This window comes from Apus apus, chromosome 4, assembly GCF_020740795.1.
Source record: "Apus apus isolate bApuApu2 chromosome 4, bApuApu2.pri.cur, whole genome shotgun sequence".
In the NCBI taxonomy this organism is placed as follows: Eukaryota; Metazoa; Chordata; class Aves; order Apodiformes; family Apodidae; genus Apus; species Apus apus.
Genome location: NC_067285.1, coordinates 79006248 through 79078336, shown reverse-complemented (window position 1 = coordinate 79078336; position 72089 = coordinate 79006248). Strand labels below are relative to the sequence as shown.

General features: G+C 37.9%; 2 protein-coding genes across 5 annotated transcripts; one reads left to right on the top strand and one right to left on the bottom strand.

Annotated features, from left to right (window-relative positions):
- The first annotated feature begins 15384 nt into the window (after positions 1-15384).
- Positions 15385-37152, top strand: AGA (aspartylglucosaminidase). The gene is made up of 9 exons (XM_051617529.1): positions 15385-15566; positions 17956-18109; positions 18742-18854; positions 24338-24450; positions 25461-25575; positions 27591-27666; positions 28186-28293; positions 30354-30487; positions 31328-37152. The coding sequence occupies exons 1-9, from the start codon at positions 15410-15412 to the stop codon at positions 31426-31428; spliced, it is 1071 nt and encodes a 356-aa protein (XP_051473489.1). The 5' UTR covers positions 15385-15409; the 3' UTR covers positions 31429-37152.
- Positions 37153-47277: 10125 nt separating this feature from the next.
- On the bottom strand, positions 47278-65512 carry NEIL3 (nei like DNA glycosylase 3). 4 transcript variants are annotated; one of them, XM_051617710.1, is made up of 10 exons: positions 65347-65512; positions 64033-64148; positions 61148-61282; positions 59916-60129; positions 58685-58759; positions 56006-56172; positions 53604-53815; positions 50562-50964; positions 48570-48744; positions 47278-47765 (listed from the first exon to the last, which is right to left on the bottom strand). In XM_051617710.1, the coding sequence occupies exons 1-10, from the start codon at positions 65461-65463 to the stop codon at positions 47589-47591; spliced, it is 1791 nt and encodes a 596-aa protein (XP_051473670.1). In that variant the 5' UTR covers positions 65464-65512; the 3' UTR covers positions 47278-47588. The 4 variants fall into 4 exon arrangements, with proteins under 4 accessions (XP_051473670.1, XP_051473671.1, XP_051473672.1 ...); XM_051617711.1 differs by having other exon boundaries at positions 53646-53815; XM_051617712.1 differs by having other exon boundaries at positions 64033-64658; positions 65347-65365.
- Between the last annotated feature and the right edge of the window lie 6577 nt (positions 65513-72089).

Here is a 72089-nt window from a genome sequence, read left to right as displayed (position 1 = left end):
GGTTGTGTGTAACTGTGTGTGTACCTGTGTTTGCACGCATGTAACTCAATGGAGACCTCACTTGGGGCTACTGGACAGGCTCACAAGGGTCCTAAAACTGTACATTCACATGTTATCATATATGTATGAAGAGATGGAAATTAATAATATATTTTAACAAGCAGTTACATTAGGAACTTCAGTAGTCACCTCCATACCTGCAGAGCCCATAGCAACTCAGACAACACAAAAGGCTGTTCAGAGTTGTAACAGAAAGAGCTATACAGTTTTGCTGAGTTTTTACAGGTGGATGGTCACTTTTTTCTGTTTTCCAGTACTTAATAGGAAAATATTCATGTTTTATTAGTTTTACCCTGCTAAAGAACAACTTATGTTGTTCTTAAACTTCTTTTGCATCACGTTGCCAGTGCATATTCCTATTATGACAGAATGGCAGTGAAAGGTTCTGGCAGTGGGTGGGGCTGGACCCCACTATCCCCAAGGTGACAGTCACCTCTAGTTGCAAAAGACTCCTGACATTTTGGAGACTTGTTTACTTTTAATATGGACAGCAAAAAGAACTGTAGAATATAGTACAAATTCTCCTGAATTGCAGCATACATCTTCATAATAGCCAATTGCTATTTCTTAGCTGGTCCCCTAAAAAACCTGATCATAAGCATTGGAAACTCCAAGATATATAACAGACCTAGTCCAAAAATAATTAAATGTCCCAAATAATTATTGTCTAGTAGACAATGACAGCAGGGGTGCAATCTATCAAAGGAATGGAGGGCTAATCGAGACAATTTTACACAAAGTGCTTGAGACAAAAGAGTGCAGGGTCAGAGAGAGTAAACCATTGGTGTTATAAAGCACCATAGCAGCAAAACCTTCTAAATATAAACATTGCCCATTGCCCTAGAGTAAAAAGTATGGACAGCTTTAGAGATAATAAATTAACCAGTCAAGTCACATAATAAAATTTGAGAAAGCAAAAGGCTGCCTACAGATAGCTGGGCAGTTAGCCTCGCAAGAGGTCATTCTGAAAAACAGCAGAAATTGAATCTGCCTCATAGAAAGTGTTTCATTAATTCACAAGGCAAATGAGAAAAATAATATCTTGGTTCTGTATAATATACTATCTGTATTTTAACACCTCACATTCTATGTTTACAAAAAGATCTAGTATTGATGTGATCAAATCATAGTTAGCCTATCCACTGCACACACAGTGAATCTTAAAAGGGAAAATGCAACTGATCTTGCTGGTGATCTCCACCTCTGCAGTGTCTTCTTCTGGCCCTGCAGCACAGACCTTGCTCTACCACAGGTCTCCAGGAGACAGCTGCCAGTTCTCACCCACTCCACTGGAATGGTGCTCCCCCTAACCCTGATCTGTATCCCCGAGATTCCTCTGGGCATTTTCTAAAGCATCAGTGTTGTGAGAAAAGAGAAAAAACAGGAAATGCATAGATTAAGATTTCCACATGTTTTTTCTTCTGTTCTGAACCAGCTTCATACTAGTACTTAGAGCACTGACATAACCAGAGCAGATATATTTGAGAAACTCTATTCTAATAAAGAATTTCATATTCCTGTCTGTAATCAGACTTTTCTCACTGACTGAAAGTAACTCTTCCCATTGAGGTGACTGAGCTGCATGGTCCTTTTTGGCACGACGCTCCATCTCTGACACTTCAGGCTTAAGTATCAGAGGCAATGGAGCCTGCTGGATCTCCTGAGCCACCTCTTAAATACCTCATGTGACTCTTGTGGGCTTTGCAACCACCCACAACCTCTTTTATTTTCAACTTCAGGTGTATATAGAGTATGAATCCTTACAAACATAAAATAAAAGTAGGATTATTGATGAATCAACATTTCTTTGTTGCAATCCGGTGTAAAACATCTAGCGCAGTTACTTCCGAGCAGTACAGCTCGGCTGTATATTTGCTACAAGTTGCATACTACATTGCCACCTAGTGATTAAATTTGGAAACTCAAGTAAAACAAAATTGTGTATACAGCCGCATTTTTATGATACAGGTATCCTGAAAATTCACATCTCTGGCTCCCTTGTGATAGTCATGTGGTGTGTAAGCAGGTGTGCACTGACCATTTTAACCCTTGTGCTTGTGTGCATATTTTTGCATGTGTATATTGCCTTGATTGATGACAATGCACATATGCATAATTATGACTCTATTTGCAATATATTCCCTTTGACAGATGTTAAGTTCCATCCTGAAAAAAATATATATGCTGCCACCAATGTCAAGGAAGAACAGAAGCCTTATGTGGTACTGTCTATCATGCTTGTCATCAAACCACCTATGCCTAGGTGACATTAAATCTGATTTGTTCAGTGATGGGCAGTCCAAATTTTGCTTATTTAAAAATGTAGCACTAGTCAGACTCTGCTGGTTTACTTGGACATTGCTACCAGTAAGCTGGCCTACAAGATTTGCCATCATTTCTAAGACTGTGTGTGGGGATAAAAGAAGTGTGGTGGAGTTCCTGAATGGGCAAATTGCAAGTGATACCTTGACAATCACCATATGAGCTTTTATGTCATGCTCAAGGCAATTTAAGGACTGACATGGAACACTGCAATGCCAGACAAGAGCAGACAAGATGAAATTGTGCTGATCAGAGATTATGAAGGCACAAGGCAGTGCTGTACTGAAAACTTCTGAAGGTACTCAATCATTCTGACTGCCACCAGAGTCATTCAGATGACATCTTCCTCACCACCACTCTCCACACCAATCAGGCAAGGTCATGATCTAAGAAGTTTAAGGACCAGTTTGTCATTATTTTTGCTGCAGGAAACATGCAGTTCCTAAGTAAAAGATGACAAAATTAATTACATGGCAGGAACTGCCTGTTTGGAAAACTCTGGATTACTATATCAAGAGACTAATTTAACACTAGAGATGTTGGCATATTTTGTGAGTGTCTCTATATAGAAATGATACATCCATACAAAAATGCAATTCCTAATAAACATGAAACAAATGTAAATTATTGATGGCATATATGTCAGTCCAGCTTTTTTTCTAGTATTTGTGAGTGTAATTAGGATTTCACATTTCTGGAGTAGTAAAAAGTAAAGTATGCTTCACTATCACCTGGAAATGAAAGAAGTTCCTTGCAATTATGTCCTTCATGTTAAGTGGATCAATACTGGTATTAAGGCGCAACTAAATGGTAAGCTATGATTTCTAATTTTTTGCTTTAAATCTCTTTGAATGTTTCTATATATTTACAATCTTTATTGCTCTCTAGAACAGTAGGGGACAACAGAGCCAAGTGCAGCTGATCCACCGTGTATTACTAAGTAATTTGCTGATCAAGGGCCTTTCTCAGTGGTATGATTCCTCAGTTGGGTTTATTCTTGTTAGTAGAAAATAATACAAATGCACTTAAATACAAATACCATATGCAACCAGATACCACTTACATTTCAGAAGTTAAACAATGAAAAATGCTTGAAAGTCTATGCACATAACTTACAATGTTGAACGGAGAAGAAGTTCCATGTCCCATCTCATTTTCAAAGGAATTTTATTATATCTTTTAGAGATATTTTTCAGCTTCTGGGTACTATGTTTATTGCATGGATTGATTAATAATATTTTTCCTGTTTTTCTCCTTGACTAAAACCTGTTTTTATGAGTGAGACACTGAATAACATGATCTTTCATCTGCTAGTTCTTATAGACTGTAAATAGAATTATAATTTCATACTGTCTGTAGACTAGCAGGAGTCTGTATTTGCTACTTCAAAGCCAAGTATGTGCAAAGTTAATGAATGTCAGTCTTTAAACACAAGCAGGCATGCTGCTTGTAACCAACACTTGTAGAGTTCTTGGGGTAAATACTCGTCAAATGTCCTGGTTCGAGCCAGGATGAAGCCAATTTTTTTTATAGCTTCATCCTGGCTCAAACCAGGACATCAAAGAAGACACTTTTGTTGGAAAATCTTTTAATGAACAACAAATAAATTGCAGGAAAGCAACATGCCAAATTTTTAAAACTACAGACTTCTCATTTTGCATTATCTGATCTACTTAATACCTAATTCATATTCTAGATTTTATTTCAAAGTGCTGAACAGACTTTATTTATTTATTTATTTGTATATATTTATGTAGAAATAGAAGTGTCATAGACCATACACTGATACTGCAGTACACACATCACTATGGAGAAATTATAGAAAAAAATGGTACAATAAAAATAGTTACAGCTTAACTTTGAGAACATATGTTACAAGAAAGAAAACTGAAACTGCTCAAGTGATACAAATCATAAACTGAATTGACACCAGCCAGTGTTCAAAAGAGGTGAATCCTTTGCCAGAGTAAGGAGCTGAAATAACAACCTATCACCATCATAAATTGATGGAGACATTTTTAACAAAGCACTGGATGTTCTTTTTGGTATTAGAAAATATTCCAGTCCCTGGTTCTGTACACCTTTTTATGCATAATAAACACAATAAGTACATGTAATATGAAATTATACACTATTAGAATGCATGTTTGATCTGAGAAAACTCTGATAATAACAATTAATAAAACATTATACACAATTTTAGAAATTGCTTTAGAGAAAAGTGATGGCATTGTTTCAGTCATAGCTCAGATCACAGCAACCTTCTTTGTTCTCAGAATGGTTTTACTGACTAAAGTAGCTCCCAGGTGGTGCATTACTTTAGCCATGATCGTATTTCCAATTCAAGGGTTACTTAAATTAGCACATTAGAAAATATTTATAAACAAGCAATACGATGTATTTTACATCGAATCCCTATGCTCCAGTTTGCACCCATTGCCCCTTGTCCTATCACTGGATATCACTGAGAAGAACCTGGCTCTGACACCCTTTGCGTATTTATAAATGCTGATGAGGTCACCCTTCAGTCTCCTCTTCTAAAGAGTCCCAGCTCCCTCAGCCTTTCTTCGCAAGGGAGACGTGCCACTCCCTTAATCAGAAAACGTTTTTCAAAAAAAGGTGTATATTAATGTTTTTATGTAAGTTAAGACCATGTGAAGATGACCACAGACAATCCTAAATTAACTCAGTAATTGCTGTCAGCACACCATAACATGCTGTTACAGACGACAGGAGCCCCAGGTCCGAAGGTTAGGTGCGTGTCCCTTTTTTCTCAAATGATCATGTAAGCTAGCTAGCTGCATCCCTGCATGGTACAGAGCTCCAGACACTTGCCTCATAGGTGAACTAGTTTTGCTAATGAGCGAGTAGTCATTTACCAGATACTTCTCCAAGGAAATCAGTGGGACCATCCACAGCGGTAAGGGTCTGGAAAGTCAGTTTAACTATTCTTAATTAACAATCTAAATTTGTATTTATGCTACAAAAACAACATAGCCTACCTTTTCAATGTGACTCTAAGGTCTAAATCTGAAAGCAATTGTAAAATCACAACCCTAGAGAAAAGAAAACATAGGAAGAGATATATTTTATTGAGATTTATATGTGATGAGTCTAACTCTTAATATTATTCTAAAAGTGAGTGTCAAAGATTACGACTAATGCATGAAACAATTCCTTTATCTCAAGCAAAAGCTTATAGAATTTGAGAAGTATTTATGTAGAATGAAAACACACAAAATCTGAAGCAAAATCCTGCTATTTCAATCTACACGGTTTCCTTTGCATTATGTGGTGTTGCACTTCTGCGCCCAGGAAAGGTTGAGATGATTACACTAAAATAATCAGACTAAATCCTCACAAACTAAGTAAATTCAGACTCACACCTGCTGCTTAACCATTGGCTTGCCTCCTTGACTCTAGGCATCGTATTTTATTAATTAATCAGTACAGAAGGTCAATTTCTGGTACAAAAAAGAACTTGAAAATGTAGGGGTAGCTCATAACTTTGTATTCTGTACTTTGTATCTCAGCCATTGTCCTGGTTTGAGCCAGGATGAAGCCAGTTTTTCTTTTGCTGATCCTTTTTTTTTTATTTCAGTGAGCTTTCTTCAACTAGCAACTGTGTGTTCTGCTAGGTTGATAAGACACTGGAATGTTTTTGTAATTGCTGGGCCCTCAAGGTCGTGCCTTTGCTCTGCCGGCTCAGACACTACGGGGAGATTTGTGGCCCCCCCTGTGGGAGGCTGGGTTAGACGAACAGCAAAACTGGCCAGAGATATTCCATTCCATATATCTACGTAGGCTCGAGGGAAGGTCGGAGATGACAGAAGAAAACTTCCTTCCTTCCTGCTTCGCTCTCTCGCCGCTTCGCTTCGCCTCTCTGTTGGCCTTCCTTCTTCTTTTTCTCTTTCTTTCGTTCGTGGCCGGCATCTGGGAAAACAGCATCTGCCCATCATCGTCGACCCATCGACCTCAAGCCCTCCTGACCCTCGTAACTCTCTGCCTTTCCCCAGGAGCAGCTTCGGGATTCCTCGGAATTGTCTCATCTGAGGGAAGTGCTGTGGGAGTTGCTGGGGGTGGGGGGAGGCGAGAGGCTTCTACCACACCTTTGTATAATCACTATATATATATATATATATATATATATATACACTCTAATATCACGTATTAATATTCTAAATAAAGTTGCACGGTTCAGTTTTCAATCTAGACAAGTCTCTCTCTCTTTTTTCCTCTCTCTCCTTCCCTACCTGGGTAGGAGGGGGAGGGGATCGAGAGCATTGTTGTCAAACTGAGTCAAACGTTGACAACAATTTATTGGCGCCCAACGTGGGGCTTGAATTTTTAAGCCCAGATTACAAATTCCATCTCTGATGGGAGAAATCCCTCACGTAACAATGGCAAGCAATTTTGCTGAATTTCTTGATGGAATGAAAACTGAACAGACATTTGATGCCATGAATCTACTAGATTTTCTTTCAAGCCTGCAGCTGTACTTGTGGTATGCAGCCGAGAGCATTCTGCTTTTTGTGGCTGCTCTTGTGATCGTTTTGTGGTTTATTGATAGAACTGTAGCCATCATCAACCGTATAATCACAGGCTTGGTCATTTTAGGGATTATGATACTGTTCTTTATGGGGGCACTGTATATGTACAGCCATAGTACAAGTTCTAGATGGTCCATCTTTAAACCTCTGTTTTCTTTCAAGTTGAATCTCCCAGCTTTTGATCTGAATAGCATTGTCACAGTAGGGATGTTTTTGCTGAATGTTTATAATATAATGTGGATGCGTAGGGCCAGCTGCTGTTCTGCTCACTGCCATTCCCCCACAGGCAATGTTGCTGCCACTGCTGCTGCCAACACCGCTGCTGCCAATACCACCACTCGTACTGCTACAAAAACAACTGCTCCTACAGAGATAGAGTCTGATCCATCGCAAATCAGGCTAGTTGATCCTGTGACTAGGAGCAAGGCAAAGGCAAAGCGCTCCACCCTTTTCACCCGCTCCCGTCTGAGATGTCCAGAGTTCCGTAAAGCAGCAGAAGGTGAGGGGGACGAAGAAGAAGAGAATTCTAATACAGTTGATGGAGCGGGTGCCTCTCAGACAGATAAAAAACCAGGCCACTCTCAAACAGATAAAGCGACAGCAGGCCCTCCTCAATCAGATGACGACAACGACGATGACGATGACGACCTTTTCTATCCTCACTCTATGAAAGAACTGCGCCTCATGAGAAAGGACTTTACCAACATTGAGGGTGAGGGAATTCTTCCGTGGTTGCTCCGATGCTTTGATAGTGGTGCTGAAACCCACAACGTGGACGAGAGAGAAGCCAAGCAGTTGGGATCCCTGGCCAGAGATGCTGGTATTGATAGAGCACTTAGTAATAAGGTGGGAACTACCACCCTGTGGGACCGACTCCTTTCAGCTGTGAGAGAGAGATACCCCCACAAGGGTGACATCGAATGGCGCCGGAGCAGAACACCCACTCTTGAGAAAGCCATCACATACTTGAGAGAGATAGCTGTGAGAGAAGTAATCTATGATAAAGATGGACTTACAAATCCTGATGATGTTGAGTGTGACACACCGATGTTCCGGAGATTTGCTCAGGCTGTGCCAGCAGCACATTCTCCTTCATGGGATTCTTTAATGAAGGCACAAGACCAACTGTGCGTGAGATGGCTTTCAAAGCACGACAGTATGGAGACATCATCTCTGATTCCCTTCAGTTCCAAACCTCAGCAATTGAAAATGTGACTGACAGAAAGAATAGGATGCCAAATGGATGGGGAGGTAAACCCCAGATTCTCCCTAGAGACGATGTGTTGCAGTCCTTAATAAGAGACGTCCTGCTACGAGACAGCAGCGAGGAAGACAGGACTCACTGCGACGCCACCTGTGGTCTCTCTTGAAAAATCATTTTAAAGAGGACATGAGAGCCTGAGATAAGAAACCCACTGATATTCTCCAGTTGCGTGTGCAAGAGCTACTAACCAGAACAAACCTGGGAGATGGTTCTTCCAAAAGGAAGGTTGCATTGGTCAATAATCAGGATGGTTCATCAAGTTCTAATGCTCAGCCTTAGAGATGCCCTGCCTCCGGCCAGGAGGAGGAAAGGGATAACCGAGTTTATTGGACTGTGTGGGTTAGATGGCCTGGCACATCGGAACCACAAAGATATAGAGCTTTGGTGGACACGGGAGCACAGTGCACACTGGTGCCGTCGAATCATGAGGGAACAGACTCCGTCACTATCTCTGGAGTGACAGGAGGCTTTCAACAGCTGACTGTTGTGGAGGCTGATGTGAGCCTTACTGGTGAGGAGTGGCAGATGCACCCTATAGTGACTGGCCCAGATGCTCCGTGCATCCTTGGCATAGATTATCTTAAGAAAGGATACTTCTGTGACCTGAAAGGGTACCGATGGGCTTTTGGTATAGCGACTGTAGACATTGAGGATACTGAACAGCTGCATACTTTGTCTGGCCTATCAGATGACCCTTCTGTAGTGGGGTTGCTGAAGGTTGAGGATCAACAGGTGCCAGTTGCTACTTCAACGGTGCATAGACGGCAGTATCGCACCAACAGAGATTCGGTGGTCCCTATTCATAAGCTGATCCAGCAATTGGAAAGCCAAGGTGTGATCAGCAGGACCCATTCACCCTTCAACAGTCCCATCTGGCCAGTGCGAAAGCCTGATGGCGAGTGGAGGCTGACAGTGGACTATCGTGGCCTGAATGAAGTGACACCACCGCTCAGTGCTGCTGTACCAGACATGCTAGAACTTCAGTATGAGCTGGAGTCTAAAGCAGCTAGATGGTATGCCACTATTGACATTGCACATGCATTCTTCTCTATTCCTATAGTACCAGAGTGCAGGCCACAGTTTGCTTTCACCTGGAGGGGAGCCCAGTACACCTGGAATCGACTGCCCCAGGGGTGGAAACACAGCTCAACCATTTGCATGGATTGATTCATGCTGCACTGGAGAAGGGTAGAGCTCCAGAACACCTACAGTACATTGATGACATCATTGTGTGGGGTGACACACTAGAAGAAGTTTTTAAGAAAGTTAAAAAGATCATCCAAATTCTTCTGGATGCTGGTTTTGCTGTGAAAAGAAGTAAGGTCAAGGGACCTTCATGAGAGATCCAATTCCTGGGAATCAAGTGGCAAGATGGTTGTCGCCAGATCCCCATGGATGTGATTAATAAAATAACAGCTATGGCCCCGCCATCAACTAGAAAGGACACTCAAACCTTTTTAGGGACTGTTGGTTTCTGGAGAATGCATATTCCATGTTACAGTGAAATTGTGAAACCCCTCTATGAGGTGACCTGAAAAAAGAATTATTTTAAATGGGGTCCTGACCAACAGAAAGCCTTTGAGCAGATTAAAAAGGAGATTGTGCAGGCAATGGCCCTTGGTCCAGTTCGAATGGGGCCAGACATCAAGAACGTGCTTTATACTGCAGCTGGACACAATGGTCCCAATTGGAGCCTCTGGCAGAAAGCATCAGGAGAGACGCGAGGTCGACCCTTGGGATTCTGGAGCCAGAGATACAGAGGTTCCGAGGCCAACTACACAACAACTGAGAAGGAGATACTTGCAGCATACGAAGGAGTTAAAGCTGCTTCAGAAGTGATCGGCACTGAAGCGCAGCTTCTCCTGGCGCCCAGATTACCAGTGCTAAGATTCATGTTCCAGAATAACAGCCATTTAATCTTAAAATATAATTGACAAAATGCTATCAAGAGGGTTTTTGTTCAAGACTCTAGTTTGTCAGTTTGAAGCCAAAAAAATGGATGCATTTCTCACTTAATAACCCCTGTGGTTAGTATCAGAGTCCAGTGGAACTTGCAAAGGACAGTAATTGAATGGTTAGTACACTGCTGAAACAGATTCTCCAAACAACTTTGACCCAATTTGTACACTTCTTCAGTAGTTTAGAAATGCTGCAGAGCTGCAGATACGTCCAGTTCAGACATCACGGAGCAGGAACTAGCTCTTTACTGCTTCTCTGCCCTGTTATTAAAATCTGCCTTCAATGTTCTTCACCCTCTACGCTGAACACTATGGGGCTGTGATACCCCAGCAAGCTTTATGTGGTTGAACTTGAGCATGAGAGACAGATGCCTATATGAAACAAGTGGTTTGGTTTGCACAAAATATACATGGAGAAACACACAATGGCATTTGAGTATCCTAACAAAGACTACAGAGAAAACTATTTGGGCAGAGCACTGTGCACAGACATGGTGAAATTTCCTTTTCAACGTTGAGGCTTATTCACTGTAAATTACCTCCAAAGCAATTATTTGTTGCTTTGGGGTGTTCTAACCATGAAAACATCATAGTGCTGCTTGTGTCAATATGCCCTCTAGTTTTCGATAATCATAACCCAGTGAGGATCCTGTTTAAAAGTCTTGATAGGCATATCCAAGCCGCATTAAATAGATGTAGGCACTGCATGTTGCCCTATTTCTAGAATGTTTGTATAATATAACTTTGCAGTTAACCTTCTTTTCAACATTGAAAACTTCAAGTATGATTATTTAACAGTGTCAAGATAACTTCCAGGCTTCAGGGAAGCAAACAGCAACTTGCTGTATTTGTCCAACAACTTTATTATTGCCATGGATCACATTTATGAAGACATCATAAAGTTACAAGGAGTTGTAATAAAAAAAGCAGTTCCAACAATGTAAAGTGGTCCATTACATGTTCCATATGACAGCTTTATTGCTGCAGTGGACCAGTAGAGCAATTACACATAGGAAATATATTACACATAACTTGTTTTGAGACAGAATGCTACAATAGGCCAAAATAATACTGTAAGAACATATTATTCTGTGACAAGTAATAATTATTTTGAAGCTACAAAGTAAGAAAGTAATCTACCATAACTTAGGAATTGATTTTTTAAAGTGGTAACAAAAGCAAATTTAGCAATGGAAACATGACTGTTTCTTCCTGTTTAGTTATAATTCATGGATGCTTTGTTATTATAACCACCATCTATATTGTTTCTCATTATATATATTAATACTCATTAACATATTGTCAAGCATCAAGGAGTGCTAAGCTAGGTTACACTGGTGCTATACGCTGTGCAAACTTAACATACAACCCATACTCAAAAGACCTTACAGTACAAGTAAAAGAGAATACATGACACCCAGAACATCACTGTTGGGGAACACATGAAAACATGAGCATGGTAAGCAAAGCTCTTGATAATCATGTGATTTAAACATGACATGTTTTGACAGACCTCACTTTGATACTGATTCAGATGAGGACAACTAAGTAGCTTGTAAACGTTTATAGGTAACTATTCCAAAGCTTAAGAGAGAGCATAAGGGTCTTTTTGGAAGTTTTAGGAGGTAAACGATGGAGACATTCACCATGAATAAACCAATTCATCCTTTCCAGTGTTATGAAGTGAATGCGTGAACACATATCATAGGAAGCCACAAAAGCTACTGAAAGGGGGGGAAAAAAAAAAAAAAAGATAATTTAAAAAATGTGAGAGTACAGTGCTTCCACAAATCTACTCCAAGCAGAAAACCAAAACACTGGGTGATCTAAAAATTAATTTTAATTTGAAGCATAAAGGAGTCAAAATCCTAGACATAAAAAAAAATCCTCACTTAACTAAGTCTCCATTGCAAATGCTAATCCAACAGTTGATGGTTTTTATTAAGAAAATTATTCTGAGATTTGCTTTCCATGTGTTTGTGTACATTAATATTAGAAAGTTTAAGTAAAATCAAGATGCAAAAATGTAAACAAATTACAGTTACAACTATAGAATCTAATTAGACTTCAAAGCACAGTAACGGAAAATTTGATGCAGCAAAAAGGAGCTAGGCATGCATTTTTTAACAGATGGTGCTAGATAAGGTTACACAGACATAATTGAGGTCAGAATTTGGCCACTGTAGGAACAAACACTCTCAGTGAATGAGGTGCATTTCCTCCTGTGTTTTTCATTAATTACTCAGTGCCGTTCAGTCACAGTGTTGTCTGTCACAAATCCTCTCAGTAATCCCTTCTCCATACAAGTCTTTCTCTAGAATATTATTTCAGTATTATGCATTTGAAGAAAAAATATGTTTGTGGAAATAGTGATTTGCTTTTTGGCTGCAGAGAAAAAAAGTCTACCAATATTACCATTTATCTTAGCTACAGTCTGTAGGATAAAAGTAAGTATCGGGGGGACAAACATATTAAGGTGCATTTTCACTGCTGATGTAGGGAGAACTGACACAAATCAACAGCTATTTTTTATGAAAATATAAACAAGTTTTAAATTAAAAGATTGATTTAAAAATAATTGTTATCAGAGACAGAAGGCAAATCAAGCGCCCTGATGGAAGTAGCAAAACTGACTTGCCGAGTTGCTCAAATTCTCCTCAGCTTACACTATGTAAAATCCATTTTATTGACCTTGCTTTTGATTTTATACTCTGGATCTAAGAGCAGTGTTTGCTTTGTGATTTATTGTTTTGGGTTTTTTTCCACAGATAGCATAAAAATGCATTATATTAAATAGCACTGTATACAGTAATGCATGGATTCAATATTGCATGTATTTCTAGCAGGAAGTAATTCACACTTGAATACCAGTTATAAAGCATACCACAGAAATCAAACCAACTGCATTTCCACATGGGCCTCAAAGCATAATGTTATGCTGTTTCAAGTCACACAAAATATCTTATCCACAGCTGTGCTGGCTCAGCCTGCAGATGCAACCATCAAAGTCAATACTTTTATTTGAATGACACCCCTATCAAAGTGTTGGGTTTTTTTATACGGGTCCATTTAATCAAGCTAAAAGAAATAAAAATATTCAAAAATAACATGAATGTATCAATTTTAAGAGCATTTTCTTATATTTTCCTTTTCACTTATTACTAAATTACTTTCCTGGAAATATTTTGCCGTTTTCATCCACCTAACATCAATTTGGCTCTGTATTTTGGCCCTTTTCCCTTCTCTAATAGCTTTACACAGAAATACATGACAGAAATAAGAACAGTAATATCAGAAATAAATCAGCTAGCAGTATTTATGTGAGTAAAGGTTTCTCTAGACTACTCGTAGCTTTGCTTTTGGGAACTGGCTGAAACAAGGCCACACTATTACTAAAGTCAAAACAAATAGTGTATTTTATTATTTTGTGACTTGTGCAGTAAAGGATAATATGTTTCTTTTGTGTCAACCATTTAATTCCAAAGTCTGTGGACCAGTTTGTTACAATAAAAAAATATATCTTCAAGCTTTTTAAACCAACTCAGGTACACTTAAAATTTCTGCATATCTTGAGCTTGTCACACATGAGTATCTACTCTTAGTACAAACAGAAGACTAGCAACATTGCTGGTCCATCATATGTTGGAAACGAGTAAACCAAACCAAACCAAACAAAAAAAACCAACAACAAACACAAAACCAACAAATTGTGTATTTTATTATTTTATATCTACTTCCTCTGGTAGAAGAAGAACCCACTTTTTTTTCACATTGTTCAGAAATAATAGCTGGTTGATGATCAGTGACTGCTTAAAATTAATCAGCCCCAAACACAAATCACTGCATTACACTGACAGCAGGAAAGTATACAGACCTGAAAGCAGTCAGACTACTATGGCAACTTGACAAATTATTTAAAACTATTGTTAATGGCTTATAATGAAAAGCTTGAATGGCAGGGGCAGAATTAAGAAAGTACTTGCTACATGTTTTGTTTCGCTGTTTTTTTATTTCTATTAAGCAAGGCTTTTTACAAATTCGTCTATAAGCTGTTCACTATAGTAGAATCCCAAAACATCGGTGTGCCATCAAGACACTTCTGTTAAACACATACATGTTACCAGAAGGCAAATAGAGATGATGCATGTGAAGCTCCTGAGCATAGAATCATAGAAGAGAGTCACAGAATCACAGAATCATTAAGGTTAGAAAATATCTCTAAGATCATCAAGTCTGTCAACCCAACACCACCATGCCCACTAAGCCATGTCCCCAAGTGCTACATCTACACATTTTTTTAATACCTCCAGGGATGGTGACTCCACCACTTCCCTGCGCAGCCTGCTCCAATGATTGACCACTCTTTCAGTAAAGAAATCTTTCCTAATATCCAATCTAAACTTCCCCTGGTGCAACTTGAAGCCATTTCCTCTTGTCCTATCACTTGCTATTTGGGAGAAGACATCAATCCCTACCTGACTACAACCTCCTTTCAGGTAGCTGTAGAAAGTCATAAGGTCTCCCCTCAGCCTGCTGTTCTTCAGACTAAACAATCCCAGTTCCTTCAGCCACTCCTTAGAAGACTTGTGCTCTGGATCTTTCACCAGCTTCGCTGCCCGTACACAGAGACTGCTTTTGAACATGCTGTACCTGGGGATCCCCCACCCCACAGCCCTACCACCACAGACTGGCCCATCCCAGGGTCTCTGCTGGCACCCACCGCCCAGCCCCATCCCACCACACAGCCCCATCCCACCGCCCAGCCCCATCCCATCACCACAGCCCCATCCCACCACACAGCCCCATCCCACCACACAGCCCCATCCCATCACCACAGCCCCATCCCACCACACAGCCCCATCCCACCGCCCAGCCCCATCCCACCACACAGCCCCATCCCATCATCACAGCTCATCTCCACCGCCCGTCATTTCATGAACAGATTGTGACCTCCACAGAACGAGGCTGGCTTAAACACACAGCCAGGCATACAAACAGTATTTTAATCTGCACTAGGCCTCAGCCTTTGCCGAGAGCCTTCTCGCGGCCTCAAAACGTAGCCCAAGGGCCTGGCCGCGCAGCGCACCCCCACGCGCGCACCCCCACGCGCGCACCCCCACGCGCGCACCCCCGACCGCGCCGCCCTGCGGCCGCAGCTGCCGCATCGCGCCGCTCCGCCCGGCCGGCCCCCTCGCGCATGCGCTGCGCCAGGCGCCGGGGGGGTGACGGCGCAGTGCGGGCCGGGGCGGGCCGCAATGGCGGCCGTGGCGGCGGCGGGACACGGCGGGGGCTGGCAGCGAGTGCTGGTCATGCCTCTCTTGCTCGTCATGCTGCAGCTGGAGGGCGCCGCCCCACAGGCTGCCCTGCCTCTGGTCATCAACACCTGGGCGTTTAGGAAGGCCGCAGAGACAGGTGCCCCGGCGGGGGAGCGGAGCGGGCAGGGCGGGACAGTGCCGGGCAGTGCCGATCGCTCCCCTAGCTCGGTGCTCCTCCTGCTGCGCTTTCCTGCTGAGGGCCGAAGGGAGGCTCGGAGTGTTGGCTTAAACCAAAATAAGTCTCTTAGGCTAGAACGCGCTTTCGTGTGGGAGGAAGAAGCAGGCTGTGACCCTGCTTCCGTGGGGTTGTTTAGCCTGGAGAGGAGGAGACTCGAGGGGACCTCATCACTCTCTTCAGCTACCTGAAGGGAGGTTGTAGCCAGGTGGGGGCTGGGCTCTTTTTCCAGGCAACTAGCAACAAGACAAGAGGGCAGGGCCTCAAGCTGCTCCAGGGGAGGTTTAGGTTGGATATTAGGAAGTATTTCCTCACGAAGAGGGTGATTAGACATTGGAATGGACTTCCCAGGGAGGCGGTGGAGGCACCATCCCTGGATGTGTTCCAGAAAAGGCTGGATGTGGCACTTGGTGCCATGGTCTAGACAATGTGGTGGTGTTGGTCACAGGCTGGGCTTGCTGATCTTAAAGGTCATTTCCAGCCTTGGTGATTCTGTGTGATCTGTGAGACTTCACTGGCTGCAGCAGGCCCGGGCTCCCTCCTGGCCACCTTCTCCCCTCAGGGGTCAGAGAGAGCCCCAGGTCCGGCAGGGAGACTGCGTGCAGTGCCTCTGCCAGTTTGGAAAGGGGCTTTGTCGGGCCTCGGAGAGCTTGGCCGGGCACCGGGTGCCAGGTTGTCTTCGTGCGGGAGGGGGCGAAGTCTCGTCAGCTTGCATTTCCAGTGGTGGAACACCAGAGCCCTGGTGTTATCTGAGAACCTGCAAGCAAATGGTTTAACTTTAAAGGCTGGCGGAAAAGCGTTTGAAGGAGGGAAAAAAAAAAAAAAAAAGGCTGGGGGGGGTTGGGCTATGAGCTACAGAAAAAGTAGTTTAAAAACATACTTTTGCCAATAATGTAATGAGGTGGTTCACACTCTTGTGGCTGTCTGCAAGGTGATTTATTTGCTATGGTGCCCTTCTGAGATTTATTCTTGCCCTAAAGATTTAGATAGTTCTGAATATTACACTTTTAGAGCTCTGTGTTGTTTTGTGATGTGTTATTGACAGTCAAACCAGCATTACTGATACTGATTTTAAAAAACTCCTAAGCTATTTTAGCATAGTTGCATTTTAAATAGCACCTTATATTGGAAGCCTTGCTAATGAAATGGGTTACCTATGAAGCCTTTTGTGGATCATAAGTGAAATAGTCATGAAAACTGCAAGGCCCTTCCTTTGCAGCTTTTGAAAGATTATATTAAGGCTACTCACAGCATTAAAGGTAATAGAAGCCAGTAGTCCTTACAGTGGAGTTTATTATAAAGGCAAACATATGTGGAGTTGGATGCTAGGTATTAAATCTTACTTTTTCCTTGGTAAAGGCAGTTTCATGCAGTTGCATGCAGCATTTGTGAAAATGAGGCTTCTTAAGATGGTTGATAAAATGTAAAGCTTACTTCTGCCAAAAAGAGTTGGACTGAATGTTTCTGCTGCCTCCCATGTGCTGGGTCTGGCAGATGATGGAGCACCAGAGTCAGGATGAGGCAGGGGAAACAAGATTGCAGCTGCCAGTGGCAGCAGGGTCAGGCATCTTGGAAAATTTTGCCTAAGGTCCAGCCTTATGGAGTGTCCTATGTTCAAGGCCTTCAGGCCCAGTTTATTCAAGTCATGTCACAAGGCGCTCTGAGTCTTACAAAACAGCACCATAAACTAAGTCCTAGAGAGCAGAAGACTAAGGGTTGAGCAGAAGCATGTGGAGACTGTATTTTCTTGTATGTTGTTTCCATTTTCTTTTTGCTCTTATGTTGTCACTGTTGTAGGTTTAGATCTTTTGGATCACTGTATGGTGTAGATGTTTAATTTTTTTTCTTCAGCTGGACTCTTGGTAGTCTCATATTAAGGTTTTGAGGGCTGCTTGTTAAAACATTTTATTTTTTGTAGATACAAGTTTTGCTTCCCTCTCTCCTTCCCCCAAAAAGGCTTTTAATAAACAGTAATAAAGTAATGGCTGGTTCTGTGCAGAGGAGGTTATTTAATACATGGAAGTTGTGATGCTTGTCAGCAAATTTATACCTTCCCAGTCAGAAAAAAAATTCATTTCTCAGTTAGAAACACTAATCAGATATTCAAGAAAAAACAGTATTTAAAAAAATTATGCTTTATATTCTTTTGAAGATAATTCTATTTTGACTTCATTTCACCTATGAGTTATAGTTTACTTTTTTGGTCCACTTACATAGTCCTTCTTCATGATGTCTATCTTTAAAATATTCTTTAAAGCAGTAGTGGAGATTGTTTTCACTGGTGACATCTAATTATCTGTGTTGATTACAGCTTGGAGAGTATTACATATGGGGGGTTCTGAGCTGGATGCTGTTGAGAAAGGCTGTGGTCAGTGTGAGATTGACCAATGTGACGGGAGTGTGGGATATGGAGGAAGCCCAGATGAAAGTGGAGAAACAACACTGGATGCAATGATTATGGATGGGTAAGAAAACTACATGGAGAATGATCCCTGTCATTTTAGCACACTTTAATGTAAGGGTTGTTACAGAGATTTTGTTGATTTAGGGCTGACTGTGGGACAAATTATATATGTTAACTGTGGGAACTAGGAAAGATACCTAATTTATGGAAGATTAACTAAGCATGTTTTTTGTTGTATCTTTACACGAAGTGCAGTAATCCAGCTCTAGATTGCAATTGCAAAGCAGGTGATTTGTAGCGTTGTAAGCTTTTGCTTTACATTCACTCCATAAATTTTTAATTTCTGGAGAAATTGTTTTCTATACTTTCTTTACCCTTTAAAGCTGTACTAATTAAAAAGTAATTGCAAGTGTGTGGTTCATGATGTGAAGTTTTGTAACAAAATAGTCTCTCTACTGAAAATATTGCTGTGGGTGGAATTGTTATTACTTGAACAACATCCCCATTCCTGTGAAAGGAAACTATACATGTGTGAAGCTTTTCCCTACTAGTATGATGCTATCTGTCTCTGGCATAGAACAATTAAAGCAATATGTTAAAGAGATTTCTAATTTAGATGGAGCAGATTTTGTCTAATAAATTGTATAATTATGGTTGTAATTTTAATAAGTTTTCAATATTTCTTGTTTCCAGCAACACTATGGAGGTTGGGGCAGTTGCGGATCTCAGACGTGTAAAAAATGCAATTGGTGTAGCACGAAAAGTCATGGAATACACTAAGCATACATTATTAGTGGGAGAATCAGGTAATATTCCTTCAAGTGTTTCCAAGTCACATCCTCTTTGTTAAAACACTTTCTGTTAAAATTGTGATGTTTTAAGCTTGGTAATATAGGTGGAAGAATTCCTTGACAATCAAATTAATCTAGTCAAATAATTCAGAAGTGTTTACTCTCTTATTACATGTTATATTAATTAGATTTTAGTCCATTATTTGGACATGAAAAGAAAAATATAATTTGATGTTATTTCCATCAATGTAACTGCAAATACTAACTTGTAAATGCAAAGCTTTGCAAATATCACCAATACCAAAGGTTATTTGATACAAGACACTGTAGGTGTTAGGTGAAACCATTTCATTTAAAACCATAAGTAACTTTTTCTAAGGAATGACAGAATAATAGACACTCTCCAGTCACATTTTACTATTTTAGTATATATTGAACATTATTACTGTATTACATAGTTTAAAAATATTACTGTGAACTTGAACATAGAAAATTACATTAGTGGCTGTACTAGGCACAACTGAAGAGCGGTAGCAAACTGGGAGAATAGTTGAGCTTTTAAAATATAAGCTGTTGCTGTTAAAATAATACTAGTTTCAAGAGATGTACATTTCAGGGAGGTATATGAGTAGTGAGTCAAAGGTTACTTGACTCAGTTAAGGACTTTTACAATGTATGTGCTTATGCAGAAAGCAACGTGGAGATAATTGTGGAAGTTGACATGTGAGCATTAAGAGTCAGTCAAGTGCTTTCAAACTGATAATAAAAGATTCTTGAAGGAATTAATGTGTACAGAATGATAGAGAAATAAGTGCAACAACAGTTTTTTGATGGAGTAAAATAGGGCAGTAGAGGGAGATGAGGACAGCATTTCTCAGAAGGTCTGAAAAGAGAGATAGATTTGCAGATTTTATTTCTTTTAAGCAGTTGGCTATCAGTAGGTTGCAAGTGGCTGTGGTAAGAGATTTTACAGGTGATGCTGAAAAAGAAATTAGTCACATTAAATAGAAGAGGAAGAATCCAGAGAGTATTGGTCAATGGGTTGATGTTCAGATGGAAAACGGTGACCAATGGTGTCCCTATGGGGCCTATACTGGGACCAGTGTTGTTGAATATCTTCATTAATCATATTGGTCATGGCATTGAGAACACCCTCAGCAAGTATGGCCAATAACACAAGCTGGGTGGTGCAGTTGATACGCCAGAGGGATGGGATGCCATCCGGAAAGACCTGGACAAGCTGGAGAAGTGAGCCCTTTTGAACCTCATGAGGTTCAAAAGTGCAGGATTCTGCACCTGGTCTGGGGCAACCAGAGATACAAATACAGACTGGGGGAAGACATGCGAGAGAACAGGCTTGATGGGGCTCTGGACAGTTTGGTCTAGTGTGAGATGTCCCTGCTTATTGTAGGGGGGTTGGACTAGATGACCTTCAGAGGTCCCTTCCAACCCAAGACATTCTGTGATTCTGTGATGATTCTATAAAGTTCTCATAATACTCCTTTCCCCATCATTGGTAATTATGAAAATATTTTTAATTTTTGATTGGTAGAATGAGCACAAAAGGTAAGGAAGGAAAAAAATGGAAGAATTAAAAGTGCTGATTGACAATACAATTTCTAGCCTAAGAAGATAGCTTTTTTCATAATGGAGTCCTGTGGACAAGGCAGTTATGCTGGATGCTTGCTGAGTCAATGAGAACTTCTTCAGAAGAAACTGTCTAGCAGTAGTGGATAAAGAAAGACAGGAAAGCTGAAGATGTATCTGAGTAAAAATTGCAGATGGTGATAGATGTTATGAATAAATCAAAGCAGTGAAGAGATTGGGAAAAGATAATATTTCTTGTGAAGGAATGTGTTTTCTGTGCAAGTAGGAACTTGGATATTGGAAACTATAGTTGGCTTTACCAGGTGAAGACTGATAAAGAGAAAACAGAGCTATAGCTTCAGGAGACTATATTTGAACCTTCAAATCAGCATGTAAGAAAAAACATAGTTTATTTTCTAAATAAAAATACTCACATTTTCACCAGAAAAGCTAGGTAGAATAGTAAAACCTTTTAATATAAATGTGTATAATCTCTGCAGGCTTTTTTATTCAAGATGCAAAATTGCTGGGTTTATTGCTGCACTAAATTGAAAATTGCAGACTAAATTGCACTTTGATATTTTCATGATATGATCCAGAAAAGTCTGCCTGTCTCCTAAAATTGTGTTTCTGTAAGTGGTTGATGCTAGAGATGAAGAGGCAAACTGTAGCACACCTTAATTGTGTTTAGTTGATCATTTTCAGATGTGTAAGCAGTACATTGTTCCTGGCAGTAAAATTTTGATGAAAGGAAAAATTCTCATTTTCAGTGTTAAAAACGTTGATGGAATCTGTTAAGAGTGTCATGGCACCTGAGCAGTCTTCACAGTTCTCTTAAATTTGAGTAAGAAATTGAAGTTTAAGTATTTTGAAACCTTTGGTACATAGAGAACATAAGGAAGAGGATGTATTGCAGAGTCACAGAATGATTGAGGTTGGCAGGGCCTTGAGTTTTTCTGATTCAACCCCCTGCTTGTGTAGGGCCTCCTAGAGCTGGTTGTCCGGGATTGTGTCCAGATGGCTTATGAATATCTCTAAGGAAGGAGGCTGAAAAGGGCTGGACTGTGTCTTCTTTACACCTCCCTTCAGATGTTTTAACACTGACAAGATCCCCCAGAGCCTTGTCTTCTCCACACTGAACAGTCCCATAGTCCCAGCTTTCCCAGCCGTTTCTCATAAAGAGAGATGCTCCAGTCCCTTAATAATCTTCGTAGCCCTTTGCTGGACTCCCTCCAGTGTGTCCCTGTGTCTTTTGTACTGGGGAGCCCAGAACTGAACACAGTACTCCAGGTGTGGCCTCTCCAATGCTGAGTAGAGGGGAAGGATCACCTCCCTCAACCTGCTTGCAGCACCTTTCCTAATCCTGGAGTGTAACCTATGCTCTTACCTGCTTTTGCTGCAAGACCATATTGCTGGCTGACATTCACCTTGCTGTCCCTCAGAACCGGGTCCTCTCCAGACAAGCTGCTTTACCACAGGGTGGCCCCATGCATGTACTGGTGCATGAGGTTGTTTCCCCCCCAGGTGCAGAACTTTGCATTTCTTTGTCTGTCTGCATGAGGTTCGGATCAGTCCATTTCTCCAGCCTGTCAAGATCACTTTGGATGCCAGCATAACGCCCTGGTACTTCAGCCATTCCTCCCAGTTTTATATCATCTGCAAAATTTGCTGAGGATACCTACATTCTCTTTTATCATCCAGATTGTTAATGAAGATATTGAACAGTATATTGACCCCAGTGCTACTTACTGGTACACTGGTACACTGCTACTTACTGGCTTGAACTAAACTTCATAGCATTGATCACCACTCACTGAGCTCAGCCCTTCAGCCAGTTTACAGTCCACATCGCTGTTCATCCAGCCAAAAATTCATCATCTTCTCTAAGGATCCTAAGGGAGACAGTGTCAAAAGTCTTATGGTAGTCGAGGTAGACAATATCTGCTGCTCTCTTCTCATCTGCCAAGTCAGTTGTCTCATCATAGATGGTTAGCAGGCTGCTCAAAGATGACTTCCTTATTTGAAGCCATGCTGAATACTCCATCCTTCCTGGGGTTCATGAGCTTAGAAATGGTTTCCAGGACTAGTTGTTCCATTATCTTCTCAGTAAGTGAAACTTTACTAAATTGCATTATTTGGAAAAAAAAAAACAACCACAAAAAGAAACAACAAAAAAACCCAACCCAAACAAAAAAAACACAACAAAAAAAACCACTAAAAAACATGCAAAAAGAGGCTTTGAAAATAATTCACATTGGGGAAATGAAAAAGCCATTGTATCATACTGCATGAGGAAGGTGATCATGTGATTAGTTTTTAGCTAATTGTGAGTTATGGTTAAAGTTTGAGCTATATTGAGCTATATGAAGAGGATGACAGCGGTGGTAATAAGAACTATCTCGAACAGAAGATGTCACAGTTCAAACCTGATGTCTTCTGCTCTGGCAGATGTAAGCCAGAATAAAACCAAAGCTGGTGTGTTTTTACAGCTAAGGTTTATAATGACAGTGGTCTACATAAAAATGAGTTGGTATAGCTTTTGTTGAGCAGCTAACCACACTGATGACTTATTGCAGTCTTAAAAGAGCTGCTTCCTGCCTTCATTGCCTGATTTGTTTAGGTTAGGTCATAGAAAACTGGCAATAAAGGCCATGTATACAAATGTAGAACTGCATCTGGTGAGGGACATTGCGTGCAAAGTGATTACAAGTGAGGAACAAAAGAATTATTTTGGTTATCATCTGCCAAGAAGTTTTCAGGTTTGTGTCCAATAAATAGGAAAGTTTCATAATTGCAGTGTGTCTGACCTTTTTCCTTTTTGTTCAGCAATACTTAGACCAATAATCCGAGAAAAAAGTTCAGAGAATAAAAATAACTAACTCTGCTTCCTGGAGTAGAAAATAGGCTTCAAAAGTCAAGAAAGAATGACTGACAAAAGTGCACAAGCACAATTTAACCTTAATAAAAACTCCAAAGCTGTTTGTTCTAGAAATGGGAAAATAAATATGTTTAATTGAAGCTATCAGTTTTCTTTTGCTCTGGGTGCAAAGAGACTTTAATTGTATCCGTTTCTTAGAAAAATGGAAAAGCTATCCAGAAATAATCAAAGGCTTTTCTTAATTCTTGGTCTGGAGAAGCTTGTTCAACCATATGTTATAGTGACATTATTCAAGGATTGATAACTGAAATTGTTCAAGCATCTGAACTGGCAACAGTATCTGCTACTATGTAATATCAAAGGTATCTACAACTAAAAGATGAAAGAACAGTACATCTTTTTTTCTTTTCCCTCTCCCTAACTGTAAAAGCCATTTTTAGAAGTGCAGCATTCTTTCATTGCTTGTGTTGGTATTTCCTTTGTTCCCTTGACATGTACTACATTAATTTTCGAAACAAGGATGCAGTCACTTTTAAAGCTGCAAGAAAGAAGTTTAAGAAGATGTAAACTGGGCAATTGATTTATACAAGTATGAGTGTTTTAGAGGCAAATGTTGTGCTGCTTTTTTATTTATGTTTCATAAAATACTACCTTTTTAAGGAAAATACACTATTATTTATATAATTTATTTAAATATTTCTGTGACATGCACAGCCCAGGCCACTCTTGCTGCACGTTGTGTCCAGTTGATTAACACAGTTGAATGTGTTTCTCTTTCAATGGTAAAAACTTAGATGTGTTAACATGGTTATAGTGAATTGAGGAAATTTGATACTGCCAATGAAGAGAGAGTTTGTTACTGCAGTTGTACATCACTATAATGACTGATACTGCTCCACGAAGACATGTTTCTCATCTCCATAGAGAAAGTAAAAATTCTTGATTTCTAGATAACATTACATGAATTCATTATTGTAAAATATATTAAAATGGGAATAAATTAATGTTTTTTGTTTTGTTGTTGCTTTTCAAGCCTCCCTGTTTGCTGTAAGAATGGGGTTTCCATATGAAGATTTAACTACCCAAAAATCTCTTTTGATGTATTCAAACTGGCTTAATCAAAGCTGTCAGCCAAACTACTGGAAGGTATGGTACAGTGCTGGTGATGAAGGGGAGGGATTAGAAAGTCAGTAATGTAGCTTGACTTCTTCCCTTCAGCTTACATTGAAGGTGTCTTTTACAAGTGAATAATAAATAAAAAAAAAAGTTTTTCTTACTAAGCAGAACAAAATTGGAATAACTAAGCATTTGGTAGATGCAGGAACAGTATGTGTCTAGCTCCTGTTTCTTAGATCTTGCTGGTTTTGACCTTGCTGCAGTACTGTTTTGGTGTGAGAATTATTTTTTTTAGCTCTAAATTTGGACAGGACTTCTCAAACTAAATAAAGCAGTGCATGTATTTTTTTATGTATAAATTTAATTTATACATGTAAAAATTTCTGACAGAAATTTTTACAGTAGTATTTAAGATCCTCAAGTAGTAAGACTTTATGCAGACCTGTGAACACATCAAATTAGTCTGGCTGTCCGTTAAACATGCCCATTGTGGTGAGGTTGGTTTTTTTGCTTTGTCTTGGGATTGGTGTTTGCAGATTTCTACATGTTTGTACACTATCTTCATTATTTCTTGGTTATGAAACATTGCTGTTGCTTAGCCATTTTAATTCAATACATGTTCTGGTTTTCAGTTGGGAAAGTATTTTGACTGTGATACTGTCTTGACAATAATAACTTGACATTAGTGAAGCAACTCAGTTCATCTGGTTGCTTTTTCATCTTAAAAATATTCTTCATTTTTCTGAAGACTGAGTTTGGTTTTTTTACCAGTGAATTGAGCAAAGAAGAATTTTAATTTGAAAACATAGCTTTCAAGTAAGAAAAACTTTTTTGCCATACAATAATATACCATATAATAGCAGAAGTCAATCCTTGTTCTTTAAGCAAAACAGCTTGTAGGATTACAGTACAGCTGTATAATTTAAGTATTAGGAATCTGATATGTGTGTAGTAAATTGTAGGTATTGATTGAAGTATTTTTTAATTTATCTGCAAGGAAGTGTAATGTAACATTCATGCAAATCACAAAATAATTACAGAATGTGGTACCAGACTCTGCAAAATCCTGTGGACCATACAAACGGCATGAAAATGTAGTTTTCAAAGAAAACCAGACCCTCTCACGAAGAAGTGTTCATGATCATGATACTATTGGTAAACAACTTTTGATAACTATCATGCTGATTTATTTTTTCTCATTCCTTTATGCATTAAATATTTGAAGAAAAGTATTTAATAAAATTATTATTTTTTGTTTACAGTGGGTCCAAGATTCTGTTCTTATGTGTTAGACTGGAGTGCCTATTAAGTAGGATTTGTTTTTTGAGGCTGTTTTTTCTCCAGTGCACTGGCTGCACAACCACTTGCTTCATTTTTTGCCCTTAGCTACTTATTCATTGCCCTACTGCTTTTCTCTTAGATACCCTGGCATAATTGCTTGGGCAGCTAGGAATGCTTAGAAAACTGATCAAGATGAAAAATAATTATTTTTATCTTGATTATGGTTAACTTAGGTCAAGTCTCCTCTGTAGCTCTCAAACCAACTTAAAAGTCTTTACTGTGGTGGAAAGATGAGTAAACAGGTAGTCCTGTTGTCAACCAAAGGTAATGTTTGTCAAATAGTCCTTGAACTTACAAAGTAAAGCTTGCTTTCATGTTACTTCTATTCTGGCTTTAGACTAAATCAATACATTTTTACAGAAACTACTATGCTTAAAACAGATTAGCAGTAGTAGTCCCCAAAACTTCTAAGTTTACTGATTGAGGACTGTTAATTGCTAAGTGTATAAACTGATTAATGAGCAGATCAGACAAAGGACCAGAGTGGTTAAAAGAGTTGTCTTTCAAAGCTTTATGCTGTTTAGTCTTGAAACTTGCACTTTTTTGTTTAGTTTTGATTTTTCTCTGTTCAGCAATTCAGAACTTTTTGCCTGAAAGTATTTGCAATACCAAGAATTACGAAGTTGTTTCAAGTGTGAATCTGTCTTCTCTTCTTCCAGTCCACCCTACTAATAACCAAATAATGTTCTACAGAAGTCAGGCAACCTGTGAAATTCTTAAATTGCTAGGTAGCTTTCTTTACTGGGATATACAGTCTTCAGTATGCTAGAAAACTCAGAAATTGTGGAGTGTCAGGATTAGAGTGGAATCTGCTAAATGCAATTCAGGAATCGATAATCGTTGAGTAGACCTAAGCTGTTTTATAGTAAATGATAGCACTCTGCATTTGTACTTCCAGTTCTCCCACTCTGTTGTTTTATATATGAAATATCTCTGTGGCTAACACATTATGAGAAGAGTCTTAGTTGAGAAAGCATTTGGGAAGTTGGTAAGAGCTGATGACCTTTCAGTCCCTTTGCAGAGGTAAATGCTGGTTATAGAGTCAGTGCATCCATGCTTTTAGCTTCTCCTGGTCAGGAAACATTTCTATGAGAAGGAGGTACTGCTTAGTGAGGTCAGAGAACCAGAATTCACTTCTGAATTCTGCTTCTTGGCTCTTATTTTGCATTGGAGCTTGATGTCAACAGCAATTCCTTCCCTTTCTTTAAAGAGGTGAAGGCTTGCTCTGTGGAGAAGCAGCTGATCCCAAATCCTTTTTGAAGTGTTAATCTAAGCTTCTCTAATATAAGGTAGTGTCTTCCTTATCAGCACAAAATGAGTAAGTGATAGGCTCATCCACACATTTGATCCCCTGTCATGTAATTATTGTTACTTTGGTAGGCAGTGTTTCACCTTCTGCCAAATTTAAGCTCAACCTTCTACCTTTTTTTTTTTTTGTCTCCCTCAAGCACCACTTAAAATTTCCAGATACTGCTTTTCTGATGGTACTGGTACAGGATGTGGTGACACCAGGTACTTGTTCTCTACAGATTAACACAGGTGCATATCAGGAGACGGGGGCTTCTCATGCGGCAGTAATGTATGGCTCTGAGCCGTATGGCAGTCACTGGTTTACATTTCTTTCTAAGCTCATATAATACATCCAAAAAGTTACCAAATGTGTTTTTAAAAGAACTTGTTTTTTTTTAAGAGTCTTACTTTTCTATATTTCAGGATATCATTTATTTCAATAGTTTGGGTATGTGGTTTTGTTTGATTACCATAGTGCCAATTTAATACATTTCTTAGGAGTGTTTTTTAATATGTTTCATCCCTGTTGAAAATTTTAGGTATGGTTGTAATCGGTTGTTGTGGAACTGTTGCTTCTGGGACATCCACTAATGGTGCTGTACACAAAATTCCAGGGTTAGTATCTCTGGTTTTATTAAAAATCTTTTTTCCCACCTCATTTCCTCTCCTAAGCTTATCCTAAAGGCCATAGGATATTTTTTTTTCCTTCGCAGTTAGGAATCGTGTCTGTCAACTGAGTCAGGCAACTTCCAGATTTAGCAACAAATTATTGAACATACAGATGTCCCCAGCTGCTTACTGTTGCCCCCTGGTTAAACCTTACTGCCCTAACTGTAGTCAGTATCATAACAAAAAATTGTGCATTGCAGGTGGATTAAGCCTTAGGTCAGTCAGGTTATCACTTTTTTCAGTAGTTTTAAGACAAGACTTCTGGCTGCAGTGAAGTGACCTCTGTACATGTTTTGTCCTCCTGTGTGTTTAATGCTAACCCAACTGGAGGCAGTAAGGTGACTAAGTTAATAGTATGCCAGTATCAGGCCAAGAGCTGTTACATTAACGTAATCCCACTGGAATTAGTAAATTACAGTTTTCTATAGTTTCCAGTTGTTTCTTTTTTTCCGTTGTTCTCTACAGCCGTGTAGGAGATTCTCCAATAGCTGGAGCAGGATCCTATGCAGATAGTACAGCTGGAGGAGCTGCAGCTACTGGGGATGGTGACATCATGATGCGCTTCTTACCCAGGTTTGTCCTTAGGGTAGACTTTGCTAAATTTCTCTAGCAAAATGTACACTTAGCAAATGAAGTAATTAAAAAGACAGGAAGGAATGGAAGGGGAAAGAAGAGTAGCAGAATCAAGTCATACTTACCATCTGTCTTAAAAGGAGTGACTTTCTAAATATATAATGACAGATCCCTTAAGTACTGCCAAGCTATGAATAAAGAGGCAGCAGGTAATGAGTATATTCCCAACTGGCATGTTTTTTAACAGAACTGATTAGCTTTCTCTTCCAAAGTATTTTGCTTTGTGGGAGATAAGTGTTATAAATATTAGATAGGATGTCGGGTGAGTCCCAGATGACTCAAGATGGTGGGGATGTGTCACTGTAACAATCCTGTGTAATTGCATGTGATTTGAAACTGGAAGGAGTGTTTCAGTGTTGTTGTCATGGTTGCATAACATGGATAAAATATAGCTGTTTTAATCTCTGAGTCCTGGGTCATTCCTGTGGGTCGGTCTCAGCAGAAATGAGTTATGGAAGTGGATGCTGAACATAATGGACCTTGGTGCTTGAAGGAATGTACAGAATGGCCTTCATACTACTCGGGTGCTTTTTCTGAAACTCTGGCAGTTATGAATGCCTACTAGCTGTTGCATATTTACAAATTACCTCGGTAAGTTTCAAGCTGTTCTAAGCCAGTCTTGAAATAAAAGGCAATCAACAACTTCTTGAATTATCCTGAGGTATCAGGTATCAACAGCAGTAGTGAGTTGAGCTGCACTGTGACGTTAATCAAAAAAAGCTTACATTACAGTTTAGCAGCCTGAATGATTTGGCTTGTAATGCCTAAAACATTTTCTTCTGACACCAGTGAATTTTAGACTTGATGGTTAATCACATGTTCCTTGTAGATACAGATGTTTCCTAATTCCATACTATTTAGATACTCCACATGAAAACAGGGAATAGAATTGACCTGCCAGAAGTGAAGGTAATGTCAAATAAAGGGCAAAATTGCTTATATTTTCTCTCCACCTTCTTTGAGATAGAAACATCTTCCTGAGTTTTTTATTAGTGAAGAGACCTCCGTGCAATACAGCTTTATATTCAGATAGTTACCTTCAGATAACTTGAACCTATTTGATTGTTAGAATAAGTCAAAGATAATAGGGAGTCTCAAAATGCAAGGAAAGTTTCCTTCTGTGATACTTTGATAACATCTATAATTTAATGCTATCTGTAGATGGGTCTTAGTATAGCAAGAGTTGGTCTTGGTATATGAATCCTTCATCAAAACAAAATCTAGTGTTGTTTGCTTGTAACTTATATTATGGGTTACCTATTGATCTTAAGGTTCTGAAAGAAAACAGAAGTAATCTTTTTGTCTCTGATGACATTTTGGAAATGCAGTTGATTCATTTCAAGCAATGCTCCTATAGTAATTTGTCTAATGATACTGTAGATACAAAGGAAGTTAATTTTGATTACTCATTAATTTAGAGTTATTTATTTGGCTTGCAAAAAGTTTTACCAAAACATTGTACATTCATAGGCATGAAGTTAAGAAAATCCATCAATTTTTATGTTTTCAGTAATTTAATTTATTTCTGAAAGATTTATTAGTGCTTACTGAAATCAATAATTTACCAGTAATGTAGTATCAAGGTCAATTTTCTTAAAAAAATTATCTTGATGTTGGCCTTTTTTAAAACTAGCAATAACTTTCAATGTCAAACTTAATCATGCAGTGAAAAATAAAACCCACTAACTCTTTAACTGTTTATTTGCAGTTCTTTAACTGATCTTTTGCTTAGCCTCTTCTACTGCAAGTGATCACAGTTATCACAGGCTTGGTGCTACTTCAGAGTGATGGATGGCATAGATGACATCCTGCAGTCTGTTTTAGTCCTGTTTCTAATTACTTTTAATGTAGAAGCTGAGTAATAATTGCCAATATGAAGTTTGGCTGAAGATTATTTACAATGCATTTCCAATATTCAAAGAAATCATGGTCTCTCAGTGGTATTTTAGAATACATACAACCTGAGTGTCGCTAACTGGAGGTTGGGTTGTGTTTTTCAGTTATCAAGCTGTGGAGTATATGAGGATGGGAACAGACCCGATGGTAGCCTGTCAGAAAGTTATCTCCAGAATCCAGAAGTATTCCCCAAAATTCTTTGGTGCTGTTATATGTGCCAATACAACTGGAAGTTATGGTATGTATTTAGCTTGCCAGACAGAGCTTTTGACCCTAAGTAGGCCAAAGAAGTAGAAAACTGAAGGTGAATTTAAAAAAAGAAATCTTTAATTATTCATTAAGCACTGCAGCAATACTGACCCTTCATAATATCAAATGCTGCTGGCATGGCAATTGTGTCCTACTGTGGACTTTTAATTTTTTATATTTTAATTTTTTCTCTGCATTTAGTTGTCTTAGACTTTCACAAAAGTTATGCAAGCCGTAGTAAAAATCAAAATATATTTACGACCTTCATGTGTTTTCCTGGACTGTATATGATTATTTTGAAGGTTTTAAAAAAAATGTTTATGCCTCCCCTAGATATGGCATAAGGCAGGAAGAATGTGAATGTTAAGCATAGCTTCAAAGAAATCCAAGATCAGTCATTATGCCAGGCATCTCATTAGTGAACTCTTAGATCAGTAGGAAATACAATTTGCTAATCAACATGGCTTATTTAGTTAGACTGCCTATTGCTGTTCTTTGATCTCTTATTTCCCATAGTTCTGTGTTTAAAAGATTAGTGTTGGAGGAACTCATTACGTTAATCAGGATTGAAAGAGAGAGATATATTTTCCGAACTTACATTACTGTTTTGAATTTTATTATAAAGTCATTAATTGCACTTCAGCACTCACTAGCACTGTAATTTTACTTAAAAATTAAATACTTTCAAGATGTCTTGGGTTAAACAGATTGTAAAAGAATAATTACACCACTGTAGTAGAATTAGTAACTTGTTTTTTTATGATAAGGTACAATGAGAAAGATACTAATCCTAAATGTAGCAAATTAAACTTTTTTTTTTCTTTCCTAGGTGCTGCGTGTAGTAAAGTTCCAGGATTCACTCAGTTTCGTTTCATGGTTTCTAGCCCTTTGCTAAGTCAGCCCACTGAGCAAGTAGTAGATTGCATTTAATTTTTTCTTGTCCTGTTAACATGAAAACTAAGAGGAGGAAAGCGTTAAGGTTCCCAGGGATTATGGTTTTTAATGGTTGCTTATTTTCACTGTTGCATAATCATGTGAACAAGTACAAAGGTATGTTGATGATGCAGCTGCTACTTCACTGTTTTTTATATTTTTTACTTTTTGATTACTTTGTGTAGTGCAATTAAGCTGAATCTGTGGTTTCCTGATGTAATTATCTTGCTAAGTTATTTTGACATGATTGTAGACCAGTACTATAATCTAGAGTGAAGTTTAAAAACTAACTCTGTGTAGTCTGAGGGAAGTAAACATAGTTGCAAAATTATAGTTTGTGCTGACACTTTCACAGTTAGCATAGACAATTCATCTCTTTAAAAATCTACATGTAAGAGAAATGGCTGAAATTGATATATCACTACTGAGATATCTTAAATAATTAATTTAGTAGGGATTATCTTACATTCCAACTCAGTTTTTAGAATTTTGTGAACCTGACAATCAAACTGGTTCTAAATCCCATAAAAAAGTTATCTGTTGTATGTTGACGTCCAAGTACTGCCAAGAGCTTTGGTCACTCGGAAAAAAAAACCAAAAAACAACAAACAAACAAACAAGAAAAAACAAAACTTTCAAGGAGGATTCATAAAGTGGACATGTGGTCATACAGATGCAAAGAGACCAAGTGTGTAATGGCTCCTGTAGTCTGTTTTTATAAGAAGTAGCCAGAAGTGATGAATAGTAAACATTTCACTTTGACATTTAAAAACATTTGTCAGAAATCTGGAATGAAGGAGAGGGAGCGGGAGGGGTCCTGCTCTACACAGGAGTCTTGTTTTGAGAAGATTTAACTGTCTTTCTAAGATTTAGTCTGGATTTTCTTTTCTCTTGAAAAGAAAATGGCATGCAAATACTTTCAAGCAAGAAAATCAGGTTGAAGAGTAGTGGAGAAGATTTCAAAGCTTTAAGAGTTAAGGAGCATCTCCTTGTGGACCTTTCTAACTTGTTTCACAGCATCTGAAAATACATTTGAATAGGGAGGACTTCCAAACATACCTTGTAGTACAAGCCTTCAGGGAGTATTTTGTTGACTAACTGGATGTTAAGATAGGTGGAAATCTTCCTGTCACCTTTTTTTTTTTTTTAGCAGAAGTTACATATCTCAGTCACAGTGATTTCCTTGTTACTAATCTGCTGTGCAATTGCCCTTTCCTGTAGCACATCTAGCCCTGCAAAGGAGCAGTTGCGTACCTAGAGTGTGACAGTTACTTAACAGCTGATGAAGCTGGGTTTGTCACTTTCTGTGTCAAAAGGTGCCAGGATTCATTTTTATTAGAAGATCAGCATCTTGAGGATTGTTGTATAAGTATTGGAAGATCTGTTTGATCGTTTTCTACCTTTGCTGCTTTGCTGATGATTTGAATCTTTGCTAAACTTGATCTAGGAGAAGTTAAAAGTGGGGGGAGCAAGTAAAATGTCTTGTTAAGCACTTTAGTTATCCTTTATCTACTTTAATAAAATCATTGGGTAATAAAAGGTCACCTTAATGTATCATTTATAAGTAAAATTGTTCAGATCTGTGTGTATGTATGATTGTTTCCTTAGTGTCTTTGAAGGTTGGAAAAAATGTTGAGACTAGAGTAGTAGCCATCTTTTAATGGTCTGCTGTTTTAACTTCTTCAACAAAGTACTTTATTTGGTGATTCACTTCTGTCACTGGATCTTTAGAGCATCTTGAAGCACATAGTTCACTATAGGCCACAATAAGCTTTAGTCAAGGAAGCTCTTACTGAATATATCTGCAGTGGTTTAAGATAAGCTTTCTACCTGTCCTACTTACAACCCTTTTCTCGTGGCTGCTGTATCTGCAGATAACCAGGCAGTTAAGTGCAAATAGATTAATAAAATCCCAATTATTCTTACTGTGGAGATAGCACTGTGGATTGTGAACACAGAAGGTTCAGTACTGGCAGCTGAGTGGTAATGTCTCAAACTGCTGCAGCTGAATCCACTAGGATTAATTTTTGAGAGAGGCTGGGGACATCCATGGCTGGCTTTCTAGTGTCCTCAGGCCACTCTGTGCTACCTAGTGTGCTACCTAGTGTACGTCTCCAGAGGCTGTGAATGCCCATGTGGAAAGATGATGAGTACTCTGCAACAGCGTACCTGAAGTCACCAAGTTACAATTCTAACCTACTGCATAGTCATCTCATCTGTACGTGAACTTGTCTCCTTGAGTTAATAATGTAGGTTGCTTTCTCATGCTGAATTTGTTATCACAAATTATAGGATTGATTTGTGTAAACCATTTTACTCCATTGTTAATTTGAAAGTGTATTTACTTACAATATTTATACATACATCATTCTGATCTTATTGACATAATCCTGAATTTAAAAATTTATTTGCTTAATATTTTGTATTTAGAATATTTCTTTAAAGGTTGTTAGTAATAGTGCTCTTCTCTTATGCTTAGCAGATACATGAGGTTTTTTAAGAAAGCTTTCTACAGGGACAAGTGATTGCCAAAAGTAAGCAAAAACTCAATGACAGTTTCTGCCGTGGCTACAAAAAAACCAAAATCCTACAGTTTCTGATTTCAAGGAATATTTTAAAAAAGTTTTTACTATGGAACTTTTACTACAAAATGCAGAAGAAACCTCAAAAAATATTAATATTTGCAGGTTAGTGGTACAGTTGAATACATCCTGCCTGTAAAGTTGTAGGATTTTTTTCAGTCAAACTTTTAAGTTCATTGGCTTCTAGGTAATCTGCTTTTTCTGTTTCTGAAACTTCTTACCAAATTATTGCTTCCTCCAGTGAAGACAGCAAAACAATCTTAGCTTAGTTGTCTGACTATTTCTATTTTTCATCTTTTGCATACTTCCCAGGCTGACTCCAAAATACACTTCAGCTCTAATTCTGTTTATTGCTAAATTATTATTTTGATTGGTGGTGGTGTGTAAAAAATATAAAAAGCAGAGAGCTCTGCCACTTTAATATAGTTGTGCAGTTGAGTTGTGTTTTATATTTCTCCTTTCTTAGCCTTTGTCATTTAAAGATCCTAAGAAGTAAGAAATTCACTCTAGCAATAAATCCAGTGGCCTTGGTTTATGTAAAGCTGTGAAGAACCTTAAGTTATTACTTCTCCAAGACAAGCAAACAGATATTATTATAGAACCTAACCTGCCCAACAGGAGAAAGGCTTTTTGTCAAAGAGAGTCCACTGAAGTCTGGTCTTCCAACTGTTATTTGCAGACTGTATTTAGTATTTATAGAATGTCAGGATAACTGAATAGGTTAAATACCCTGTGATACTCTGAGACTTTAATTTCTTGTTTTCATAGTTAGAAGATTAAAATGTTTCAGATACTTCTCTGTTGAAGGCTTAGTAACTGGAATTCGCAAATGTGTACAATCTCAATTACAGACAAGCTTTTTGTCAAACACTGACAGATTTTTACAGATTTTTTTCCTACTGATTAAATTACTACAGAAGAAATGAAATTACATATTTACATATAAACATTTACATTTTACAGTAATATTTCATAATATTATATTAAGCAACCATAATATTAGATCAGCTTGTAATTGCAAAACTGAAATGGGAAACTAAGTAATATCTTTCTCATAGACTTTTAGGATCTGGATGTTGTATTGTTTGAAAGTCTGAAGAATGTTTGCCTTCATGTTAATTTCCACAGACTATATTAGCACATTAATTTTACTTAAAGACTTCACTTAAATTACTGTATAGGTTCTCTGTTGTTGCACAGGATCTTGAAAAATTATATTCTCTTTAGCTCTGCAGGATAGGTTTTTAGGCAAGTTGTTTTCACTTGCCACACAAATTCTCCTGCACCCCTTCCCACCACTTGCTTCTGCCCCATGCAAAAGTAATTTTGTCTGAGGCTTGAAGTATATTTTAGGATGACTTTTGCTAAGGGCTAGTGTCACATGCTGCTAAAGCCATTTCACAAAAATTTCACAAAATCACCCACAAACCAAATAGTTATATCACTTATACTTGCTACAAACTACAGCAATTTTTAAAGAACCTTCTGTTCTGCCTAAAGCCTTCTTTCATGTATAGACATGCTTCTTTACTACCTCTGAAACCAGAAGAATAATGGTGGGTTTTTTCCCTGTTCTGTCATTAATAGCACTTTATAGTATCTTCAAATGTATAGGGCTCTTTTGTTTTATAAATGTTTTCTTCATATTAATTTACTTGTTGCTGTCAGCAGACTTGTGTCATTTTAACAGCTTGACACATTCTGACTGTACCCATCCAGATTCAACTGTTGGTTCTAAAGTTTACCTTGTGCATAATTTAGACTGTCTTGTATTACTATTTTACCAAGTTGTATTTGGAGAGAAGGATCTAAGTTTTGGATGTTAGACTTCTTAAAAGTGGCATAGTTCCTCAAGCAGTTTGTAGTTTTTTTCTTGATGTTTGAGAAGCCTATTGTCTGTTTTTTGGGAGAGAGGGAGGACTTAAGGGGTTTTTTTGTGTTCGTAAATACAAAAAAAAAAAAAAAAGAAAAGATTGTACTCTATTGTCCTGAATTAATAAATGATGGCTACAGAGTGGCATTTTTGAGGACTGAGGAAGGAGGAGATACTCAAGAAGCAGTATCACAGTAGATTCCAGTATCGCAGTACTACAGATTAAGGATTATACTTACCTAGGCCATGAATGCTTATTGTTTGTAAGTAGATGTTTGATAGTATATGGTGATTATTTATTAAATACAATGTGATAGGCTATTTGAAAATAAAAGTGGTTGTGCTGCTAGCTTAATGCTACTCCTAGATATTCATTGTTACAAGAAAAATTCCAAGGCAAGTTATCATAGATGATCTGTGAGGATGAAGGTTGCATTGGCAGGCTAATACACAGAGAAGTAAAAAGGAACTGAAACTTCCCATAAATTAATATATTTATCTGCAGCAATTTTTCTGAGCACTGAGAAGCAATATAGAACTGACGATTTAATACTGTTGTTGCATAATCAAGTCTTTATCTAAGATTTTTTTTTTTTCTGATGGATTTATAGTAATAGATGAAGTAAAGCATCATAGATTAAAAGAGTGAATGGGAAAATATCCTGGTTTGCACCAAGATGAAGCCACTTTTCCTTTTACTGATTTTTTTATTTATTTTTTTTTCCCTTCAGTAAGCTTTCTTTTAACTAGTAGCAGAGTGTTCCAGCTAGGAATGATAACAAATGGTAGAATGTTTTTGTAACTGCTGTGTCTTCAAGGTCGCACCTTCACTCTGCCGGCTCAGACACTACAGGGAGATCTATAACCCCCCCATAGGAGGCTGAGTTAGACAGACAGCAAAACTGGCCAGAGATATTCCATTCCATATATCTACGTAAGCTCAGAGGAGGGTCAGAGGTCACAGAAGACAGCTTCCTTCCTGCTTCTTCTTCCCTTCCGTCCATGGCCGGCATCTGGGGACGACTCTGTCTATCCATCACCATCGACCCCCAGGCTTGAGCTCTCCTGACCCTCATCACTCTTTGCTTTCTCCAGCAGCTCTGGGATTTTTTAGGACTGTTCCCATCTAAGGAGAGTGCTGTGGGAATTGCTGGGGGTGGGGAGAGGCAATAGGGGTTTGCACATACCTGAACATATTTGTATATAATTGTATATATTTTCTTATATCATTAGTGTTTAATTAAAGCTGTGTAGTTTAGTTTTTAATCCATCAAAGTTTCTCTTTTTCTCTCTCTCCTTACCTTCCTGGGTGGAAGGGGGAGGGGTTCGAGAGCATTGTTGTCAAGCCTGAGTCAAATGGTGACAGAAAAGTATTATAAACAAGTCTAATTCATCTGCAGTCAAATGTGTTTTGCTACTTTGATTGTTACTAAAGATTGCTTTGAATGTTTGAAAACGTGTAAAATCAATTACATTGGAGTATCTGCAATATAATGAACTGCAAATATTTAAATTCAATCTTTACGCGTTCTTACGAATACGTCAACATGAGAAGCCCCGTGGTCTCACTTCTTGGCAAGACTTGGAGAATTTTTGTTACTGTGTAGTGTCAGCCCCACCAAATGGTTCTTAAGGGAGTAACATTGTTTTGTTGCATGTATTTAGGGGTGTTAAGAGTCTTTAACTGGTTTCTGCAGTGCTCCTCTTCATCCCTGTCCACTGTATCTCTTTGCTAGAGGTCACTGTGCCTGTACCAGGACTGGCAGACTACAGTGTAGCAGCCAGATCCAGCAGTTCCGCCTCTCTGACCTCCATCTGCACTTTGCACTGAGCATAGCAGATGCCTGCACCTCATTCCGCTGACTCTGCTGTGAGGTTCATAAGTTCTAATCAGAGAGCAGTAACAAACAGCAGTTTGCAGCTGTTTGCTGGTGGACTACACATCAAAGCCCTCAAGTGTGTGTATAATGCCATCCTTATTTTGGTGAATTGAACTTCTAGGATCGTAGTTACAGCAGTGGTAATAAAATCCATAAAAAGCAACTATACAGAATTCTTACAATAACAGTTAGCTAACGGGTTACCAGGACTGGTGTTCAGATGTAATGCTTCAAAGTAAGCTACCTGGTAATGCCGTTTTACAGCCTGAATAGAAATGCATTGATTTAGGTGAGAGTTTGTAATTGCTGTGTATGTTAATTATAGGGCCAAGCACACGAGATGTTTATGTTTATGATACAACTGTAAGAGGTACATTCATTAATTCTCACTGCAGGGACTAAGTGGGAATTGTTTTGGTTTTTTCTGAAATCTGAGTAAATATGTTCCTGAATCTAGACTGCCTGAAACCTTATTTGGGGAGTCTTTGAAAACTTCTCAGAAAAGTACAGTTCTTCCTCTTGCCAGTTGAAAGAAGGGAATATGCAAAAAATAAAAAATAAAAAAATCCCAAATTTCTGTAATTGTTCATGTGCCAGAGAGCAGAGTTAGGGGCAGCTGTCAGGCCACTGAAGAAGTTACAGAATAAATTACCACTATCATATTTATCATCATGGCTAAAAATGGGTATTAATAGACATAAGGACATTTGCAGGTCATTCCTTTTGACCTTACTGTCTGCATCCAATGCAAAAGCTTTTTACTGTTTGCAACATGTAGAAAACAATATTTTCAGTGGATGTGAACAGTATTCTCTAATTTAGCTGCATTCAATAAAGCAAGATAAAGATTCTAAATACACTTAGTTTTAAATACAGTGGCAATTATTTGGGTGTACCTTTGATTTTTAAAGCTGATGCAGTTGAGCTCTTTTAGCACGTAACAGCTAGTATGAGTGGTTCTTGACTCATGAGCAGACCCCAGCCTGCTGCCAGTTGATGGCTGAGCCTGCAGTACTGCCATAGAAGGAGTAGAAGCTGAGAGCTGCAGATTTTGCTGCCCGGTGGCACTCTTGTTCCTAGGAAACAGTCCCAACCTCAGTTACAAGTTTTTCATCAGTAATTTTTTTTCTTTTCAATCAAGCAGCCTAAGCAATCTCTAAATATAAATCAAATATAATCACCTAAGCTATCCTTAAAAGATTCATCTTAATCAGCAGAGCCTGCTGATTGTCACCTGAAATTTTGCAATTAACAAAATTACTAGTATTGTTAATAAAATAGGTGAGATTAGCAGTGCTCTCTCAGGAATGGCCTTTTCCAGTTTTTATTACCATGAAAGCTGTCAGTCCTGCATACTGTGTTATTTTGTAGAGATTATAACAGAGCCAGGTAAATGGATATTTGTAAGATGGGCTTTAACTGGCTCCTGGGGATTTAAGTGCTTGAATTTTTTCACGTGCTTCGTGTATTGATATAACAATAAACTAAAAATAAGCACCATGTGCAATGAATCAGAGACTTCAAACTGAATTTGAAATTATTGTATAGTAGGTAACACCTAAACCTAGATCATGTAGAGCAGTGAGGGGAAAAAATACATTGTTTGAATTGCAGTTGATTATTGTTTTCAGGGGCTGAGTTAAGTAGTGCAGTATCCAATTTATTACATTCAAACTAGCATCACATAATGAGCTGGGATTTGCTAAATAAAGTTTGGTTAGTAACTAAACCACCTTCCCCCCCCCCCCCCCTTTTGTGTGCTACAACTTCAGGTTTTTATTTCCCCCAGCCTGAATTCCATCTTCTCTTATGTCTCATAACTACTTTTCTCCTTCTGTTTTAACTAAACTACGTAATTCTTGTTCTAGTTTATCCAAACAAGTTATAATTACTAAAATATAAGAAGCTGAAACTCCTGTAGTTAACTGTAGTATCTGTGTAATTGTTCTATGGCAAGAGTATAGAATTTTCTTTATGCTTATGGTTCACTCTGCTTTGCCATGCAGAAAGGAGCAAACTCAAGACTATCAAATGATACTTTTAACAGTTACACCTTGCCTTGATAAATTTTTTGCAGTATTGGTCTCTGTGGGATTTTAGGAACGTTTAGTAGTCAAGATTAGGACTATATGTTTCGTACATTTCCACTGAAAAAGGAAAACCTGTTTCTAGTATGGTTATGTACTTTTTTGGCTTCTGATGCCCTGTTCAGTGGTTGCGTATCTCCTACACAGATATAAGAGTTTCTAAGGTAACTGAAACCTTCTGTTCTTATTGTGAACCTCCTGTATTTTGTTGATACTACTCTAAGCATCTGATACTACATTAACCTGCTTAGCATCAACCTGAGTAGTTTACAAAGAAAAAAAAAACATACAAAAAACCTCCAAAAAACCCACACACACAAGAAAGAAAAAGAAAAAAAACAAACCAAAACCACAAAACCCACAATTTTTTAAAAATATATAATTCAATTTTATTAAAAGACAACTTTGAGAAGTTGTACTACTATAATAGTAAGTATTTCTGTGTGGTCCACTTGGAGAGAGTTTATGTTTTTAAGAAAAGCAATTGCTGAAAGGCTGCTCTTATACAGAGGCAGTTATTTTGTATCTGTAAATCCTTTTAGACTAAAAATTAGCATATTCTATTTTTCTAATGAAGGTGAAGTGTAACATGAGACATGGCACATGTTTCTAAGTGAAGATGTATAGTATTACCAAGTAATGACTGTACTTTGGAAAGGAGCTGTGAAGTGGCAAATACAGTGCAAATAACATAAACAGGCTGCCCAGGGAAGTAGTTGAATCACCATCCATGGAGGTGTTAGGAATATGGTTTAGCACTGGACTCTACTAGTAGAGTTAGGTTAATGGTTGGACTTGATGATCTTAAAGGTCTTTTCCAACCAGAATGATTCTGTGATGCAGTAAACAATCAGAGAAATCAACAGATAAACTATATATCCCATGTATGCAGTAAGGTAAAGAAAATCAATGTTAAGTACCTTATTTTTAAAATTTCTTCTTTGTACAAATGAATTTTAAGCTTGTTTGTGCATTCTTGTACTGAGTGCACTTTTTACTTTTATAACGTTCATCCAAAAAGTCCAGTATTTGCTTAAATGTTATTTCAGTTACAATCAAAGCATATTAACACTGTTACCTTCAAGACCACTTCATGTGGAAATACATTGTCCTTAAGAAGTACAACACACCATCTTTGCCTTCAGAGTGGAACTTCTGCTAACTTTTTTTTTCACAGACTTTCCAGTACTGCTATAGGAGTGAGTTTAGATTTTATTTTGTGAACTTACTCTTCAAATGTCTAGATTTAAATTTGAAATTGAATTTTAGCTTCCATTTATATTTTGTAACTTGAGTGGTTTTTTAAACATATTACAAAACCTTTGTATGTTTAAGATCATCAGGAAGTTCTAGAACTTTATTAAGGGTTTGAATTTTAACTTGTATCTTTTTGATTGAAACCTTAGTTTTTTGCTGCTATACAACTATTCATACCTGAGAAATGTAGTCTGAATTATTTTTATGAGAGATTATACATTGTTTTTTCTGTAATTGTTTTTAATGATACTGCCTGAGGTTAAAATGTTAGCCTAGGCCCATATTCTGCTCTTCAACAGAATCAGCTAGCTAGAAAGCACTTTGAAATTCTGCCTAACTGGGTTGGGAGTACTAAAGCTGGTTATCCCTATGTGGTGCTGCACTGTTTTCTGGATGAAGCTTAAAATACACTTCCCAGTTTTCCCTATTTCCAGTGTTGTTTTTTGTTTGTTGCCTTTTCCATACTACAGTGCCCTGGCCTCTAACAAATTATGAGGGGTTTTTTGCATGTCAAATCATTACTGTCATTGCAATCAAGTAGAAGTTAATGTTTGAAGGAAATAGCCACGAAGAATTTTATGTGCATCTAGAGGAAGATGAGTGGATGTTAATACACTTAAACTGATTAAAGGAGCATAATAAATCCATGAGGCTTCTGCAAAAAGTGTAGGATAAATGATTACTCTAATCCTTTCTAGATTTAAAGATATGTCAGTAGATCCCTCTGAGAAGTATGATTCTGTCACAAGTGCAATATATAGAAATATGTTTTTCTTTTATAGGAAATTATAAACTTCTCATCTGTCTTCCCAGATCCTGTGATCAAAATGTGAGGGCAACTCCTCTTCAGGTTGCTGCGTAGTGCAGGAAGTATATGCAGATTACTTCAAAAATCTGTGTTTGCTCTGCATAAACTAAAAACTAGTGGAACACGGATTGTGTTCTTATCCAAAGGTGTGATGTTACAGCCCCCTTTGAATACTGTATATTTGGAGCTGCCTGGAATCAGCCTGGAGCTGTAGACCTGTCAGCAAAATTTATGCATAGGCCAGTTTTTAATCTAGTGAAATGTGCAGTTGGATTTATTCATAATCTGAGATTTAAACCTATTTAATCTGAGCAGAGAGCATTTGAATCACAATTAATTTAGTTGACCTAAAATACAGATGGAGATAATACAGGTTGGTGTGAAGTACCACATAGACTTACGATATCTGAAGGAAGGACTTAGGTTACAGCTCCATCTCTAGCCAAACCAGTCGAATGGGCCTTCTCTTGCCAACACAGAGGAGCTCTTGCTTCACTTTCCCCTTCAGTGTTCCTGTTTCATGCCATCTTTAAGCCAGGCTCTGCTGCTCATTGGTGCATTCCTAGAATTTTCTCCTTGCTTTGCCAACTCTTTGCTAAGGTCTTATATGAAACATTAGTATTAAAAGAAGCCTTGTTGTTAGGATCTATTCACAGTATGATCATACTACATGACTAATAGCTAGACAATAGTAATATTGTTTGAGGTTGATTTTAGAATAAAAACCATAAGCCATTCATACTTCAGAAAACTGCACTTTGTATAGGAATGGCAATTCAGTAAGTTAAATAACTAAAGCGCTGACTATATTTAAATAATACTGTGTAAACTCTGAATTCTACTCACCTGTGTGTTTGTTACATTTTTAATAAAGTTTTATCTGGAAAATAGTTTTATCATTGGGTTTTCTCCTTACATTGGATTTATTTTGTTATTACACTAAAACAAAGTACAGCACATTTCCACATTTTATAAATGGATTTTGAATGTTTATTTTGAATATTCAAGTAAAAATTGTACATAATAACAAACCTGTCAGGCATTAAAGGGCTACAGACATGCAGCATATTAAGTTATTCTAGATGCTGAAATCTGGCTGTCATCAGCAAACATCAGTACAAGTATAGCTGACAGCAAGTTAAATTGCACCGTGCAGAAAGGTACATGAAACAAGTTGAAAAGAGCTTTAAATCTTCTAGAGATCTTGTTCTGAGAGAAAGAGGGCCCACAGTTGCTGTGAAGTCCATAAAAGACTTGGCAATACCTTTTTATTCCATGTGAAAGATACTTAGCAATTAATGATGAACATGCATACAGATATAAAGGAAAAGATGGCATTTTCCACTTCTTTGAAAGTCCCCTTTCCCCATCCAACTAAACCACTCTTACTTATGTTTTCCATTCCAGAAAAACATGTGAGAATAAGCACCATTTTACACAGGAAAGTGGATATATAATTAGTTGCAATGTATAATTGTAAAGGTCTGTAGTCACAGCTGTTACACAGTCAAGTCTCAAACTTGAGTGCATTTTTTTGGTGTAAATTTATTTCTCCCTCAGTGAGTTACTAATATAAGACCATTGCCTCAGTCCTCAGTCTATTTTCTGAATTCATATTGCCGTGAAGTGCTAGTTGTGTATATATAGATTAAGAAGAATGCATGTCTGTCTTTAACAAATAGCTTGTTATAGAAGTACTTTAAATAAGGGTATAAAGGCATGAAATGGCATAAAATCTGTTGATTCTAATATAAATGTCATAAATTGGAAATTGTTACTTTCAAAGTGAAAGATCTGTTCTGCCTAAACTTCCTTAAAAATGCAATAGTAACTAAAGTGCTACTGTAAAGCAGAAACTGGGTATTGCCTTAGCATTTTCTAGGTTTAAGATGTTTTCTTCATGATTTTACACAGCATCTCAGCCGAGTTCAGAGAGTTTTATGAGGTTAGCTTTGTGGTATATAAAACCAGAAAAAGTGTTTTCTGCATAACGTTAATGACTGGTTTCTATTTTGAATCGTGCTTTCACTTTGTAATGTTAATACCTAAACACTCTCTCTAAAAATTGTAAGTAAGAATACTTAGAAGACTCCTTTTTACTACAGAACTGCTGTCACCACCTTGTTCAGAGTGCATTCAGGTGAAGGAGCTTATGTGAGCCTGTCAGTCCTAACAGCCTCCTGTTGCCACTGGCAAAACATACCATTTCTCTTAACTGTGTATAGGTATAGGTTAAAGTTACAACTCTGTCAAAACCCTTACACTTTTAAAAAGAGCTGTATTTTTTTAAAGGCTGTTTAAATTGGCTTTCATGAGGAATATAAATAACACAAGTTTATTGAATTAGCCAGAGTTGATTGTACACAACACAAGCCATTAAAATCTGTAAGACAGATACAAATCTGAAATAAGTGTATTCCATCACTTCCACTGTAATCAATGAATTGTGAAAAATGTTAATCAATATGAAAATTACATTTGTAAACTATTAGGACAAAAGCTGAAAATCAGGACTTGAGCAAACACAAGACATCCTTTCAGCTGTCACCTGTTTTGTACCCTTGGTTCCAGATTCTTTTTGAAAGGTTAAATGGGGACATATCCAAAATAAATTTTCTTGCTAGCTTGTTGAGTTTTTTTTAAATAAAAACTTTTTATAACTAGCTATCAGCCACAGCTTGTTAAACAAGCTGTCTGCTCCAAGGGGAAGTGGTGGGGAGTGGTGGTGGGGATTTAGGAAAAAAAAAAAAAAAAAGAAAAATTAGTGTTTGTAAAAGCAGTAGGTTACACAGAGGCAGCTGGTGAATTAGAATTCACTGTCTCTCGTTTAGTTTCTTACTCCACTGGACTGCAAATGTCAGATTCCTTCACCTGCTAGTTCACTGGGATGTGCTCAGGGTATCCTTATTCTGTTATCTCCATTTCTGCCTTTTCTCACCTTGTGATATTATGCAACCAAAATACATCATAAGCAAATTTATGCTGATATAAATATAGCACTCCTTCAAAATCGATGCCCAAGGGAACATACACTACAACTTTTTGAAGTTTATAGCTTAAGTGAGTGGTATTTATAGGGGAGACATGAGATTACAATTAAATAGCTTATAATCTTCTTATTTAATGTGTAGCATAATAGCCTTAGCAATGTAAGAAAGCACTTAAGTACCCCTTGATATTAGCATATCCTACTTTTATTATGTTTAGAGAAGAGGTACTAGTCCAAAAATTGTTTGAGTGCTAAGTAATCTAATCTCTAAATTTAACAGTTGCTTATGAAATAAACACTTATTCCGTAAGCAAAACTTTCATGTTACTCTCCTTTAATAGCCATATCCTCCATGGTGGCTCCTACCTTAGTTCCTGTTTAAACTTCTTAAATTTATCATTTTACATTTCAGGATTCCTCTCAAACACTTTACCTGCTAGATGACATCTCTTACCTGAATTTAGCTAAATATCAATTTCTTGAAACAACTGTTGTCCAGAACAGTGATATCATCAGTCATTGATGCAACCATTCTGAAATGGAGACTAAGATGCTTAGAATTCTTTGACCTGTTTTATTGCAACTTCAGCACAATCAGAGATTTATGAAATCTCTGATTTTCAATTTCATAGGTAAATAGCACAGTACAGCTGTTCAAGCTACTTATCTGCAGCCAGCTCTGGTTACTGCAACTGGATAGCTTATGCTAGCCTATTACATTATGTTTCAGGTGATAAATATATATTACTGCTTTTTAATGTTTGTAGTTAGGCAGAAAGTAGCAGAAATGAGGCAATACAGAAAGTCACTTTTGAAAAATAAGACACGTTTTATTTAAGATTAAAGTTCTAGTATTGTAACAATAAGGGTTTTTTGTGTAGGTTATTTTTTATGCTTTTAAATAACTCAGACTTTGGGAGAACTGGCTTGTGAAATAGGCAAAACAATGATCAGGACAAAAGACTTTAAATACTTTTCCTTAGTTTAGTCCATAGTTTAATCACAACACACTACTCATTTCAATATAGAATTCAGATTTTGGGTCTTTATGCACTTTATACATCAGATACTCATTTCCTGTCTGGCTGTTAAAATAAACAAAAGATTTAACAGCCAAAATGTTATCTTTCAAGTGTCAAAGTTTGAGTAAGTCATTTAACTTCCAGCTTGAGTGAGATCTTAACATTTGTTGAAGGCAAGTGATAAAAAATGGTAGTATTTCTCTTTTTCATGTTTTGCTGAACTAAAGATTTACCCTTGTGCATGACATCCAAAAACATGTACAATTTAAAAGTAATCAGACACTATCTCAGTAATCAATTGTACAAATAAAAGTGTTAGATAGCTGTTTTAAAGACTTAAATGTATGAGCACAAGCTAGCAATGACTCATCACTGTAACAAGCATCATACAAAAAGATGGCAATGGAAAGTCAGTCTTCATCATGTCAAGGTTCTTGTTTTGTTCTCAGTTGGAGTTCTGTACCCCACTTTAAACGATAGAATTCCTGAAAGATATTATTTGGAAAGAATCCATTGAGCAGCATAAGGATTACAGTTTAAACAGTCTCATTAGAAAATATTTTCTTCACATAAGTAAAGTTTTAAAAGATTTGAAAGGTATCAAAGGCTACTGAAAAGAGGAGGAAAAAATCCTCTGAATTTATGTTGGTTAGCACAAGAATTAACCGGTTTTACTTATACCATGGCATATAAGATTGAAATGGGGGACTGAAGTTCTCACACATTTTTGGTGGGAAACAATGCTACTTCCCACTACTTTCTTTACACACTGATTGTCATTCAATACTTACAAAGCTATGGCCATATCTTCCATGTTATCTATAGTACATGCTCCAAAGATTTGAAGAATTCTGTTTCTGCTTTACTCCACATTTCATATCTTAGCATATTCTATTTACTTTCCCCATTGGTTCATTAAATAGTGGGAAGACAAGCAAATGTAAGCTGAGTTTTAAACACCTAAGAGGTATGATTTTATTGTGCATTACCCGTGGATTGGGGAAAAAGTTCAGCAGCAACTAGAATAAAAAGTTAAGAGCTGGATATAAAATATGTAACTAAGAATGCAGTCATGTTATTAATTTTAGGGCAGTTCTTGCCATTTTTTTCCAGATCTAAGCAACTGTGGTAACATTCAAAGTTATACAGTCCATTGCTGTTTCACTTTAAGCTCTGAGAAAATAAAGCATGAAATGGTATTTTAAAATGTATATTGAGTTTTTATTCACTTTTATAAATACATGTTTACGTTTATGAAAAAGTCTACCAATTTAAAATACTAATTCAGTTATCCATTTTATAAATAACGTGCTTGAAATTACGCAGTGTTGACAAACTTCACTGACACTTATATGAAATAAGAAAAGAGTTTAATTTTTTTATTAGAAGTATAACATGTCACAATATATATATTATTTCAAAATAGCATGCAGCAGCATTTTTATAGGATTTTATAATTTTTTTATATTTCTATAGGATTTTTTTTAAAATAATTTTTATAGGATTATATACAATTATTCTTTCGAACTCTGCAGTTATTTACATTGTTGGAGCTATTTTACTAATTAACCAGTGAAAAGGGAAAAAGACAAAACAAATTACGAGGAAAGCTGTATACATTTAAGACAGCTCGAAGAGCAGATAACTAAAACATTGACATCAAGGAATAACCTGCATCACTGGCCCATTTTCTGCCCATTGGAAAAAACCACACTGCTTTTCCTTCCCAAGAGGGCACACAAAAAAGTTCTTTCCATTATTGGGACCAATCTTCAACACAGTCTTCATAACACATCGCTTGCTGTGGTTACAAAATGGAAAATCCAAGTCAGCCCACTGCCAAAAGAAACAGGGCGTAGGCAGAGTTTTAGCATACATGATGGCTATGGATTCTGTATTTTCTACTGGCAATAGAAGCAGATCTACAGAGAAGGCCTGAGCAGAAATTCTTCCTAGCAGTTAAGACAGTTTTAGCTCTTTTGTGATCAGTGATCTTAGATTTTTCTCTAATATTAATTGCAACTGCACACTCTCAAACTGATGTAACTTTAATTTATGTTAACCCACAGTTTTCTTCAAATGAAGACATTACAGTCGCTACTGTCTTGAATTTGTCTATTAACCACCTGATGATAAGGTGGCTAAGTCAAACTCTTCTCAATCACATACATTCTTAGCAAGCATCAGTGGCCACCAGCCGCAGCTAGGAAGGTCAGGTTAGGTACTTGTGCAACAGTGGGAGCAAGCTGCCCAGGCAGATTACTGTCTTCATCCTTGGGAGGTTTTCAAGTTTTTGGCTAGACAGAAACATATCTGTTGGCTAGATGTAGAGTTTGCCATACATAGTCCTCTTTGAAGCAAGAGACTGAACTAAATGACTTGTACAAATCCCTTCAGCATTTCAGCTATGTATCTGTGTTACATGGAAGCAGATTAAGAGCACTTGCACAAGCATTAAGAGAAGTACGTAAAGTTTATAGCCACTATTATGCTCTTAGTTTCAATTCAGTGTGCAAAAAGTATTTAATATCACCTCAGATTTAAATGGATCATATCTGTCCACAATTACAACTTACTGGGACAATGTGGCTGAAGGAACAAGTACTTATTAGAAAACAGGCCCTCAGGGCTTATACATACTTGAAAGTAGTCACACCGAGTTTCTCTGGGTAGAGGACAGCTATAAAACTGCCTGCCCTTGTTTTCTCCATCCTTTCTCACAACTCTGAGGCTGCAGAGACGGCTGTGTTTGATGCAGTGAGGACGGCCCATGCTTAACATACGAGTATCATCTGTCACATTATCTTGAGGTTTGCTGTAATGACAGGTTACAAAATGACTCCTGCATAGTGTCTCCAACACAACAGCCAAAGAATTCTCTCCTACTATTACAGCAGCTCACTCACTGTACTTTTCCACACAATGACAGCCAGAGAACTTACTTCTCTAAGGCACCTTACTCGGGCTTTAAAGCTGAATCATTGCTAGTAGCAAATAGGTAAGACTGTGTCCTTTTCTTGCAAGCATATCAGTTTCTCCAGCATTAGCCCACATTTTAAATTATTTCAAAGTAAATTAATCTGCAAAACAAAAGAATACTACCACCCCAACTATACTGTCCTGTCGTGTACTGTCCCAAATTCCACCATACTGTGAAAGAGTATTCAGTTCTCAGCGAGAAAAAGACCGAGTAATTAATCCAGGTTGAAGATAAAGTCTCCTACCCTCTTCACTAAAAAGTTACAGTAATGTCCCAAATCATATTTGGACAAGAAGTAATCCAGCTGATGGGATGGAACAGTGTTCTCTGAATGGGATAAAGTTTATTTCTTCCTCATTATTGAGATAATCTGAAGGAAATACACAAGGCTTTATTTAAAACCAGTAACATGAAAAGGATTAATGCTCTAATATATTTATGGAGCAGAAAATCAGTGATGAAACTAGAGAGGAAAAAAAAGATCAATTCATTCTTTTTAAGTTATCAGCTTAGGAATTTTATGTTCTCATTTACATCTGGAAGATTGAGTCCTGCAAACACCAGCAGTTTTCTTCCAACACCTCACTAAAACAAACAAAAAACCCCAACAAAAATAAACAGCTAATTTTTTTTTGTTCTTGTTTGTTGGGGGTTTTTTAATGTTAAATTGATGACTTGCTGTATCTACCTGTTATCATGATAATGTCTCATTTCTCCTTCACACTCCCCTGTACTTCTCAGTTATCCAGCCTACATCCTCAGTTCCCTGTAGTCCTCTATTGAGACAGCAAGGAGAAAGTATGTTTATACAGCCTAACCTGGCTAGCCAGTGAGATCCTATTTCAAAATTAGGGCTTCAACAATACAACAAAAAAATTCTATATTTCAGAACAGACGAATGACCAAGAATTCTGTAGCATATCATTAACATATTTCACATTCATCCTGTATAACTTACCACTGTGACATCTACCTTGCACCCCCATTATTGTTGTGTATGTGCACAACTTTTCCTTGAAAACCCTAACAGGTTCTCACATTTCTATTGACCAGGCAATAGATGTTTCTGAATAGGGGTATGTAAATAAAAAAGTCAGGATAGGTGGACCATTAGGGTAGTTCTATATTGGATGGGGAGAAAAGTTAAAAGAAAATAACTATGGGAGGTTCATCAGGGCACCTGTACAGAGCTTTGTATAATGGAAGAATGTTGAAAACTGCTGGTTGATTTTAATTAGTATATATTCATGCACCTACTTTCCTTCTGGCATCTTTTGCAATGACTTCAAGATCTAAGCAGACAGCAACTACAGTGCTAAGATCAGACAACTCCTTAGGGTAAAACTATACTAATTGACCTTTGAGAGCTCTACTGTCCTGTTCCATGGGAACAGCTGAACTATGAACAGCTGTTTAGTTAACAGCAGTATTGGCCAAATGCCAAAATCAGGACTTTTCCAGTGACAACTTAGGTCATTCAGGGCTTTTGAAATCTGAAAGTAATTTTAGTTACCCAAGAGAATCAGTTACCTCTGGCAGTAATCTAAAGACAGCAGTGTCTGAACCCAACTGCAGAGTATTCCATTAATCTTCAGAGATAAAGTTGGTTTATGAGGTCATAAAAAGATTTGTTTACATTTCAGAATACTTACATGGCTGCTACATTATATTGGTGAACAGAAGGTAGATGACCAGTTTTCTGTTTCTTCTGTATGTGTTTGAAAGAGAGAGGTTGCTGACAGGAGGACAAAGCCATAGCAGTTATGTGTGTTGAGCAATCCTTGTCTGTGCTTCCCCCTGACTGGTAGACATTGTTTTGGATCTGGCTACAGTTGCTTTTTGGAGCAACACACTGAGAGTGTGCATCAGATGTCAGGATATCATTTCTCAAAACAGCTTTGTTACCAAGATCTGTTAAGACAAGAGTTGTAGTTCCAAATGCAGCTTTTCTATTGATCTTTATTTCTGTACTTGGTTTTCTGAAATCATTACAAGGGTACTTCAGTAAGTTTGCATTTAAAGCTGCAGAATCTTCAACATTCTCTGTTTTTGGAACTAAGAAAAAATAAGTTATTGGTTATAATGTGTCTGTGTAGAGTAATACATCATATTTCTAGTCTGTATTCATAACTCATACAGGGAATGAAAGAGTAAATTTAGCATAATAACTTGAAAGATCTCAAAACCTGTCACACATTAGATACAGTACCAAATTTCTTACAATAAAAAGCTCATGCGTTTTTGAGTCACATACAATGTGTTTCAAGATAACATTACTATTGCTTGAATAGGACCAGATGTGAATAGTACTCTGTAAATTAAAGCTGTTGGAGAATTAACCCTACAAAACTGAATTTGGCCCAAAAGCAGGGAATAAAAGAATTAATTTTTCAAAATAATCTTTTATAATCCCAGCACTGGGAGATCACAGGGTATGGTACCTCCAGCAGCAATATGTTATCCATTTTTAAAGTATTGTTTTACCAGTGACACAAAAGGGAATATGTATTTGCTGGGTTTTCTAGTGCTTAAAGGGTTCCTATCCTTTCCCGACACTGTGTGCATCCAAACTTATCGATCTCTTACTGTAAGAGGCTTCAGAAGCTAGCAAGATCAGACATTTACTCTACATTCATTTCCTGACGCGAACAACCATGTTTCTGCACATAATCAGAGGCCCACTTAGAGGGCAATAATAATTCCAAAAAAAGTGGGCATAATTTATTAATGCAATTTTAATAAATGTTTAAAATTTTTAAATAAATAAATTTTAATAAATAAGGAGTCTGTAAGTAATCTTTCCTGAGAAAAGGGTGAAAAGGAGAACTTTATGGTGTCCCTAGGTGCAATCTTTGTTAGATAGCTGTGAAGCCATAGTGATCAAGAACAGAGTCCTTTCTTTTCTACCATCTCCAGTAAGTGTCTCCCTCCTAAATCTTCCCTCCATTCAAGGAAGAGGGAATTAAGCAGAAGAAAAATGGGTAGTTAAGGCATGCACAAGAGCATACTCTTTCCAAAGGCTTTCTCAGTCGGAATAAGAATCCCTACAGTTTACTCTCAACAATACTTGCTTCCAAGCCCCTTCAATTTTGCCACTGCTGCACAATAAAACTCAATCCAGGGCATTCAAGTTTCTTTAAGAAAGAACAGGAGCTTAGTCTTGTACTTAGCAAAGGAGCAAGGAAATTAAAATGTAGTAGTAAATAGTTATCTCTGTCATCAGACTGAGTTATTTCAGCTGTATGGCTAACAGCTGCCTTTACATACCAAATATTCTGTCCTCCATAATTCAAATGCTTCTGCTGACAGTAGTTAATTTCAGAAACAACTTAAAAGATATAAAAAGTAAGAAGGCAAGGAATCTTAAAGTCCAAAAAGAGAGAGGTAAGCAAAACCGTGTTTAAGTAAGATCTCAAATACCACTCCTAATTTTATTTCTTTCTTTTAAGAATTTTTGTAGTAAGATTCAACTGAGCGTAACACATCTTCAAATTCCAAGCTGTTTTCAGTAATGGTATGTAGCTGGTGGTATTAATTCCAGGATAAATATTAGTTGGCAAGTCTGAGTCTGTGGACAGATTAAAACTTCCGAGTTTCTGGCACTGATTTTGCACAAGAATTGCACAAGATTAGCCTCAGCTGGTAATAAGTGTCATGTAAAACACAAAGTCATACTTCTATTGATTCCTGGCCTGAAGAAATGGACTTCAGCCAGTGCAAGATAAGAGTTTCACACACATCACTCCATTCATAAATGGATAACTAGAATTAATCAATAGTTTGAAAAAAAAACATTGGAACTTATTTTATAAGAAGAGATTGGTACCATAAAGACACTTCACAAGCTGGGACTTCGGAGGCACTTTAGAAAGTATGATTCAAAGTACCACTAAAGCTATGGAAATGTGATCTTAATTCTGATTTCAGCATATATACTTTGAATCATATAGTTAAATTCAGTGAATAATAGGTCCTGGAGCCCATATAAAAACATTAATTCTTCTCAGATACAAAAAGCCTGTCTATTGTTTACAAATATCCTTTATTGCAGTGTTGCAGCACTGGAGCTAGAAAAATAAAGAAGTTGCAGTATGCAGATTTCAATCACTTCAATAAATAATGCACTACATAGTCAGTGAAGTATTAGTTTTTTAATCTAGATTGCAGCATTAAAAGCTCCAATAAGAAACAAAAACCAAATTTGAGATAAACCCAGAATCATCCTTACCCTGAATTTGGAGGTAAAAACCTAGCCCCTGAGAAACCCAACATACCTTTGGAAAGAGTACTAAAATATATTGCTTTTGTCCACATTAAAAAATGATAATTACTTGTCTGCACCCTGATTACTTCTGTATCTGACACATGCTGCAAGCTTGTAATGATTTTCAGGAGAGCTGGAAGAATGCCATTTTGTCTCACTCCTTGCCCCAGGAAAAACCTGATTAAGCATCACTGCTGAGGCCTGTCTACAGAATCCCACCTGCACACAAAGCTGGAAACAAAACACTTTTAGAGTGTTTCCATGATTGCCTGTTTAAGATTTCCTCAAAATCTGACTTTAAGTTAGCTAATGTTATATATAAATACAATTCACAAAGAGACATTTCTACAGTGCTACAGTTTCAAAAACCGCATCAAAACTACAACCCTGCCCCCTTTCCCAGTAAAGGTTCCAGACAACTTTTCAGTACCTTCAGGCCTTGAAGTCAAACTTCCAGACAACTTTTCAGTACCTTCAGGCCTTGAAGTCAAACAGGCATCACAAATTTCAGCAGAAGGCTTATTTATTAGGGTACAGCGCATACATATCCACTCCTCTTCAGATTTCTGAGCTACATGTTCATTGCAAGATGACTCCCTGACATATGCCCAGCCAATTAGGCTATTTCTAGTTGGCAGTTTGCTGTGAAACAGAAGAATGATGTTAGTCTTTTGTGACGTTTCTTCTACAAATTGCCTTACACCATTATGTGCAGGGAGGCACAGGGCTAGAGAACAAGTAGTACACAGTGTTATGCCTGCCTATCATAGTTTGGACAGCATGTGATGGTTAGAGTTTGATTTATTTTTTTCCTTTACCTCAAGGACAAATCTTTTCTAATGCTGCAGAATACAAATAAAAGTATTTAAACAAAAACAGACAAAAAGTTAAGAATTAACTGATGTACTCTCCAGCACAATGCCCCCCAGCCTCTCTCAAATTCCCTACCACTTTTAAGTACTGCAGGAAGAAACCTGGTGAGAAAGACTGTTTTAGTACTTTTCCCCCATCCCTTGTACAAAATGCTTACTAACAAAGGCATTACTGGATGAAGAACTGTTCAGAGGCTGAACAGAAAGTCACACTGTCTAGAAAAATGATTTATTTTCTTTCTCATTTAAATGGCACCCATTAGACCACTTTACTATCCTAACAGCCAATATAACTGAAAAACTTTTAAGTTAGAAAGACTTGTGTGTTACCATTACTTGAACACCTTTTAACATTTAGGAGCCTGTTTGAAATTAAGGATTTTCTTTGGAGGTTTTTTTCTGCTTTTTGGAAAGAATTCAGGAATGTCCTAGCCGTGACTGGTGAGCCAAAGTGGTACTCCAGACACCTCTATAGGTTAAATTTCATTTACTTTCCTGTAAATTATACTACCTCCTATGTTGATACACTTCATTTAGAATCATAGTTACTATTTTACAGTCACATTTAGAATCATAGTTACTATTTTACAGTCACTACATGATACCAAGGACTAATCTTGTCATAATATCCTAACATTGTTAGCATGTTAAATGTAACTTGAAGATACAAGGATGAGGGCAGTACAAGAAATCACCTTTATCTTTTATAGCTAATGTTACCATGTTTTTCACTGAAATCTACTACTGTATAATTATTTTTTAACAAAAAAAAAACACAACAAAACACAACACAACCAAAAAAAACACCAACAAAAAAACCAAGCAACTACTTGTTCATTTCTTCTTGCATCATTTTCTAGCCGTCTGACTCAAAAGAACATTAGTCTCTTCCTACCCTTCTGCAAAACACTTCTCATTATCACTCTCTAAAAAGATAGCAGATTAAGGTTATCAGCATGTGAAATATTTATCTTCCGTGCTGGAATTTCTATATTTGATCTGTACTTAAAGGTGATTTTTAAGCTTTATCCAAAATTCCACTAGCCATCTGAATCTTGAAAGAAGGTTGGAGGTGGGAGAGGGATTTGTGTGTTGTGTAAATCTTATCTAAAAAAATACATACACACACACTAATGAAAGGAAAGTTTGCAAAATGCAGCAGTATCTTTTATTAGATTGACAGAGCTCTGTATAAAGAGGCAAGATTCTGAAACTTCAGATGAAAATTTTCAAGAATAAATTAGGTATGTAAGAGTCTGAATAAGATGCTTTTGGAACTTTTACCTTTTACCCTTTGTGATATCAAATGCATTTTGTGCTTTTCTAAAGTATAAAGAGGAAAGCTGCTGTTAGCACAATTTATGTAGACCTCAATGTGTCTCTGTGGCACACCTGTAGTAAAAGCTTTCCAAATTTGATAGATAAGAAAGAAGAAAGGTACTAAGCCCTACAATACTTGTTGCACTCTGGATTTACTGAAGTTTTAGTTTTCCTTAGTGTAACTCTTCAGCCAGAAAAAAAAATTATGTAAATGCACAGCTACCTAGATATTCCATGAGGGAAGGGGCTATCCTATGGACTTAAATTCTTACCTTCCTTATGCCATTCAACTCAATTGTGTTTAAACTTCCAAGCCTATTATGTTGGTAACACCAAGAACAAGGGGCAATTTTTCCAGAGGCAGCCTATAATTCTGAGTAGTCTGAATTGTTGTATAATTCCCACATTTGATTAGAGTAATAGCTATTTCATAACAGATGGGGTCTTTGAAAGAAACAGTACGAAAGAATTAAAGCTTTTAATGATTTTTAAATACCAATGGCCAAAACATTTTTCTTTTGCAAAGTCAAGTGAACTTAGATGTAAAACACACAAGGATCCTTTCTATTTGAGATATCCTCTTACTGTAATAGCATTTTGAAGTACACTGCTTAAAAATGTTATAAAGTTACTATCATACCTAACATTGACAAGCTGGGGATCCACCTTTTGACACTGAGAACAGAAGTAAGTCATCCTATTATTCTCTCCTAAACGACACACAGTGATCTTCCCATTGCACTGACCACAGGTTGGGCGCTTGTACACTTTGTAGTGTTTGTAGAGCGGAGACCCAGTTTTGCGACACTAAAACAGAACGTGTTTAAAACACAAGTTAGAGACTCAGTATGAGTTTCATGTCATTCCTACAGTTCAGCTGAAGCTAAAATAAAAAAACATATGTAAACTGACAGCTCAATGACTACATAAAGATAGTTAGGGCACACTAATAAGGGCTATCGTCTGTATTCATATTCTTTTATGAAAATAATTTACTTTAAACCAGGTAGAAGAGTGTCTGGTCTTCTCTACATAATGGAATAAAATACACAAGACTAAAAAACATGGTATCAAGGTGCAAGTAAATACATGTGAGGAACCCCCTCAGTTCAGCTGGATCAGCTAGCTCAGATTCAGCACCCATCACCTTTGATCTGGCATCTGCAGAAGTGTTCTTAAAGAACTGATGAGGTCCAATCAGTGCAGCATACAAAACAAAAAGAAAATAAGCAAACCACAAAACTACCAACACCTTCTCTCCTTCCAAAAAGAACCAAAAATACACCATAGGGCTGGCTCAGACCTGATGCTACAATCTGATTAATAAACCTTACCAAAACCTAAAGAACTGTGCAATGCAGAAATTGTCCAGAGATTCTGTAGGAGTCAGGTAGTATACCGTAAAATTGCCCAGTTTCATCTTAGCACTGGCCATGACAGACAAGTTGGGTCATGAAAAGCCACTTGGCACTATGGCAAGCTCCCAAGATCCTGGCAGAAAGTCGTATTAAATTACATACAGTGCAAGCCCAAAGGGCACAGTGACCTAAACAGCCTCCAGAGGCTGGTACGTTTAACAGGACAATTCATACAGAATCAGCATAGACACACTCCAGCTAAAAATATCAGAAAACAAACAGAAAAAAGTTCAAAAAAACCCAAACAAAAAACTCCCCCACAAGAAAAGCCTAGTAAAAGTGCAGCCAAGTCTGCAGAGCCATGTGAGCTTCAGCATTTGCAATCACATTTTCCTGGGCACAGTTCCAGCGTTTCCACAGCTGGCTCAGCAATACCAGCCCAGCTCTGACATAACTCAATAGCCCTAGCTCCATAATGCATGAAGATCCTTGGAGTTTCCCCAGTCTTTAGGCACGGCAGATTGGCTTCTGCTGTGCTCTTATTCATCAGCCTCACTGAATGAGAACACTTTTTCCAGTGCAATCTAGTAATTAAATCAGAAGTAATTACTAATATATGTTTGCATGAATAGTCACAAGCAGTTTGCTTTCCCTCAAGGTTTACAGTTAGTTTCTTACTAGTAATTTCCTTCCATTGAGCTATTTAAAACCAAAACAAAAGCAGCAGCTTTTTATACAAACAAGATTCCTCATCTTTGCATCTGTAAGGTGTTACTTCAAATTAGATAGTACGATTACTACAAACATTCTATAACAGTCTATAAAAATTATCAAGCATTACCCAGCTTATTAACCTATTTTATGTCTTTTTCTTAAAGAGACTTGGCAAGGGGGTTAGGGCTCTTTAAAAGCCTTTAACTGGTGAACACTTGTTATGTATAGATAATAGAACTTTTGGAAATGGCTAAACTGAGAAAGTTTAACTTGTTTATTGTTAGTCTAAAAGCCCGTGACATGTTTAAATATCCTAGTATTATAGCTGTTGCAGAACTGGATGCTCTGTCTTTACTGTTAAGACTTCACTATGAAGTTTGGAGAACGAAAAGACTTCCTTAGCCAGAAAACTAAACTTTTCTCTTCAGTGTGTTCATTTAAGCAGACTATTAAATTACATTTTTAGCCTTTCTGATTAAAAAACAACATTAATAAAGTTAGCTGCCCTCTGTCTAGCCTAAAAAAAAAAAGAATTTTTAGTAGCACTAGCTCCTTGCCTTTCATGCATACTAAGAGAAACAGACCAGAATTCCACTGCTGCTGTTCATTTCCCCACATGCATCTTGAAGAGAAACAATATACAACAATTAGGTCAAAGTCTGTATTTTTCAGAAAGTTAAAGAGCATCCAGGAATTCAAGTTTACAGGAGAAGAAATGAAATCCTGATGAAAATGTAGCAACTAGAAAAGTTGTTTCAGTTAGGGAAAAAAAAGTTGTTAAAAGTTAAGAACCTATGTAGTCAAATAAATATACTTGCTGTTTCAAGTTTCATACAGGAAGCCCCATGAATTTCCTTCATACTTCCCTGGGGCATCCTCTAGTTCCCAGTTTGAAGAATGACCTTTATGATACCTTACATAGAAGTGTGTGCTTAATCTGTATCAATTCTGCCATGTTCATAGTGTCGTTATAGCACATGCACAGCAAAACTGAACTGGCCCTCAGGCAGCATCTGTCAAACTCCTCTGTTGCAATTGGGTCAAGCTGTGCACATTCTTACAGTCTAGACTCCCTCACCTTTCCTTCATTTGACAATTCACAATTAATAAAGTGCACAGAAATCATCATTCCTACTCATTAAAACACTTGTCCTGTTGCATCTTTTTACTGTTTTTACTAGATTATCACATACAACTAACATTCCGGAGTCAAGTTTTGGAGGTTTCTCAGAAACATGTGTCAGTACCTTATAAAAAAGCAGGCTAAAATCACGTGTCATTTTCACCAAGTGACATATTTGGTTATCTGTCAGTTGGCAAACCTGTAAGACAAGAATTATTTTTAGAATATTATGATGCTAAGGGACAAGAGCAGAAAGGCCAGTGATGCAGGGGCACTTTGAACACCTTCAGCTGATGTGGAATTGCATTGCTTCCTGTTATGGAAATTCTCTGATTTCACATTATATACATTCTCTCATTGTGTGAATACCAAACAACATACGTTGCCTCATCAATGCAAAATATTAGGTATAAATTTCACTTGTCTTCCTCTATATTGACCTAAGAGTTCCTGATCACAGGAATCATGTGGAGTTAATAACTCTTAGTTCCCTCTCAATTTCCTCATGGGTTATGATACGGCCTATGTATTATCATAGGTTCTTTCCTGTGAGATCTTCAAGATGAATACTTGAGACAAAGGCATTACAATTATAAAGAGTTACCAACCAAAACCATTTTTGTTAAGAACTCAAAATTTAAAGTCACATTTTTCTTTCCTCTGCCAGCTTACATTGCATATACAATTAAAATTCAGACTGATCCTGTGAAAAACTTTCAGAATTATGTTTAAATAAACCTTTCAGGTACTATCTTCACCAGCTTTCCTTTACTTTGTCAGTCAATGTAATCTCAATCTGTTCTGTCAACAACAGGCTTCTTTTCAACCAAAATTGCAAGATGCATGCTTGAGGAACTTAATCAAATCAAGCACAGTAAACAACAGTAGGAAAGCAAACTATGCCAGCTAGCAAGACAGGAAGTGGAAGAAGCAGCTGCAAAAATAATCAACTGTGCGACATAAACTAGTTGAGGTAGTAACTGAATGAAGAAAACCTGAGCACTCTTCACTTTATTTATAGGCTGACAATTTAACGATAGCACAACAGGGTGTCCAAGTCAGGATCTGAAAGTAAAATGAGTTCCCTACTAAGGAGAAGCTTCAAAATTGTAAGAGAAAAGGCTTAGCCTCATAAATATGTCCACTCTGAGAGGCGAGAGTAACAGCAACAGGCTCCATGGAATGCCATTACAAATATCTCCAGTTCTAAAGAGAAAAAATTAATTTAGTACCTTAGAAGACCTAAGAAATGACAGATGAGAAAGGTAAGAAGATGAAAAAATGTTATATAAATATGTATTTACATTCTTAATACTTTGCTATCATTAAAAACAATCTTGAGACATCTCACCCACCTTAACAGCTGGATGGAGACCACTGTCAAACAGTGCTTCATTTTTTATGATATTTCCTACTCCAGGCAATACTGCTTGATCCAGCAACACATCACACAACAGGCGGGTTTTCTGCTGCTTGATCTCACTTTCTGCTCTTGAGAAGCTAAACTTTGGAGAACAGACATCCAAGCTTTCCATCATTCTCACTTTCTGCTCACTCTCTGCTGCATTTCTTGAAGAAAAAAAAAAAGACATTGAAATTTAGTTTTATTTTCATTAAATGCCATGTAGCAGTATGGTTTTTAAAATACATGAAAAATAACATACTTCATATGCAGATAACAGAAACCATGAAAATCCCAGTGACAGGAAGACACACAGACATTAATCACCCCCACCAAAACCAAGTCAATAATACATGCATGGAACATGTATCTGGTCCAATATACAATAATTCATCCTTTTTCTGTTCATATTAGTTCAAAAAATAATTGCTAGGTACTTGCTTGAAAACTACTTCCAACATGGAAAGACCTTTTGTTTGGACCATCAGCCAAAACTAACTGTATGTTTACATGGTCCAGCAGTTACAACATGACTTGATTAGGCTAAGCATATTTTTAAATTTAAGAATAGTTTGAAAATAATACAGTACAATAAGTGTCAGGCTTACATAAGTTTTTATGTTTTATAATATTAAATAGCCTCAAATTCTTTAAAATCAAGCTTGCTATGTGAATTTTCTTAGCAGTGAGAAGTACAATGCTTATAGACAAAAACATCCACTTAATATCAATTAGAACAGTTATACTAATTTACTTCTAGAAAGCAAACAAAAATAAAAACACAACCTTGGGAGCATACAAATTTGAAACAAGCAATCATCACATATCCTCATTTTTAAGGAACTGAGGTTTGCATGTAAATTAAAGAAGCCATGTGGTTCAGCATTCAGATCTAAGGAATAGAATTAAATTCAAGTTTAATTACCAGTCTTGTCACTATCAAATAAGGCTGTAGCATAGAACTACTTTAGCTGTATGTAAATTCTGATACAAAACTAACAAAATTAAATTACTATACCAATAAATATGATACCCTTAGAAAGTTTTGGTTTGCTTCTTTGTGTCTATAATGGCTTTTATGCAAGTCCTTAATGATTTGTGTGTGGTTCTTCACTATGTTCTTAAAAGAATGTTATAAAAAGAAAGAAATCAAGCTGTGTTTAATTTGGTTAGCTTCTGCTTTACCTATACTCTGCTGTCACATTATAAAAACAAACTGTATCTTCTGTAAGCTGTAGCTCCAAAACTGATAGGGCTTCATTTCTGTCTTTGCTTCCATCAGGATTGATGCACATGGAACCGTTCATACCGAAGTGAATCCTTGGAGAGAAAGAGAGTTCTTATGGGTATTTTAACAATGTTTCCAAGCATCACACTAGTCTATTTTTTAAAGTTATGACCTATTATTACCTTATCAAGTCAGTATGTAGGTATATTAATTCTAGTCATCAAGAGTAACACAGCAACAAACTACTTATTACATAGTGCTCAAATTCCAGAGAGAACCCTACCCAAGTTAGAAACACTCCAAACCCTAGCAGTTTTCCAGTGGTCTTCACAAGTCCTTTTAAAGAAGTCAAATCTGGTCGTTAAATAACACACTTTTCTGGTATACTGCACTTAGAAATTTTTCTCTTGATGCACTAGTCTTTCAACATAGGTTCTTAAGTCCTCAGGGAGACTGAAGCTACTTTACCATGCAATTTTCTGTTAAATCTGGCAGAAGTCACCTGGTATGAAAGCAAAGATCTCAGTCCTCACATTGCCAACACTGTTATCATATCAAAGCTACTTGCAATAACACCATAAACGAAGTAATTAACATCTGCCATATGTTGTTTTCTGCTTTTCTTAGCTGACAACCAAGGCAAAACTTGCAGGTCAATCAAAAAATAATAAAAGAAATAAACTGAAAAATGCACAGATGGCAAAGGAACGGAACAGACTCTTTCAAGTATTCCTCTTACAGATCACTAATGCTTTGACAGGTCTTAAATTTTAAAATATATTCTACTGGGAGCTAGTATACTTGAGCAAAGGGCAAGTTTGATTGTGGTCTTATACACTTTCTTTATTACAAATTCACCTGGTACATTCAAGCCTAAAAAAAGTAAGAAAGAGGGAGTGCCCTACTTCTATACATTGTATATCAGGAAAAGGTGGATTATTTTGTAGCTACAGAAAGATTTAACAGATCAAACTACACAAACGACCAAGGAAATGCAACATCAGGTGGGATATTTCCTTTTAAACTTTCTTTATTACATTTCAGGAAGGACAAGCATTTTAAATGTTTAGATAGGTTAAGACACATTTTATTAAGCATAGTCTTAATGTCAACTCTTTATGTAACTTCCTCATAGCATTTATTACTTTTTTAATTTTTCAAAGTCTGTGTCTTTCCAAAACTCAAGTCAACTCAGTTGATACAGTTATTTCAGCTACTTGTATCTTTCTTCAACAGCTATTTCCAGTTCTCAAGTGCCATGAGCAGTACTGCACAGGCTTAACTAGTCAAATTTATTTTTAAAGCAAACTCTTGCATGTTGCTGCCAAATGTTAATGCATTAATGCTTCCAGAAAGATTTTTAAAAAATAAATAGCATGCACGTTAATAGCTGGTGGTTTCATGTAGGAAGCTCCAGTACACTGCCTAAAAAGAGTACTAAGAATAACAACTGTTAGCTACCTTTGTGACTTATCATCTCATTACTAAAAAGAAAATAACCGAATCACCGCTACATAATTACAATCAAAAGACTTGGGAAATTACAAAATTTTACTCCAATGTGTTTTATTAACTTTGATGTCCTGTGTGGCAGAGCACTGGTGCCCCCACCCCGCCGCCGCTGCTGGCGGATAGTTATATATGATTTGTTAAGCTCTCTGGAGCTAGCAAAAGAACCCCTGATGTGCCCACTTTTGTTAGGTCAGACCGGGTGGCGCAGAGACCGATTTCTGGTCTTAACCCCTGCTGGGCTGTGGAACTGCCAGCGGACAGGAGGCACCTGGTTTTCGTGGGCAATTAGAGGATTGCTGGGGGGGAACCCCTGACAATGAACAGGGTCCGAGCCAATGGGGTGTCATGACCAGGGTAGAATAATGAGTGACCACAGGTCAGGTCTGAATGAGTCAATAAAACAGAGTTCACCACCAGGAAACTGGGTTTTCCCTTGGATTAGTGGGTCTGGCAAGAAGCCTACCCCCTTAGGTCAGGATGCCACCTAAGGAAACTTCTTGAGATTGAGTGACCTCGTCTTTGGTGAGTGATATATTTCTCCTAGACAGATCTTTGAGTGAGCCTTGTCCCTGTTGGGCAAGTGGTTCCGGGTACCAGAGGGGGAGGCTTTGCCTTTTGTCTGAGTGTGCACATGTGGGATTATTATCATTATCACGTGGGATTATCGATGTTAAGACTAGTAAAAAAATCTTGGGAATTCTTAAGTAGTTGTGGTGTAGCGCATTAATATTCTCGACTGACATCCAAATCTGTGGTATTTTTTATTTACTGGAGGGCCAAACAGTGTTGCTTGGAATAAATATTCCTTTAGCCAGCTCCCGTGTTTTTGGGTGCCTCCATCACATTCTGAAACAGGGCAAAAATGAAATCTCATTTTAATTACAAATAAAAAGCCATGTGAATTGAACCTAGGATCTGTTGTTTAATAACAGCTAGTAGTAAGGAGCTGATATTTTTTGTTGTTGTTTTAATGTGAAAAGGAGAGGTTTTAAAATTATTTAGTGCTACACAACATTGTAAGAATTTGCTTCTAATTAAAACATTTTTCACCACAAACTGAAAGATTGGTGGCAGCACAGTCAAACTACTATGTGGAGATGAAAAAAACCATCACATTCACATTATCAAGTTGTAAGGGCCAAGATTAGGCAGCAAATTATCTGAACATGTAAGTGACCATATATCCGGTATTTCCAGTACTGCAGAGGCTGCTGAGAGGCGGTGCCATAAAACTAACTTCCAAATCTCTGAAACTGACAATAGCAAGAAAAGACAATACCCACCAGACATACAGGCTGAACACATAGGAAGCCTTTTTCTCACTTCTTACCTCAAAGCCTTCTGATCAAAATACATAAAAAGTTCCTTTCCCAATGTTTCCACACCCCTGTAAACATGTCCAATAAGGAAATCATGACCAGAGGTTCTCTTCCCACTTGCAGCAGTCTGAAAATAAGGCCACACACACATAATTTAAAATAGAATTTACACTATTTTGATTCTAGCAACGGTACACATACCTGATGAACTGATTCTCCAATTTGGACAATATTAAACCTGTTCTCCTTAAGCAGTTCTATCAAAACCAATGAGACTATTAACCCAGGAAAGAAAGTCACTACTGCCAGTGCAAATTCTTCCCAAATTGAAACAATACACCTTTTTTATCAGGGTATTTTATGCCCTTTCCTGCAAGTCATGAATTCAGAATAAGAGTTTCAGGGTGATGTTAACTAAACAGGTACAGTTTGAATATTAAGTACTTGTCAGTGTCATTTCTGTCATTTGCAGACCTACATCCTTCTCCAAATGCCTCCCACTGGAGTTCCTACCCAAGCTAATAATATGTTTTCAGTGTTTCACGTGGGGCACGGTGTGTCACAGAAGAGCCTCCACTGAGCCCACAGAGGTATTGTTCTTTTTCTGCCAGTTGAAAGTCTGACGAATTATTTTATGCTGCCAATGGAAAGGATAAAAGTTAGTAAAGGAATGGCATACTATGCACAATGAGAGCAGATGCCAACTATTTAAATGCTTGGTATAATTAAAATTACCTTTAAAAAAAAATCTAGATTTAAAAGCTCTTTTTCTGCAGGTCAGCGTGTACCTTTCATCATGTTTCAAACTCGTGAGACCACAAAAAATTAAAAATAGGGACTGCTACTATCATGTTCCTTGTATTGTAGGTTTCCTGAAGCCAAGACACTTTAAAATTTACCCTAAGTGAACACCAGTGATTCTAAAAGCTTTCCTCCCTTATTTCAAAAAAATCCCTGCTTTCACAGCTTCAGCACCTCTTTACATCTCCGACCTGCTAAGGCTTATTTGTTACGCTGATGACATTAATATTTTATTATTAAAAGGAAGAACAGAGCCAGTACCCAGTCCCGCCAGCCCACACGAAGGCCGCTGTGGCGCAGGAGCCCGCGGCAGGCGGGGAGGCCACAGCGGCTGCACCAACACCCCTGCTCTGCGGTCAGCCCCGCGTCGCCGCACCCCGGCGGCTCCTCAAGGTTCCGAGAGACATTTCCTCTCCCCCAAACACGGCGGCGTTTACCACCGCGCACACCCAGGGGCTCAAGCTCTCCACCCCCCTTGCCCGGCCCTCAGCTGCCCGAAGGAGGCGGCTGCCCCGGCCCCTCACCGCGCTGCCGGCCCCGGCTGGCGGGACGCTGCCCCGGGCGCTCCGCACCGCCTGTCCGCGCCGCACCCGCGCCCGCAGCCTCTCTCCGTACAGCGTGCAGCCCGGGCCCTCCACCATGGCGGCAGAGCGCCCGCCAAGCGCTTCCCGCCCGCCCGCCTCTTCCCTTCAAATCTGCCGCTGGCCCGGGGGCGGTGCTGCCGCTGGCCCGGGGCCCGCCCCGCCTCCGCCAGACCGTCCCGGTGAGCGCCGAGGCCCACGGTCGGGCTGGCATGGCTGCCGTGGGACGCCCGGGGCTCCCACGGGGGAGTCCAGGCCGAGACGGACGGAAAGTAACGCCACGGGTGCAGCTGAGCAGCCCTTAGCGGCTGGGCGGGCAGGCAGGGCCCGGCTGCGGGGCTGGGTGAGGGGCGCCCGGGGAGCGTCCCTCTCCCGGGGGCGGGGGGAACGGCAGCCGCCGGCCTGGGCCAGAGGGGCGGGCCCGGCCTAACCCGCCTCTGGCTTCTTTTCCAGCCCCGGCCAGCTGGTGCTTGAGTTTAGACTACACTTAACATGAGCAGGAATGTTAAATCGGAAGGCTTTGGTTTGTGAGACCCTTCAGAGAATATATGGTATCGCTTATTTGTTCATTTTGTTCTTAAACGTGAACTTCTAATGTCCTCAAATACGTAATTAACTCTCGCAGGCTTCCTGGTATTGTCTAAAACACTCTTACAAATACATATACATGTAAGACTTATTCAATGGACAGTTGGAAGTTAATTGCAGTCTTTATATGATAACCGGTTGAACATGAGCCAGCAGTGTGCCCAGGTGGCCCAGAAGGCCAATGGCATCCTGGCTTGTATCAGGAATAGTGTGGCCAGCAGGAGCAGGGATGTAATTCTCACAGCACTGGAGAGGCCTCATCTCAAGTCCCGTGTCCAGTTCTGGGCTCCTCACTTCAAGAAGGATATTGAGGTGCTGGAGCAGGTCCAGAGGAAAGCAACAAAGCTGGTGACAGGACTAGAGGGAAAGTCTTATAGGGATAGGCTGAGGGAGCTGGGTTTAGCCTGCAGAAGAGGAGAACCAGAGGGACCTCATCATTCTCTTCAGCTACCTAAAGGGAAGTGGTACTCGGGTGGGGGCTGGGCTCTTTTTCCAGGCAGCTAGCAACAAGACAAGAGGGCAGGGCCTCAAGCTGCTCCAGGGGAGGTCTAGGTTGAATACTAGGAAGTACTTCCTCACAGAGAGGGTGATTAGACATTGGAATGGACTTCCCAGGGAAGTGGTGGAGGCACCATCCCTGGATGTGGCACTTAATGCCATGATCTAGCTGATGTGGTGGTGTTAGGTCCTAGGCTGGACGTGCTGATCTTAAAGGTCTTTTCCAGCCTTGGTGATTCTGTGATTGTGAAAATGCTACATTTGAAGTAAGAATGGGCATAACAAACCACAGCTCTTAAGAAGATTGAGGGAACTTGCATTTGAACCTAGAATGTTATACACCATTTCCTAGTGTCCACCTCCTAAGGCGTACTCACACTGATTGAAATCTCTTAATATTATTTCTTATATAAACAGTCCATTATAGAATCATAGTATCATTAAGGTTGGAAAAGACCTTCAAGATCATTGAATCCAACCATAACCCAACTACCACAATCACAAAACTATATCCTGAAGCACCACATCTAAATGCTTCTTGAACACCTCCAGGGATGGTGACTCCACCACCTTCTTGGGCAGCCCATTCCAATGCCTTACCACTCTCAGTAAAGACATTTTTTTAATATCCATCCTAAACCTCCCCTGGTACAACTTAAACCCATTTTCTCTCATCCTATCTCTAGTTACTTGGGAGAAGAGACTAGAGAGAAAAAGTCACCAAAGTTCCAAAATGGTATATGAAAGTCATACTGATGTTTCTGCTGCCCTAGAGTCCTGCCTTTCTGTTCCTCCAAGGCAGTTAGACATTAGACATAACTCTATATGTCTATAGGTGTCATAACTCTAGGTGTCTATATTCCTATGTAAGCACCTTAAAGCTACAGACCATAACAAGTTACTTGACTATCAAAACATTTTTCATTATAAGGGATTGTATAACTGGCTATTTTTCAGTAGACGGTTTGTGCAGTGTGTTACTGCAGATTGAGTTTTCAATTCTACAGATGCATCAAAAGCTGCAATATTAACCTTTCATTAAGGTTCCTTTCTCCTTTTTGCATTCAGGTAAGCAATGAATTTAACTAGGGATTCTGCAGTAACTTACCTTTTGCGTGTACTTTTATTCCACTAAAAGCTAAATTCCAGGTATATGCCAGCTGTTGGTGAGCTTTATATTTAAGTGTTTGGTGGTTGTTGATAAATATTTGGAAGTTTCTTTGCTTTAAGAAAAGTGTTTAAGGATATGGTTGTAAAGAAAGGAAGAGAGGTAATAGCACTCTAAGAGATAGCGGTCTGACAATTTTATAGTTTGAAACAAGTGCCCCATGCTGAACTCTAAATCAGGATGGTTTTTAGGTGAAAGTACCTAAATGGCAGCATCTGAATGAAGACTGGTTGTTGGGCAAAAATATTGTTAAAGACATGGTAGTGCAGCCAAGACAGAAATACATAACAGTATGTTACAGTGTTCCAAGTGGAATAAATTTAGTTGCTTTTGTAACAATTATTCCTTGAGTCAAGAAATCTCAGTTGCTGCCATTCAGTGTCAACACTGCAATTCCTAACTATAAGGAAACATGCTTTGTAAGATACAAATTTTAAAAGGAAGATGATGGATTGCTTACAAAATAAAAGCTTTCATTAAATTTATTTCAGGGTTCTTTATCAGAATATAACATTTCTTGGCAGGTAACTTCATCAGTAGTAGTTCACACCTTATTTTGACTTTGAAAAATCCACAAGAAATAATCTCTCCCACAGGTAATTAAATGTGCAAATTTCAAGAACAAATAAGGAAATAAATCTCACTTGTGTATAAGTTTAACATTTGACTATTTTTTACTTCCTGTCTGCTGTTACATCAACAAAATCATGGCATGCTACTGTACTATGATAATTGATATACCAAATAATGGCAAGTCACCTGCAATGAAAGGTAGAATCTATTTTTAAAACAGACATTGAATAAATCTACATATGCTCATAAATTTGTCCCCTGTTATTGTAGCTGTGTGCGCAGCTGCCTCTTAATTTTATTTTTTTTTCTGCAGTGGTGTTCTCAGGCATTATTTCTTGACTTGTTTATGCACTTGCAATATTTACATTCAAATAATATCATATGATAGAACAGTATGCTCAGAACTGGGCACAGTTTTCTGTCATAGCAGGTATATTGCAGTTGTGATCTTATAAGAAAAACAGAAAAAAAAAAAAAAAGTATATTTATTTCAGAAATTTTCATATTTCCCAGAATTATCCTTTTTTAAATTCCATTTTCCAGAATTTTTACAGAAGCCCCAGTTCCCTGCCATGTTGTACCGGTTCATGTTGCAGGACATTTGGCATAAAATTGATGTTGTTAATTTGTACAGCTACCAGCATGCAATTTCTCATACTCTTCATTTTATGTGCATTTTCTCTCTTGGATTAATGTATTAGTACATTGCTGCACAGTTTAAATATATAAGTTAAATTTGCAATTAACAAAGCTTTGAAAAAAGATCTTGGCAAGGAGTATTACCATATGGCAAATATAGGTGAATTTACATGAAATATCATTTTAGACCAAATTGTAAAGTTACATTTCTCTGAACGGAACATGAGAGAACAGAAATATGCAGAATACAAGGACACCTTCTTCTAATCCAGCAGTCTGAAGAAGAACATCAGCATTGAGATTCTTGCTAAGGCAATGTTTTTCTTCTGGCTGTTTGAAGTACACAGTTAACTACAAAGACATTCTCTTTATGGTGAAAAAGTCTTGGATAAGAATTAATAAGCAGTGGATGACTGATCTTTTTCATGGTGCCTAGAGAGTTAATGTGAGCAGTTAAGCACACTCAAAATTGTTCATCATGTAATCCTAATGAAATCCTTCCTAAACCTTGTAAAAACATTCTCAAATCCTCCTAAATTAAGTCTGTTAATGCAATTAATCCAAATAGTTGCACTCTTCAGAAAATGTGTTCTGGTTATGAATTCCTGGTCTGCCAGTTAATGTTGAAGGTCATATATAGTTGATATAGATGCATACTTAAGCTATTTTGTGTTAATTTTCTCAAAATAAATAATGCCTTGAGTTCTGGGATCTTTTTATAGGTGGAATTTTCTTATTTTCCATTACAGAAAACATACTATTGTAGCTTTGTTTTTTATAGCTGCAGTTTTTGTAATATTTAGACCAAGGAAGCTCTTTGGAAATAGATATGAAGTTATGAACTAAGCTGTGAATAACAGTTTGAGTGTGGAAGCTTATTGCATTTATTTCATTGTTGCAGCCACCGTAAAATGCTACAACTTAACCTACTATTCTCACTGAACATGGAGTGTGTGTTGAAATAGCTTCTAATTAATGGATTGGAAGTAAAATGGGTAATTTAAACTTAATAGTACCATCCTAATTTATACTGTTTGAAAACTGGTCACAGATAAGCATATTCCTAGAGTTCCATTTCATATACTAAACAGGAAAGTCAATTTCTTATTTATAAGTTTAATTAATTAAGTTGCCAAAGCAGGACATGAGTTACAGTAAGACACATGGAGGATGAAAAAAAAAAAAAACAACCCCAAACCACTTAATTATGTGTGCAGTTATATTAAAAAAATACTAATCTCTCAATATTGTCACAATATTACCAGGATTTCCTTGAATAGTGATTAACAGTATGACAGATTCACCTGTCAATGACTGTTAGGTTGTAAGCAAATCACTACTACTTTAGTAAAATAGCTTTCAATTGCTGTATTCTTGATTTCTCTAGAGATTTTTTAAAAATAAAATATCAATCTTTTAAAATCTTGGCTAGTTTGCCATGCGAATTTTCAGCAGAGTAATGTTTTTCCATTTTTGATCAGGAACTTAAAGTGAGGATTGCTTTCAAACACTGAAAATCATACTTCTTCCCTCAGAGGCCTTTGCATTGTATTAATCTCTCGGCTTTCGGCGGGGGGGGGGGGGGGGGGGGGGGGGAAAGGAAAAGAAGAACTAATCTATCTTAAATCTGATTTTTTCTTCTGTTCAAACCAGAGGGTTAAATCCACAAGAGGCAACTAGACTTAAATGGAGACAGGAAGCTATTCACACTTCCTAAAATTCAGTAACAGTTGAGGTCCATCAACTGTACTATATTTGTAAGGTAACAGAAACTCTGAACTCCATATCTAATCAATGGCAAAAGGTAGGCACCTCACCAGACAGCGATTTAGAGCAGAAGCCTCATTAGGTATTTCTATGAGTCACACAGGGAACAATGGCAGTTCCTGCTACTGGATACCCTGCTGCGTAACTTCAAGCAGTCACCTATTTTCCTTATGTAGTATCAGGGGAGAGTTCACTTGTATGCTGGGCCAGGTACTGGCTGGAAGTGCCATGGAATCGCTAAGATGCCTCCCTGCACTCTGGATTTGTAGCAGTGAACCACCTCCTTTGGCTAGATAACCAAACAAAGCAGTTTTTTTTCAAAAAAAGAGAATGTGGCAGCTTCTTTAAGCTGCTATAGCCATCTGTGATAATCAGTGGTGCATCCTTCCCCTAGGAAGTGGAGAGCAATTGATCCTGGAGTGTCTAACTCCCTTGCCAAGGAAGTCTGTAGGAGACTAGAATAGACAGTGTTCTGAACTTAACTCCATCTCTTATCAGAGTGCTTTTACTTTGCATAACCTACTTTGTTTTCAGCTAGAGCAATGACTGGAACAAAGGTAATTTAGATTAGTCTGACATTATAAAATCTAATTTTCAGCATCTGAGTGCTGATTATAGCCACCTCAGACTCCATATTTTGTAATACAACTATATCTGGAAGGATATTCTGATCTTAGGCAGTGATCTTGCCATTGATTGCTTACAAGCCATTAATAGCTTTTAAGAGTATGAATATAATTTGGGCTTGTTGGGAATGAATTTGCATCTTAATGGTGTAGTTATAAGTTACGTTATTTAGTATTCAGTATTTATCTATGCAGTTTTATATTATTTTTTTTATTGGAGAGAAATATTTTACTGCTGAAGAGATTCCTCTTCCTTTCTCCATCAGAGCGCCTAGAAACCCAGTGATAATGGCAGTTTCTTTGGCGGCAGGAGATCAACAGTCCATATGCTGCCTCAAATCAGATTGAGGGCTTTGAACCTAGATATATTCTTGTGTGACTATTTTATGCAAAAGGAGAAGGAGTTGCAGAGATTAGTACAGTATCCTTATCACCATGTTTCTGTTCAAGAGTTGAACTGGTAAACATTACAAGTCACAGACTCCAAAAGCAAGATACGTAGAGATATTTAGTCCATTCCATCTACATATGAGGTATAGAGAAACTGGTGTCTTCATGCTGTGCACATCCTAGAGGCAGAAAATTGATGGCAGCAGAAACTGGCTTCCTAGGAACATAGGTGTCCTCACAGCTAGGTAGCATTGAGGTTGAATGTGGGAAGCCCTATTTTTTGACTATCTATGTCTCAGTATCAGACCTCTGAGATCAAACTATTCCAGACTAAGTTGTGTGTGTGTATATGTTAGTATGCAAAACTGGAGAATAAGAAGTATCTGAAAATATATGCTCAGTATAAATGTGCAGTATAGTACACATATTAAAACATT

Excerpts from the sequence above, each read along its gene's own strand:
- AGA (XM_051617529.1), top strand. The coding sequence starts at position 15,410 with ATGGCGGCCGTGGCGGCGGCGGGACACGGCGGGGGCTGGCAGCGAGTG. Across the intron at positions 18,110-18,741 it reads GATGCAATGATTATGGATGG|CAACACTATGGAGGTTGGGG; the intron begins GTAAGAAAACTA and ends TCTTGTTTCCAG. Across the intron at positions 28,294-30,353 it reads ATGATGCGCTTCTTACCCAG|TTATCAAGCTGTGGAGTATA; the intron begins GTTTGTCCTTAG and ends TGTGTTTTTCAG.
- NEIL3 (XM_051617710.1), bottom strand. The coding sequence starts at position 65,463 with ATGGTGGAGGGCCCGGGCTGCACGCTGTACGGAGAGAGGCTGCGGGCG. Across the intron at positions 61,283-64,032 it reads TTTGATCAGAAGGCTTTGAG|GATTCACTTCGGTATGAACG; the intron begins GTAAGAAGTGAG and ends TTTCTCTCCAAG. Across the intron at positions 58,760-59,915 it reads GTCTCCATCCAGCTGTTAAG|GTTTGCCAACTGACAGATAA; the intron begins GTGGGTGAGATG and ends CTTGTCTTACAG.